Source organism: Rhincodon typus, chromosome 29 (genome assembly GCF_021869965.1).
Source record: "Rhincodon typus isolate 14 chromosome 29, sRhiTyp1.1, whole genome shotgun sequence".
Lineage (NCBI taxonomy): Eukaryota > Metazoa > Chordata > Chondrichthyes > Orectolobiformes > Rhincodontidae > Rhincodon > Rhincodon typus.
The window spans coordinates 13,283,264-13,355,352 of NC_063360.1; the positions used below are offsets into that span (position 1 = coordinate 13,283,264).

At 39.5% G+C, this 72,089-nt stretch overlaps 2 protein-coding genes across 3 annotated transcripts in view; both read right to left on the minus strand.

Moving 5' to 3' along the window:
- arid3a (AT rich interactive domain 3A (BRIGHT-like)) overlaps nt 1–3,666 on the minus strand; it is a 66,189-nt gene extending 62,523 nt beyond the window's left edge. For both annotated transcript variants that reach the window (XM_020533992.2, XM_020533987.2), the window contains exon 1: nt 2,723–3,666. In XM_020533992.2, coding sequence (XP_020389581.1) covers nt 2,723–3,421 — 699 coding nt within the window. In that variant the 5' untranslated portion in view covers nt 3,422–3,666. The remainder of the gene's footprint in view (nt 1–2,722) is intronic.
- Nucleotides 3,667–27,323: 23,657 nt separating this feature from the next.
- Nucleotides 27,324–59,832, minus strand: LOC109935271 (G-protein coupled receptor 54). Its single transcript, XM_020533939.2, has 7 exons — nt 59,781–59,832; nt 59,170–59,374; nt 58,709–58,953; nt 57,723–57,847; nt 32,922–33,057; nt 31,913–32,151; nt 27,324–30,256 (listed from the first exon to the last, which is right to left on the minus strand). The coding sequence occupies exons 3-7, from the start codon at nt 58,947–58,949 to the stop codon at nt 29,900–29,902; spliced, it is 1,098 nt and encodes a 365-aa protein (XP_020389528.2). The 5' UTR covers nt 58,950–58,953; nt 59,170–59,374; nt 59,781–59,832; the 3' UTR covers nt 27,324–29,899.
- Nucleotides 59,833–72,089: the final 12,257 nt, after the last annotated feature.

The following is a 72,089-nucleotide window of genomic DNA, read 5'->3' on the forward strand; positions in this document are numbered from 1 at the left end:
CCAGGGATGGAGGGTTTGAGAATAGGCTGGGGCTACTTTCCCTCGACCATCACAGGATGAGGGGTGATCTTATAGAGATTAATAAAATCATGGAGAGGTAAATAGGCAAGGTCTTTTCCCCAGGGTGGGGGGAGTCTAAAACTAGAGGACATAGGTGGGAGGGAAAGATATACAGTGACCTAAACGGTAACTTTTTCACACAGAGGGTGGTGCATGCATGGAATGAGCTGCCTGAAGAAATGGTGGAATAGGGTCTGTGTACAGTCTGTTTCCATGTTGAACATCTCTATGACTCTGACTCTAATTAAAAAAAAAATGAAATGGAAGAATTAGAATCTCCTTCTGGGTGAAGAAATTAAGATGAATTAAATGGCTATCCCCACTCTTAATATACCTTGTGAACTATGGTCACAAAGCACCAACGCCATCCCACACTGCCACTGAGCCTTATATGCAACATAAGTAAAAATAAAAGTCAACACCTGCAATAGCTAAAGGAAATGCAACCCAATTTTATAAAGCCTCTCCTCAATATTTAACTTTTGAAATCACTTTACACTCACTAGTGCAAATATATCATGAGACACAGCACGCGGATATGAATGCAAAACTCCAGGTGAAGAGTGACCAAGGCTCATTATAACTGAAGCGTCACTTCCTCGCCTTTTGTATTCCAAATCTTTTAAGATCAAAGCAATTTTGATGATTATTTTTAAACCTGTGCACAATGAAGGTCATTGGTAAATTGGTACCAATTGTTCCTCAATAGTTTATAGGCTTGACAGTATGTAATTAATCTGAATTCCGAAGTCCCAACATTACATGCTTATTTAGTCATACTTTCCAGTATGAAGCCTCATCAATTACCTTCTAAAAGTCCAATAAGTGCAATGTACAATGCCTGGCCAATTTATTAGTGACCTCTTCAAAACAAAACAGAATCAACTCGTAATTTACGGAGTACCTGTTACAAGTCCATGCTGTCTGTCTTAGATTAGTTCATACCTGCTCAAATACTCAACTACTCAAGCACCAAGAAAAGACTCAAGTAACTTCATTACAACTGATATTTGAATGGATTGATCTATAGTTTCTTGATTGCTTCCTCCTTCCTATCTTAAGTAATGGAATGACAGGCAACCAGCACTAAGCCAGTGAGAAATTAGTTCAGGAGGGAAAAAAGTACATCAACAATTGACAATTTATTGACAGTCACAAATTCACTGTATGCTCAGTTTTCACTTACATGTTCCAACATCAAATAACAGAACAAAACCAGAAGCGAATAATTCAAACATTCAAATTCCTGGCACTGATTAAAAGTTCAGTGTTTACACTAAATCAATCATGTTATGCATTTAAATACAACTGATCAATTTTATGTTTAAATCTCAATTCCTCAGTTGTTCAATTGCTTTTAAATCAACATTCTAATCTCCGTTCATAATTATCATGGTTAAGTGAAAATGTATACATCATGAAACACAAGACATACTACAGTACGCATCATGGATTTGCCTAGGTTAGTGGTGTTTACCCAGAATTACAGACCTAAGTGCAAGATGTTAACTTAAAATCCACAGGAAATTACTGAAATCATTAGAATTATTAAGATCTTTTGGCTGAAGACTATATTGCGTTTATGACTTCAGCTACAGATTAGTGGAAACAGCTTTGAAAATTTGGCAAGGGTCCACCCTATATTTACATTCTTGTTGCAGTAATTAAAATAATCTCCTAGGCCTTAAATTTATTGTGTAACAAATGCTTAAATGCTGCCAAACATACAAACCACTAAATGGTTTGGATGATATCCAAAAACATCTAGCAAACTCATTTTTTGAACTTTTGCCAAAAACCAATAGCCTTTGAAATTTCTTACAGTATGCAGAAGCTAACATTATAGTTCAGTTACCCAAGCTGTACAATATACAATACTGTATTTCCAACTGTCAACATATTTAAAAAGATTTTTTCAGTATTACCAAAGACAAAACTGAATATACAACATTTCTCAGTCACACCTCAGTCAAGGTTTGATTTGGTTTAATTAAGAGGATACAGCAACAGAAGGCATCAAGAATCAAGTGGACTACATCAAATTATCTTCTTCATGACATATACATTAGAACATTTGACTTAAGTCTTCAGTTTATAAAATTGAAAAGTATATTCCAGTGACAATTGTGTTTACACATCTGCTAATTATTTCCACTTTTTTCACATTACCCACATGACAAGTATTAAAAAAGCATAATTATATACAAACATCAAATTTCACCACAGTATTTATCAGTTTCTTCCTAAATATTTTAATCATAAGTGTATGCAAACCAAATCATTTGTTATAGTTATCTGTCATAAATATTTCATCCAAACATGGGGAAGAAAGCAGTTGCCATCCAGCATATTACCAAATGCCATCTAGGGATTACATGCTGGACGTCGTAGTGTATGCATTTATTGCAGAGGCTTAACATGCCTGGGGTCAAACGTCAATTACAAACTCCTCCTCCTCTCCCCAGCGTTCAACATTCAAATATATGCAGAATGGGCATATAGTTAAAAATCAAAATTCAACCCACATATACATTTCATTAATGTATACTAAAAATTACTACAATTAGATTTTTACGTGGACTTGGGACGTTAATCGCAATATGGAACTGAATAAAATACAATAAGTTTACAAATATTTTAGATTTTACTAGTTTGTAAATACCTGTTTAAACTGTTCCTCGTACGTCCACTCGGCCTGATCCTGGACTTGCTGCATCTGCGGGTGTGGCTGGCAAGGGAGCCCGGTTATAGGGCGCCGCTGCCCGGGCAAACGATGCACCTCACCACAGTGGTGCATTCCCCTCTGCTCCTTTACTCCGCTACCCCCTTCCTCGGCCATCTCGTCCTCGAATTCTTCTTCTTCCTCAGCAGCCATATCTTCCTCGGATCCTAAAGGATCGGGATAACGCGGCTCCGCGGTCTCCTCCTCCTCTTCCCGCTCCATCTCATCTCCCCCAGATAAGGCCTCGCTGGTTTCGGAAAGCCTCGGGCTATCGCCTCGTTCCATACCCAGTTCCTCTTCGTCTCCTTCGTCGAGGACGCGTTGGGCTGAAGCATCAGCCCCTGCGGCAGCCGCCGCTGCTCTCATGGCGGCCAGTGCTGCTGTTTGCTGAGCAGCGATGCTCTGCTGCGCAATCACCAGGATCTTGTTATCGTTGGAAAACTCGGCCGTTAGCCTGCGAGGCTCGCGCTGCTCCATTTGAATTTGCTGCTGCTGTTGCTGGGCCTGGAGCTGAAAGCGCGCACGCGAGGACTGGGGCTGTTGCTGGTGATGCTGTTCGTTCTGCTGTTGCCGGGCCTCGAGCTCGAGCCGCGCACGCTGCTGCCTCTGCAGGTTTTCCATCACCGCCTGCAACTTCATGGCTCTCCCAGCCCTGCGCTCGCTCGCTCTCTCACATACACTTACACTCTCTCTGTCTCTAACTGCGGGTAAATATCCTTTGCTTTCGTTTTGCCGATTTACTTGTACGGGGCTGATATTGATAAGGAGTAATAATCTACGGGCGGAGGTGACTGATCTATTAAGCCACTACTCAACTCCAGTCTTAACGACTGGAAGGGGGGAGGGTTGGGGGTCAGAGAGATTCCGCAACTTTTCATGTAGATTGCCATTCAGGTGTTCATCTGTCCCTGAGGCGGAAAAAGCCGTTAGAAATAATGTTGTAAGACAACATTTCACATCCGTGGTAGAGATAAACGTTAACTGATTTTTTTTAAATGGGTGGCAAGGAATTCAAAAGAATTTTCTTGAGGATAAAACATAATTACAGTTTGCTTCTTGAGATGATCGTCTATACTACATAACATTGAATGTGGTAAACACACAACATAAAATAAAGTTATACAACTACAACTGGTGAAAATATAAAGTTAAAAATGTCAACAAAATATATTGAATGGCCACATAAAAGATTGATTAACATTAGTGGAGATTCTTTGTCTTATGATCAGGGAAAGGAAAGCAAAGGATATTGTATTTAATCCATCTCCCCTTTATGGATTTCAAAGGTGTACATATCTAGCATTTCCCAATTTTACCCCCATCTTGAACTTTTTCTTTGGTCATTTTTCTTTCCTGAATGTGATCATTCTTGTCAGAACAGTGATCTGTTCCACTAGCTTACTACAATTACTTAGGTCATTCTTCCAAAATATAACCAGATATTGGGAGTACATTTGGTCTTCAACAATGGCATTGATGCGGGTATTAGCAAATCTGCAGCTTATTTTTCAGAATGCCTGATCTGTTTCCATTAACTTTATTGAACAAAAATGATTTTGGTGTAAAATGGACTCAATTTTTAATTGTCTGTTTTCACACTCCAAGGAAAGTCTAGTTTCTACCATAAATAAAAAACACAAGGTCATTGCAATCTAAAACATGAAATCTGTCATCTTTTCAGAGATGTTACTTGACCTGCTGAGTTTTGTTTACATTTCAGGTTTTAATATCCGTAGTAGTTTACTTTTGTACCAATTTCTATCAGTCAAATGTTGCTAAAGATATTTTGAGTGTGGTAGAATTACAAACAAACATGATTTTGCCTTCAGCTTGAACACCTTCCCAGGGGAAAGAGTCATTGGTGACTCTCAGAAACAATAGAAGCTTGTCCAGAGAAAATAAAACCATTCTGTGTCTCCAAATTTGTGTCAGCTGTGTTTCAGGAAATAGGACTCTCACTACTGAAGCCAAAGATTGTGGGCACATGACTCATGTACCATGCACAAAAATCTAGACTGACACTTCAGCTAGAGGTGTTGCCTTTCAAATAACATGTTAAAGTGAGGCCTGGCTTGCTCTGTCAAACAATGTAAAGGATCCCATGGCACAATTTCAAAGAGGGCAGCAAAATTATCCCTGACGTTCTTGCCAATATCAACACCCCAATCACATCACTAAATAAAACAGATTATCTGTCTATTATCATATTGCTGATTGTGGAGCTTGCTCAACACAAATTGACTGCTGCATTTTCTACATTAGAATTGTAGCTACAATTCAAGATACTTAATTTCTTGTAAATGCTGTGAGATGTCCTATAATGAAAGACATTATATAAATGCCAGCCGTTTTCTAAACTGAACTCATGTCCTGTGCAACTAAGTAAAGCCAAATGCTTTCTTTCCCAGTAAATGATTGTGCTACTTCATCTAAAAGCAACAATCAATCTAAACTATCAAAAGTCTTCTGTTTTTTCTAGGAGTTAATTGAACATATTCGGCCCATAAAATATGAATAAATCTAATGGTCTATAAATAAGCTAGTCATTAAAATAGTTTATAGAAAATCAACCACTTGAAAATACTGAACATGTAACTCATGAACTACAAACCAGCATGACAAACTGTTATCACAATCCCAACTTCTCTCAACATAATTATATTTAACACATGTTGATAATATACTAAAAGAGTGTGATTGTCTTATTTAAAATAAAAGCAACACATTTTTGAGTTCTTTTTCTACAGTTAACTCAACAAGTACAAATTAATAGCACTCGCTTAACGCATAAGTTAAGATTTTTGAAATGGTCAGCTGAACAAAGTACAATGCAGAAAAATATTCCATTACAGCAAATAGAATAATCTTGCCAGCAGATGTAAGGAGAGTATAAATAGCATACATTGCTTTTATTATTCTAAACTTTTCAAAGAACTTTCCCACAAAAGCTTTTTCACTGTCACCAGAGAGGGCAGTTGGGCCTTCAATTTAACATTTCATCCAAAAGGCACTTCCAACAGTCCAGCACTCCATCAGCAGTTCAGTGTGTCAACATAGATTATAGGGCTCAAATTTCTGGAGTTGACCATTGACTGGTATTTGACTTGCAATTCACAAGTTGTTTATTTTCCATAGAACTTACACTGCTGACTTGTAATTCCGTTTACACCTTTTCAGTTGGGAATCTTTGCACAATCAAATATTGTGCCAACATGCAGTCAGGTTTCATGTGAAAATTTGCGTTTTGGTAAAGTTTGATAAAGATCAGAGGTCAATCAGCACCAATAGAGCAAAACCACACCATTAGTCAGTAACTTCTGAAACAGTAGGCAAAGAATACTGATGGAGGAAAGATCTCTGAAATGCTGACCCATATTCCCCATGTTAAAATTGTGGCAGATATTATGGCACAATAAAACCGATAATTTCATTGGCACCTTAAAATTGTGGAAGAATTAACTAAAAGAATTATCACTGTGTCTTCTTCTTGATGTCTCTAGTACCTCAACTTCCACCACAGATAAGGCAAGCAATCCACCAGCTGGAACAGGAATCACACTCCATGCCGTTGATACTAATTGATCCTTATTGGCTATCTACCCAACTGAGCCAAACTAGCAGCACGTCAGAGTTGCCTAGGGTAACATATATTTTTGGATGCATGTTGTAATCCTGGAGCTATGGATAGTGATTGTAGAATCTCAAATTTCTTCCCATCACTGGGCTGACCAGAAATCCCTCCCACTCTTGTCATCTGCAAAGTGATTCTCAACTTGTTTTAGCCAGATTATGAACTCACTTTTCTTGGGTGTCAGGTCCTGTGAGGCAAAAGGAGTATGATGAAATACTCTTCTTTGCTTGCCTGTATGACCACAGCTTCAACAACACGCAAGGAGCAGCACACAATCCAGTTCAAAGCAGTCGGCTTGATCAGCACCCCATCCACCATCTTGGACATTCACAAATATTTGAATCAAATATTTTGTAATCTTTAACTTAAGTTTTATGAATAAAGTATATGCTTGGGCCAAAAAATTCGCCAGAAACATGAGTGGATGATCCACATAAATGATGTGACTACAAGACTGGAAATTCTGCAGTAGGTAACTCACCTCTTGACTTCCCAAAGCCTGTCCAACATAGAAGATCATAGATCATAGAAGATCGTAGAATCCCTACAGTGTGGAAACAGGCCCTTCGGCCCAACAAGACCACACCGACCCTCAGAGCATCCCACCTAGACTCATCCCCCTATAACCCACCTAATCTACAAATCCCTGAACATTACGGGCAGTTTAGCATGGCCAAACCACCTAGCCTGCACACCTTTGGACTGTGGGAAGAAACTGGAGCACCCAGAGGAAACCCACACAGACACGGGGAGAACGTGCAAACTCTGCACAGACAGTCGCTCGAGGGTGGAATCGAACCCAGGTCCCCGGCACTTCTGCATTTATCAGTTGTTTTCCTGAAAATGAGCTTCTTTTCTCTCAGTAGCTAAGTTCTCATTTCAGGATCTTTTCTGCTAATACAATCATGATTTGGATTGTTTACTGATTGTGCAAATTTTACAAGTTATATTAATGAGGTCATTATATGGATCAAGGACTCTGTTTCACCTTACGTCCTGCTATTGGATATGTATCATTTGTCTTTTACATTCACTTAGACATCAGCATGTGCCTTCAAGGCTTTCAACATTTCTGCAGTTTGCTTTTTTGGTTGTTCAGAGAGATTAAGGGAGAAATGAACTTTGAAACAGTCACTTCTCAATAGTGATAAGAGTATAGCAATGTGTAGCTGCTCTGGCTTGTTAAACTGACCTGTTACTATTTCATAATTTTGTTGTTGTGTGGAAAAACTGCTCGTTCTGTTTCATACTGCTTTTCATTTTGACTGGAACTAGGAGAGGAAAAGCTGCAGCCATTTTCTCTTGCCCAATGATTCAGTGTAATGCCTAGTTTCTTTGTTCCTTTTTAGTTTATTTCAGTTAGTTATATCAACGTTTATAGCTCTGAAATTTCCTGTGTCACTCTGTCAGTAGTTAGGTTGTTTTTACAGCTCTTCCACACAATCACAGATTCACAGATGTTCTGTGTTCAGACAGCAGCAGTCTGGTCAGAATGGAGCCTTTATTGAAGTGCCTCTAAGATAGTTGCCTGCAGTGTGTGTACCTTATGGTAGAGGTCACATAACTACAGCAATCCAGGAAGGATATTTGTATATGATCGCAACTCAATTGAAACAGGCTTATTTTTGGTTTTTCAGAGGCTATATAATGGAATGATAGCCAGTTAGCCCAGAGATAAGTTGCCATATAGGCTAACTGAAGTATTGAAGGCACTCTCAGATGTCATCTAGAGTTTTACAGACAACTGCTGACTCTATCCTGACTGATATAAAAATTTGGCTTCCTGGTGGCAGACCAAGTGATGATTCCCTTTACGAGGTTGCTTTTATGAACATACATACATACAACATATGAATTCAGAGCAGGAATATGTCACTCAGCCCCTCAAACCTGTTCCACCATTCAATAAGATAATGACTAATTGTAACTACAAACCTGCATTCCCATCTACGTGCGATATCTTTTCACCCCATCATCCCATCAAGAATCAAGAATCTACTTCTGCCTTAAAAATATTCCAGGACTCTGCTTTCACCACCTTTTCAGGAAGAAAGTTCCAAAGACTCAAGCCCCTCTGAATGGCTTATTCCTGCTCCCAGTTTGCATGATCAAACATTCCTTCTTACTTCTCCCTCTTGAAAGGCTTCCTGTATGATGGTGCCATGGTCAGTTAGCTCATCCATCCTGCAGCTCTTACTCTCATCCAGACAAGCTGAAAGAAGGTCAAATGAAAAAAGAAGGTCCTGGAGGAATGCAAAAACTTTGGCAGCATCTGAGGGGCAAGAAACACAATTGACATGTGGAGTCCTGTATGACTCTTTATTAGAACTAAAAGAAGCTTAGACCTGTTGGGCAATTGCAAAGGCTAAGGGTCCTGTTCTCTGAGTTCCTTTACCTGCCTCACTCACAGTCACACTCTCCTGTCCCTGAACACTGACCAAATCAGATGCACACCCTAAGAGGTGTAACTGCCTCTTGGTACAAATAATCCAGGTAATTTTACCCCCTCCTTGATGTATTTCAGTGACTATAGTTCAGCCTTTGGCTCATACACTCTGACCTGAAGCTGCTTGAACTTCAAAAACTTGTTGTGGATGTGTTTACTCTGGACCAAACTGGCATCCATTAATTTCCTCATGCTTCAAATGTGACCAATCATTTGTCATGTCATACTGAATATGTGCTAAGTATCTGTTTAATTATTTTATTTGATTAGACGTTTAATTATATTTTTAGATACTGTATGAACCTTACCACCAGTTATTATACTTTGTGGAACCTTTGGAATAGAATAAATTTTAGTCACTTTCCAGATACTAATCAAATAACACCAACTTCTTTTCCTCCAGCAAGGTGTCAATTTCTAAGGCTGAAAAATGTTGAGAAAAAGCAAAAGCATATGTATGTATGGCCTGCTTGTGACAAATCTAATCAAATCTTCATGTAATCCTGGCCAATAAGAATGAAATAATATTCTAGTTTTTGTGGTTGGTTGGCTCGCCGAGCTGAATTGTTGTTCCACAAATGTTTCATTACCCTGCTGGGTAACATCATCAGTGCAGCCTCCGATGAAGCGCTGTTGTGTTTTCCCGCCTGGTTTTTAAACTCTGGAGTCCGTTGAGCTGCATTACCTCACTTCCGGTTTTCCTTCGTAGTGGAGTGTATATGGGGTCGAGTTCTATGTGTTTGTTGATGGCTTTCTTCGTGGAGTACCAGGCTTCTAGGAATTCCCGTGCCTGTCTCTGCTTTGCTTGTCTCAGGATTTTGGTGTTGTCCCAGTTGAATCCTAGTAATCCAGCTCAACGGACTCCAGAGTTTAAAAACCAGGCTGGAAAACACAACAGCGCTTCATCGGAGGCTGCATTGATGATGTTACCCAGCAGGGTGATGAAACGTCTGTGGAACAACGAACCAGCTTGGCGAGCCAACCAACCACAGCACCCACAATCCGAGCTATGAATCTACTCCAAAACCTTAATAATCTAGTTTGTATGTTCCTCATACCTAACTGACCTGCCACTGGAATTTCATGAACCATGTATAAAATTTCATCACAATACCTAGAAGTTTCACCTGATAGATCATTGCCCATTCCTCAGTGACTGATATTTGAGTTGGTCTCCATTTCCTCATTAACACAATGTTTTTCAAATAATAACACTTTGGTATTATTTCCGATTCAATTTCTTGAGAAGACTGTTTCTTATAGCTTTTACAATTTCAAATCTGTCTCTTGCATTTCTATTAAAGAAGTTGGGCTAAACGCGTTAGCCGCTTTTTCTTTGCCTTCATCGTTTTTAGTTAAATTTTCAAAAATCATATCAGGTAAGTGAATTTCCAAATAATTTCCTTTGTTCACAGATTCCTTATCTTCCTGTCTAATTCTATGGGCCTGAGATCCAGTAACAACACAGTCAGGAAGCAATCCTGGATGTTCTTTATGTAACACTTAATATTCTTTTACCTCCACTGGTTGTTTTCCCACCTCTGCTGAACTCAATATTCCTGAACTTGACAGGTCATTTCCCAAAATAGAGTCAATTCCTTCTACAAGAATTTGTTTCACTATTCCAACTACAATTTCTCTATTTACTGAGTCACTCTTTAATCAAACTCTGTATAAGAAGACTGATTTACACCTCCATGTGCACCTCCAATTAATATTTCTTCATCAACCGCTCTAGAATACAAATAGTATCATCAGCCAGCATTACCAACTGATTTGCTCGCATGCTTCTCAATATCTTTATTATGTTACCTCCTTGATTTGAAACATAAGGAAAAGCCTCCACCTTTGAAATAAAATAGTCAGAACCTCCAATGATCTGATTTTCCTTCTTGATCTTCAAAAAATAATTTTTATGACTATCCTAAGTCGTCTCCTTTCTTAGGTACACTCTAAGGAAATGTAATCTTTTGTGTCACTGCTACAGTTATAGTACCCACTTCATTTCCTAATGCCTCCTTTTCTGAATTCTCCTTAGACATTCCTACAACTTCAATCAGTCTCCCATTTTTTTCAGCAATTGGCTTTGGTTTGTTCAATCCTATTACAATGAAAGCATATTAATTTCTTGACACCAATTTATTATCCAACCCTTCTCCATCATTACTTTGATGTCTCTGTGTCTGTTCTCTAAAATTAGTACTTCCTCAATCTGCAAATATTTTATTTTTCTTTTATCTAAACTGTTTTATGAGCAACTCATCTCTGATTTCCTTTATCTCTTTGGAGTTCAAATGCTCTAAATTCCATTTCCCTTTTTATTTGTTTCCTCTTTTTCCATTTCAAATTTTCTCTTTATTGCTCTCTTCTAACTCAAGTCTTTTCAATTTTCTCTCTCTAAGTCCAATTTTTTTTCATTTCTAACTATAATTTGCTAATTCTCCCTGTAAAATCTCAATTTCATTCCTTCCTTCCATTTCTAAATACGGTGTACGAGTGACCCTCAGCTTATGAACATACGAATTATAAATGAGATCCCACAAGATACAGGATCTGGGATGTAAATGTTCATTATACATTCAAACAAGGAACAGAGAAGCAATGTAATTGTAGTGAACCATATGATGCAGTTTTGTGAACCTTACAGCACCATTTGTATACATCTCTAACTCCTTCACAAGCTCTTCCCCCAACCATGTTCGGCTGAGAGCAGCCTTGCAACACCATGAATGTGATGTCAGCCTTTTCCAGCCACTCCGGCCTCCAGATACATTTTCAGTGTCTCCCCTGAGAATGAGGAGGTCTGAAGTGTTAGCACAAATGACAGTTTGGACTCAGTTGTCAGATGAACAGAGTTTTCTTCATCACACATAACAGTAGGGAACGGAGGACAACTTGGCTGTTCAAAAATAAAAAAATTTCCCACTCTTCGTTTTTGCAGAGATTCTACCAGAGCATATACCCAGCTGGGTGTCTATAGGGTAATTATCATGCCACCAAAATGCATATCCGATAGTGGATCAAAAAAACGCAAAATCGACCCTGTGAGAATGTGTGAGGTTATGCACTTGGTATGGAAGAATAGAGGCATAGACTATTTTCTAAATGGGGAAATGCTTCAGAAATCTGAAACACAAAGGAACTATGGAGTCCTATTTCAGAGTAGTCTTAAGGTTATTATGCAGTTAGGAAGGCAAAGACAATGTTAGCATTCATTTTAAGAGAGCTAGAATACAAGAGAGCAGGGATCTGTTGCTGAACTTGTTTAAGGCTCTGGTCAGACCACATTTGGAATATGTTCTGATGAAGGTCACTGAATCCAAAAATTTAACTCTGATGCTGCCAGACCTGCTGAGCTTTTCCAGCAATTTCTGTTTTTGGTTATAAGATTATGACAGGCTTAGATAAGGTAGACAAGGGAAAATCTCTTCCTAGTAGTTGATGGTACAAGGATGAAAAGACACCAATTTAAGATTTTGAGCAAGAAATGTGGAGGAGCCTAAGGAAGAATTCTTTTATGCAGAAAGTGTACAAGACATTGATGAGGCTACTTTTAGAATACTGTATACAATTCCGTTCGCCCTTGAATAGGAAAGATGTTGTTAAACTTGAGAGAGTGCAGAAAAGATTCACAGGGATGTTGTTGGGACCGGAGGGCTTGAGTTATAGGGAGAGGCTGAATAGGCTGAGTCTTTTTTCCCTGAAGCATTGGCAGCTAAGAAGGTCATTATAGAGATTTATGGATGGGGTGAACAGCCAAGGTCTTGTCCCTAGGGAATAGGCTTAAAGTAATAGGCTTAAAGTAATAGGCTTAAAGACAATGTAGTCGAGGAGAATACTGAGATACAGTCTATTAGACTAGACGGGATTGAGGTTCATAAGGAGGAGGTGTTAGCAATTCTGGAAGGTGTGAAAATAGATAAGTCCCCTGGGCCGGATGGGATTTATCCTAGGATTCTCTGGGAAGCGAGAGAGGAGATTGCAGAGCCTTTGGCTTTGATCTTTATGTCGTCATTGTCTTCAGGAATAGTGCCAGAAGACTGGAGACTAGCAAATGTTGTCCCCTTGTTCAAGAAGGGGAGTAGAGACAACCCTGGTAATTATAGACTAGTGAGCCTTACTTCGGTTGTGGGTAAAGTGTTGGAAAGGATTATAAGAGATAGGATTTATAATCATCTAGAAAGGAATAATTTGCTTAGGGATAGTCAACACGGTTTTGTGAAGGGTAGGTCGTGCCACACAAACCTTATTGAGTTCTTTGAGAAGGTGACCAAACAGGTGGATGAGGGTAAAGCGGTTGATGTGGTGTATATGGATTTCAGTAAAGCATTTGATAAGGTTCCCCATGGTAGGCTATTGCAGAAAATACGGAGGCATGGGATTGAGGGTGATTTAGCGGTTTGGATCAGAAATTGGCTAGCTGTAAGAAGACAGAGGGTGGTGGTTGATGGGAAATGTTCATCCTGGAGTTCAGTTACTAGTGGTGTACCTCAAGGATCTGTTTTGGGGCCACTGCTGTTTGTCATTTTTATAAATGACCTGGATGAGGGCGTAGAAGGATGGGTTAGTAAATTTGCGGATGATACCAAAGTTGGTGGAGTTGTGGATAGTGCGGAAGGATGTTGCAGGTTACAGAGGGACATAGATAAGCTGCAGAGCTGGGCTGAGAGGTGGCAAATGGAGTTTAATGCGGAAAAGTGTGAGGTGATTCACTTTGGAAGGAGTAACAGGAATACAGAGTACTGGGCTAATGGTAAGATTCTTGGTAGTGTGGATGAGCAGAAAGATCTCGGTGTCCATGTGCATAGATCACTGAAAGTTGCCACCCACGTTGATAGCGTTGTTAAGAAGGCGTACAGTATGTTAGGTTTTATTGGTAGAGGAATTGAGTTTCGGAGCCACGAGGTCATGTTGCAGCTGTACAAAACTCTGGTGTGGCCGCACTTGGAGTATTGCGTACAGTTCTGGTCACCGCATTATAGGAAGGACGTGGAAGCATTGGAAAGGGTGCAGAGGAGATTTACCAGGATGTTGCCTGGTATGGAGGGAAGGTCTTATGAGGAAAGGCTGAGGGTCTTGAGGCTGTTTTTGTTAGAGAGAAGAAGGTTAAGAGGTGACTTGATTGAGACATACAAGATGATCAGAGGATTAGATAGGGTAGACAGTGGGAGCCTTTTTCCTCGGATGGTGATGGCTAGCACGAGGGGACATAGCTTTAAATTGAGGGGTGATAGATATAGGACAGATGTCAGAGGTAGGTTCTTTACTCAGAGAGTAGTAGGGGCGTGGAATGCCCTGCCTGCAAAAATAGTAGACTCGCCCACTTTAAGGGCATTTAAATGGTCATTGGATAAACATATGGATGATAATGGAATAGTTTAGGTTAGATGGGCTTCAGATTGGTTTCACAGGTCGGCGCAACATTGAGGGCCGAAGGGCCTGTACTGCGCTGTAATGTTCTATGTTCTATGTTCTATGTTCTAAGAGGGGAAGGATTTAAACAGGACCTGAGGGGTAACTTTTTCACGCAGAGGGTGCTGCCATAGGAAGTGATGGAGGTGGGTACAATTACAACATTTAAAAGGCTTCTGGATGGGCATATGAATAGGAAGGATTTGGAGGGATATAGGTCAAATGCTGCCAAATGGGATTTGGTCAGACAGGGATGTATGGTAAGTGCAGACGAGTTGGACCAAAGGGTTTGTTTCTGTGCTGTATGGCTTGATGACTCTATAAGTGGTAAGGACCTGGAACTCACTGTCCATGAGGGTGGTTAAAGCAGAAACAAGGACTGATCTCAAAAATTGGACGGGCTCTCGAAGAAAATAAACTTGCACAGTTATGAGGATCAAGTGATAGGGTCATAGAATCATAGACTTATACAGCACAGAAACAGACTATTCGCTCCAACTCGTCCATACAGACCAAGTTTCCCAAATTTTATACTAGTCCCACATGCCCACATTTGACCCATATCCCTCTGAATCTTTCCTATTCATATACCTATCCAAATGTCTTTTAAATATTGTAACAGTACCTGCATCTACTACTTCCTCTGGCAATTCATTCCACGCATGAACCATCCTCTGTGTGAAAAAGTCACCCTTCAGATCCCTTTTAAACTTTTCTTCTCTCACCTTAAAAGTATGCCCCCTAGTTTTGAACTCCCCCATCTGAGAGAAACCACCTTTGCTATTCATCTTATCTTTGCGCCTCATGATTTTAAAAACCACTATAAAGGCAGCCCTCAACTTCTCATGCTCCAGGAAAATAAGTACTAGCTTATCCAGTCTCTCTTTATAACTCAAATCCTCCACTTCCGGCAACATCCCGATGAAATGGGGTTGAGTCAGTTTGCTATGGAAAGTCGTTGTGGACTCAATGAGCCAAATGGCTTCCTTCTGAGCCATAAATGGCTCTATGACTCTATGTCTTCACTTATGTACATGACAAATTATTGAGTAATTTCTTGTGAGTTTCGTTTGCCAAGGTACGTGACTGAATGTGGAAATGGGATTCATTGATGTGTTCGATAACTTATTACAACAAAATATTATCTGATTATTGAAATCACAAGCACACAGTTAACAGCATGTTATGTGGCAAATATGTAAAGCAATATATGAGATAATAGGTTTTCTACAAATGCAATAAACCTAATACCAAAACTAATTGATACAAACAATAATCTTAGGAATTTACATTTACGAAGAACATGCTTGCTACTGGTGGACACTATAAAAGCTCTAATAAGAATTCTGATATAGTTCCGAGTATCTGGATCAAAAAATATCACTGAAATTTCACAAATGTTTTCATTCGATGTGCAAAATGTGTGATGGTTAGATAAGAATTAAATTCTGATAAATGTTTGGGAATTGTGATTAGTTGCTAATAATGTCATAATAAAATGTAGATATAATTGTTACATAGTTGCCAAGTCATATATGTTAATCATAATATTGCAGAATTGCCATCAAAATATACATTTCTTTGTCTTTATAGAAAATAATTAATTAATGCAGCCTTTAGTCATTTCCAGATTACCAATTATGATTTTATCACAGTTCATAATGTTATTCAAAGGAAAAATCTTTAGATAGGGTTATTATTTATTATTTATTATTGAATGACTATTGTCTGCTGCAATTTAATTCTAGCTTTTTTAATTCCAGATTTTCATTGAGTTCAAACTTCACCATTTGCCATGGTGAGATTCAAACCAATGTCTGCAGAACATTGGCCCAAAGTTCTGGCTTAAACAGCCCAATAACATTGATATTATATCACTACCTTCGTGCAGATATTTTCAAATCAACCTGTTCAGAGATGTTTTTACACATCAGAGTAGGTGGTACTTGAACATATAAAAACCTACATTTTCTATCAAATAAAACCAATTGCAGGAGCATGTAGTAAAATTCTAATCCTTTGAAACAAAACTGACATTAGCCTCAGAAAAAAGCATCTGGGCATCTGCCTCAGCTTACTTTGAATGACCTGAAACTCTGTATATCTATGGTAAATACAAATCAATCTTCTAACTGAATGTTAAATCTAATTATTGGAAGTTTCAACATACTTCAACAATGTGATGTAGTTAATAACTACCAATCAACCTCTCTGGTATTGCAAATTAACCATTCTTCAGATCGGTTCTCATTCTTGGTTCTGAATTATAGGCTCCAATCTCACTCCAAGACTTGAGCACAAAAATCAAAACCCTGATAATCCAATAAGATATTGAGAGTCTGCTGTTCTAGTGCAGGTGTTGACTGTTAGATATCACATTAAATTGAGGCTCCATTTTGAGAAGAACAGAGAGGTTACTCCCAGTGTCCAGGTTGATACTTACCCCAAACAGAATCACAAAAAATTAATCATCTGGACATTATCACGTTTTTTTGTGGGAGTTTGCTGTACGCAAATTAGCTGTCAGGTTTTCTACATTGAAACAGTGACTACAATTCAAAACTACTTAATTAGTTGTAATGCATGTCCAAACATTCTGTGTCTTGCACAGTAGTATATAAATGCAAGTTGTAGGGATCACCCTCGGGTGACTGTCTGTGTGGAGTTTGCACATTCTCCTCGTGTCTGCGTGGGTTTCCTTTGGGTGCTCCGGTTTCCTCCCACAGTCCAAAGATGTGCGGGCTAAGTGGATTGGCCATGCCAAATTGCCCGTAGTGTTCAGGGATGTGTAGATTAAGTGGATTATAGGGGTATGGCTCTGGGTGGGATGCTCCAAGGGTTGGTGTGGGCTTGTTGGGCCAAAGGGCCTGTTTCCACACTGTAGGGATTCGATGATTCTATGAAGAACAAGGTCAGCCAGGCGGATTTCATAGAATATGAGTTCCTTGATTGGGGCTGTTAAACCCCATAAATAAAGGGTGACTTGGTGATGGGATACCGGCCTACATGGAGTTATTTTACTGGTGACAAGAGTGGGATTAATAATGTGATTATGCAAAAGTGCCTAGTGCAAAAATGTAGCTGAAGCCCAACTAGACTTCAAAAAAGCACTACAACTAGCTTTGTCTTTAGAAAATGTGGCTAGTGAAGCATATGAGTTAAACGTTATGCTGATGGAAGTGGACATCTTTACCAGGCCACCTGAGCTCAGGGAACGCCATTCAAGTGAAGGCAATTGCATAGCCCACAGCAAAACCACAAAACAAAGCCAAGCATCAGCCAAATAGTTAAATTTTTCCGAGCATCCGGGCCGAAGGCCGTTGTAGTTGCTGCCAGTATGCAGACTTGAGACAGCAAAAGAGTCCCACTAGGCCTGAATTCAGTAAGAGAACTATAAGCCTGTATGAAAGAGTGCACACTGGAAAGTCTACCTACAGTTGGTTTGGAACAGTTAAATTGCTTAGCAACATCCAAATCAGAACCAATCAAAATAAACGTCTAGTTAAATGATCACCCAGTTCTAACGGAGATCGAAACCAGCCCTGCTGCATCAGTGATTGCAGAACCAGTCTTTACCAAAATTTAGAGATAACAAGGTGTGGAGCTGGATGAACACAGCAGGCCAAGCAGCATCAGAGGAGCAGGAAGGCAGAAGTTTCGGGCCTAGACCCTTCTTCAGAAATGGGGGAGGGAAAGGTGTTCTGAAATAAATAGGGAGAGGGGGGAGGCGGATAGAAGATGGATAGAGGAGAAGATAGGTGGAGAGGAGACAGACAGGTCAAAGAGGTGGGGATGGAGCCAGTAAAGGTGAGTGTAGATGGGGAGTTAGAGGAGAGATAGGTCAGTCCAGGGAGGATGGACAGGTCAAGAGGACGGGATGAGGTTAGTAGGTAGGAGATGGGGGTGGGGCTTGAGTGGGAGGAGGGAATAGGTGGGAGGAAGGACAGGTTAGGGAGGCAGGGACAAGCTGGGCTGGTTTTGGGATGCGGTAGGGGGAGGGGAGATTTTGAAGCTTGTGAAGTCCACATTGATACCATTGGGCTGCAGGGTTCCCAAGCGGAATATGAGTTGCTGTTCCTGCCACCTTAGGGTGGCATCGTTGTGGCACTGCAGGAGGCCCAGGATGGACGTATCGTCTGAGGAATGGGAGGGGGAGTTGAAATGGTTCGCGACTGGGAGGTGCAGTTGTTTAGTGCGAACTGAGCGTAGGTGTTCTGCAAAGCGGTCCCCAAGCCCCTGCTTGGTTTCCCCGATGTAGAGGAGGCCACAACGGGAACAGCGGATACAGTATACCACATTAGCAGATGTGCAGGTGAACATCTGCTTGATGTGGAAAGTCTTCTTGGGGCTGGGATGGGAGTGAGGGGGGAGGTGTAGGGGCAGGTGTAGCACTTCCTGCGGTTGCAGGGAAAAGTGCCGGGTGTGGTGGGGCTGGAGGGGAGTGTGGAGCAGACAAGGGAGTCCTGGAGAGAGTGGTCCCTCCGGAAAGCAGATAAGGGTGGGGAGGGAAAAATGTCTTTAGTGGTGGGGTTGGATTGCAGATGGCGGAAGTGTCAGAGGATGATGCGTTGGATCCGGAGGTTGGTGGGGTGGTACGTAAGGACGAGGGGGATTCTGTTTTGGTTGTTATTGCGGGAAGGGGGTGTGAGGGATGAGTTGCGGGAAATGCAGAAGACACAGTCTGGGGAGTTCTCGACCACTGAGGGGGGGAAGTTGCGGTCCTTGAAAAACGAGGACATCTGAGATGTACGGGAGTGGAATGCCTCATCCTGGGAGCAGATGCAGTGGAGGCGAAGGAATTGGGAATAGGGGATGGCATTTTTGCAGGAAGGTGGGTGGGAGGAGGTGTATTCTAGACAACTGTGGGAGTCGGTGGGCTTGAAATGGATGTCGGTTTCCAGGTGGTTGCCAGAGATGGAAACAGAGAGGTCCAGGAAGGAGGGAGAGGTATCAGAGATGGGCCAGGTGAACTTAAGGTTGGGGTGGAAGGTGTTGGTGAAGTGGATGAACTGTTCGAGTTCCTCGTGGGAGCACGAGACGGCGCTGATACAGTCATCAAAGTAACGGAGGAAGAGATGGGGTTTAGGGCCAGTGTAGCCACGGAAGAGGGATTGTTCCACATAACCTACAAAGAGGCAAGCATAGCTTGGGTCCACGTGGGTACCCATGGCCACCCCCTTTGTCTGTAGGAAGTGGGAGGAGGTGTTGGAGAGTGGGCGCCTGGCCTCAGCGATGTAGAGGTCAGTGCGCCATACTACAACTGCGCCTCCCTTGTCCACGGGTTTTATGGTGAGGTTGGGATTGGAGCGGAAGGAGCGGAGGGCTGCACGTTCAATCCTTTAGCCGTTAAGTTTGCATTAGATCTCAGCCAAGCTGAGAACCTATACGGGGGGACCCCTACAGATTAAGGGTACAACTTCAGTTCCAATCTCTTACAAGAAGCAGCTGGTTCAGACACCACTGTTTGTAGTAAAAAGCTTGGGCCCAAGTTGATGGGGCGAAATTGATTGAAAAATAGTCAACTTGATTGTCTCAACATTTTTCAGTTAGCAAAAGGCTGCCTGAGTGAAGACTCAATTAAATACCTGGAGGTTTTTCAGGAAGATCGAGGGACTATCAAAGGAGCAGAGGCCACCTTACACCAAAAAGCAATTCCAAGATTCTGTAAAGCCATTTGCCTTACGTGCAAAAGTACAGGCAGAAATCAAGAAGCTGGAAAGTGAAGGAATCATCAAACCAGTGCAGTTTGTGGAATGGGCAGCACTGGTCGTACTGATCAGGAAGCCCAATGGGTCAGTTCGCCTTGGTAGGGATTTCAAACAAATGGTGAACTGCTTTTCACAGCTGGATAAATACCCAATCCCTCACATTGACCACTTATACACAAAACTGGCAGGGGGTCTGTTCTTGACAAAGCTGGACATGAGCTATGCTAACCTGCAATTGCAGTTAGATGAGGATTCCCAGAAGTATGCTACAATTAAAACACATAAGGGTTTTTACCAACATACAAGACTGCTTTTGAGGTATCATCAACCTGTGATATTTTCCAGTGGACGAGGGAGAACATTTTACAAGATCTACCCCAGGTCAACATTTTTCTGGATGAAATGCTAATAAACAGGAAGTATAATAAAGAGCATTTAGAGAACTTGAACATAGTGTTTAAACATTTCTCCAAGACAGGTGTGTGCCTTAGGAGGGAAAAAAATGTGATCCAGGCACCCCAGGTGACCTACTTGGCTACAGAGTCAACAAGACCGGGTTATACCTGTGGAAGGTAAAGTGAGGACTATCAAAGGTGACCCGGCTCCCATGTCTGTTCCAGTGCTTAGGTCTTTCCTTTGGACACGGCAGATGTGACAGCATTGAAGCCATTACTGCCTGAAGAAGAGGAAATTCGGCCAATACAATCCAAGCACAAGAGGCAGGCTACAGTCAGGTACACACCACCAGTATCTGAGGCAGAGTTGGAGGAACTGGACTTGATGCGAGAACACCCAGGGAGAAGCTACAGGAAAAATAATGGGCCAACATCCCAGGACTTAGAGAGGGAGGGATATAGTGATTGGAACAAGGTCAGCCAGGTGAATTTCATAGAATATGAGTTCCCTGATTGATGTTCTTAACCTGGTCCAATCAGAGCCCTACCTGACAGATAAAATCAGGAGTGTCAGCGGTTCTGTTCACTCTAGGAGTCATTTCTGAGCTAGTTGGGTCAGTGTCATGTATTGTGCATATGTAAATAAAGAGTGACTTGGTGATGGGATATAGGCCTTTGCGGAGTTATTTCTCAAGTCTACTCCTTTACATGGAAAGAGTTCCATTTCTTCTGGTATTCAATGTTGTTGAGGTTACAATAATTTTTATTTTACTTTTCACTGTTTCTTCAGGTTAATTTTCTCTCTCTGAATCCAATTCTTCCATCCTTCTCTTTATTTCTCTTTACATTGCTGATTTGATAGTGAATTCATCCTTCTAAGCACTTGCAATGTTCATTTCTCAATCTTCCAATCTCATCGGGAGTGAGATAGGAAGTTATGAGCCCTGTACTCAGTCACTAGATGTCCTTTAACACTCTGCAATATTATTCACTCATACTTTGATAAACTGCCACAGAAGTGTAAGTGAAATCAATTGCAGATGGCATTAGATGAGCTGCCACAGGAATATCTGGCAAATTATATACCACCATTATTATCTGTTTAACTGGCTTCCACAAATTTTCAATATGATCAGTAGAAAGACTTTTGCATTTTACCATGTGGAACTATAGTTTCTGATGTGCAAAGTCATAAGCAGGTTTACCCAAGAACATGCTGATAATAAATATGAATATTTACAATGAATTTCTTACAGGTTAACTGAATTAAAACAAACAAATTAAATAGAATGGGATACAACATCATCATTCATGCTATTTCTCTGCAACAGTGTCAGTTTTATTAGTTAATGAATTTATATGTGGAGTCAGTTGATTGTTACTAGGCCTCATTATTTGCCTTGGCAAACAGGTTATCATTAGCAGAATCACAAAGTGACCCTTAACAAAATATGCCATTTTATACATATGCATACATAAAGTCAATGTGATCAGGTGACCCATGACCTCCAGGATTGTTATATTGACACTTTTTCATGAGTATGGATTAAAAACTCGAAATGTGAAAATCAAGTTTAAATCTAGTCAGATCCTACAATTTGCAATCTGCAGAATGAACAGTATTCATGCAGCCAGGCCTTGGGCAATCAATTTCCTGTTGAAACCAGACAGGCCTGGAAATGCCTAGCCAGGTACTAATAGCCACATTGTTTCAGAACAAACAGTTGTTTACACCTCTGGTGAATCTGCTTTGTTAGAAGAATGCTATGCAGACTTGGTGGCACCCTGCTCAGTAGAAGGCCAGAGGCGTTGTGTGACAAGGACGGCACTTGACAGTTGAACTTGACATGTTCTGCAACCTCCAAGTATGGAAAGTAGTCACCTCATTGCATCTTCCTACCCCTGCCTAATGCTAGTATTGGACACAGGCCACAAAATCTTCGAGAAGAGCATAAAGAATGGGATAAATGGGTCAATCTGAAGTCCCAGCTGTCTCTGTTTCTTAGACTTTCTCTAAAGGTGTCTCCATGGAGCACCTTTTTAGTGGCAGCTGAGGTGCATAGCATCTCCAGCTCCTGGTACCTCATGGTGAGCATCGTCAGACTGACCAGACCCAGAAGACCACGTCGGTGAGACAACCTGAAGAGCAGAACCAGCCCGAGACAAGAGGGGAAGCCCAAATTGATGACTGCAGATCCTGAAACATCAGCCAACTCTCAAAAGACTGAGGAACAACCTGTCCCAGCTTTAGTGAATGGGTGATACCAGTCCTTTCAGACGAGCAGTTCAAATAGTGGTTGGGATCTGTGGGTGAGATGTAGCAAATCCTTGGAAGCATGTGGCAAAATAGGTAGTGTAGTTTTGATATGGTTTATTCAGAGATTTAAGACTATTTACTGAAGAGTCCTTTGAAGAGATTAATAGAGTTTGATAGTTTAATTAAAGTACAGTAGTAGAATCTATAAATATTGTTTTTCCTTCATAAAGTGCTCAATAAACTTGTGTTAGACCTTTCTCTGACTCTTGTCCCCTTTATCTAGCTCATTGCATAACACTCCTGAGTTGAAAAGGGTTACCGCAAATTGGTCAAGGTTAGTCTGGGTACACTTACCCACCTTTCACTTTACAACAAGAATGAAGTAATGTGTTTCTGCCATGAAAATGTGTTCAGTCACTAAAATTACTATTTAAAAATTAACCTCACAAATACATCCCTATGATTATGTATTATGGACCAAAATATTTTAAGAAGGTATCCTAGATCCTAATGTTTTCTTATTTTAAAGGCAAACATAAAGCACTGTTATTCCAAACTCAATTTGACTCGTCAAACTACTTGACGTTAAACAAAACATAATTTATTCAAACACCATAGTTAAAACACAACAAAAGAAAGAAGAATTCAGAACAACTTAACTCCATTGGAAAACTTAAAAGAATAGTAGATACAGCAACTAACACTAATTAACTATTCCAATGTAGTAACATCCCATAAATATCCCCTTGGTTAAAAGGCAAATTCAGAAAACAGATTTTCTCACATGCTTCTAACTGTAACTGAGAGCGGAAAAAATAACTTCTACTTCTTCAATACTCCAGCAGTTGCTGCAGAATCTAACAGCTAAACAAAAACCTAGAAATCCTGATCTGAGAGTGCTGGCCACACCCATGCAGGCTGCTACTATTTTTCCAACTTTAAAACAAGCCCAAGGCCTCACAAGCTATTTATGTTACCACAGACTACTTGTCACCTCTGTTTCGATCTCTCTCTCTTAAAAGAAATCCGGACAAAATACGTCTCTCAAAGCCACAGCATTGTCACATAGCTTGGATTGATTAAGTTATTTTTATAGCTGATAAAAAAATGTACAAAATCCTCTGGATATCATAATATCATTATGTAATATGATAAAAAAGCCTAAGAGATATTTCTGAGATTATGTAAGTTTTCTCCACTGATACGCAAAGTGCAGTTCTGTAGTTAGATAAACTGTCACTGCCCAGAAATGTAGATAAAAACTCTTGTTCCTTTGGTTAACTGCTAGTAGGAATATGTAATATAAATTGCCATTATAATTATGATATATAAACCTATCAAGTTTTCCTTAATATTTCTTAATATTATTAATTCTGTTAAACCTTTCTAGTAAGGTAAGGTAAATTTTTTTCATATTCAATGTTTTGTCGAGTGAGATTCATGGTGCCTGCTCTACCGTGGCTTGGGGCATTTTTCTGACTCAATCTTCCACTCTTCATCTCAGTAATTATGCAGCTGGACTCTTTGGTGCCCTTCACATGGCACTGAGCATCAAGAAAAGTAAAAGTGCTCCTCACTACTTAGAGCTTCCAGCATTCAGGCTGCTGTTTCCATATCTAAAGCCTAGCTGCACAACATTTCACATGCTGCAAGCCAGAAACTGGATCTGACATTGTGACCCTGCACCATTATTCCTAAATCAGAAAATGGCCCAGAAAGGCAAGTTGAGAAGATGGCTGTCCTTTTTCTTGCAGAACAACAAAGCAGGCCACACCACCAGACTTAGGCAAAATAAAAACCAAAAGAACTGCGGATGCTGTAAATCAGGAACAAAAACAAAGTTCCTGGAAAAACTCAGCAGGTCTGGCAGCGTCTGTGAAGGAAAAAAACAGAGTTAACGTTTCGGGTCTGGTGACCAGGCCTGCTGAGATTTTCCAGCAACCTCGCTTATATACCAGACTTAGGCAACCTGGACACAGAAAGCAGCCCAGGTCAGCTCTGTGTCCCATGTTAAAAGGAACCCAAAGTAATGTATGAAGAAAGTTAATGATCTCTTGAGCGTCGCAGGGGTAAGACTCTCAATCTTCACTCTGTTACCTCACTCACTGGGCCACCAGTAACTCTAACTCTGCCATTGCATATCCATCTCACAATGGCTTATGGACTACAATACTCGCTATTGCATGCATCATGTTAACTCAACAGCTCTTATTCACTCCCAAGCTACTAACCCTTCCTACCCTCTGCAATCCCTATACACTCTGGGCAGAAGGCACTAAAACATTCCAAAAATAATCAAAGTGCAAAATGCGGAGTGGAAATTATAGAGTAACTACCACCAGAGAAAAAGTATGAGGAAATTAATAGGGCGAAAGGCTGATAATTCCATTGGATTTGATGGGATGCATCCTAGGATATTAAGAGAAGTAGCTACAGAGATAGTAGATGCACTAGTGGTGATCTTCCAGGAAACATTTGATTCTGGAAAAGAGTCATGGGATTGTAAAGCTGTCAATGTAACACTTCTATTCGAAACGGTAGAAGACAAAAGAAAAGTAGCTATTGGCCATCAAGACTGTTACATAGTATTTACTCAACTCCTCTGGCAGTTCCTGGCTCCCCATTATTATTTTCCTAGCTTCAATCTCAAAGGGACAAAAACAGAAGTTGCTGGAAAAGCTCAGCAGATCTGGCAGCATCCGTGAAGAGAAATGAGAGTTAATGTTTCAGGTCTGGTGACCCTTCCTCAGAACAGGGGAAGCATCATCAGACCCAAAACGTTAACTCTGATTTCTCTTCACGGATGCTGCCAAACCTGCTGAGCTTTTCCAGCAACTTCTGTTTTTGTTCCTGATTTACAGCATCCACAGTTCTTTCGGCTTTCAATCTCTAAGGGGCCTATGCTCACTCTGGCCGCTGTCTTCCTTTTTCATATATCTTTTTAGAAACTCTTATTGTCCATTTTGATATTAAATGCAAGTTTTACCCTCAAAATGTATTTTCTCCCTCTATTTTTTGACCATCATTGTTGGTTTTGAAATTTGCCCAATCATCTGGTTTACCACTAATCTTAGCCATGTTGTCTGCTTTTTTTCTAATTTGATGCAATTCTTGATTTCCTTGGTTAACCATGGTTGGTTTATTGTATTAATCTATTAGTTCATTGAAGAAAACTTGGTGAGATTCAGTTTGTTAGTTGGACTGTTCGAGTTACCCATCAACACCTCCCACTCACCCATGAAACCCACCAGATCCCCTCACCCTTTAGAGTCAGAGGTCTATAGCCCAGAAAAAAGGTGCTATGGCCCATCAAGTCTGTGCTGGTCAAAAACAACCACCTAAATATTCTAATCCCACCCCCCAGCCATTGATCAGTGAAAGCCCCTTAACCATCACCCTTTTCTTCCTGTCACACAGCCAATTTTGGATCTAATTAGCCAACTTTACTTGGATCCCTTGGGCTTTTATGTTTGTTATCGATCTCCTACGCAGGGCCTTATTAAAAGCCTTGTTGAAGTCCAAGCAGACTAGGTTGACTGCTTTGCCCTATCTACATGCCTAGTTACCTCTTTACAAAATTCAATCAATCAATTTGGCCAGAAACAACCTCCCCTTAACAAAACCATGCTGACTGTTCTTGATTAATCCCTGACTCTGCAAGTGTAAATTAATTCTGTCCCTTAGAATTACTTCCAATAATTTCCCCATCACTGAGGTTAGACTGATTGACCTGTAGTTTGCTGATTTATCCCTTGCTCCCTCCTCGGAATACTAATCTGGCTCTGCAACAGCTAAATCTAAAAAAAGTATAGTTCAATCCTTTGTTTAAAAAGCCCAAATTTGGTAGGACATTTGTATCTTTTCAATTCATGCTGTTGGATTTGGTAATATCCATTCTTTGTTGCTTATCTTTTATGAATTCTATGATTCATAGTAGTCTTGCTATCATAAAGTTACTCTGTGGAGATTTAACAATGGATCTGCTGTGTTTTTTTTTCAAATCCTTCCCTGTGCTGTTTTCAGCTGCAGGTTAAACTTTCTCTTTTGCTTTATACATTTTTTATCTTTTTTGCACAGGAATTACACTAGAGGTTGTCTTGACTGCCCTGCAGCTTCTCCATCCCAATTTGGAACTAACTATCTGTCTGAACAGGCTCACAAATCAACTGTCATTTTTTCTCTGGGATCACAGTACATATGTAACTTTTACGCTACTGCATGTCTTGGCTGAAGTATTGCCTTGTGGTTTTCAAGTTTGCAACATTGCCTTTAATTCTTAAGAAATATCTCCTCCAATGATCACCATGTCATATTTTCATGTGTTATTGGTAAGCAACATAGATTGAATAGCATGGATTTGGTTTACTTTAAAATCTCATACAGGTTTATTTAACAGCTCAGAATACAAATTCCAGTTACAGACGATTAGATATGTAACCAGCACATGAAAGTTGGTCATGTAGCTTCATCTTGGTTCATCAGCGTACCCAGCTTTTAAAGTAACACGGCTCTTGAGACAATAATTTAATAAATATGATTTTATTCACCACTGAAATAATCTATTAAAGACTTACTTACTGAACAAATCAGTTTTTTAAAAAAAATGAATTATGGAAATGATAAATAAAGTAACAATCCACATATCTATCATCACAATAAAGCAACAGAATCTGGAAAATTATTTGAGCCAAATGCACGCAGTGCAAAAAATAAGCATTACTTATAAAGAGAGATTGGAAATTGATTAATTATGAAGATTTGGATTCCTTCTTACTGTTTGAAAATTGGAAATATTCACAAATAATACACTGAATCTGTCATCCCAGTTGTTATTCCAACTACAGGTTTGCTACATCAATGGTATACCTCATTCAACATTGTCATGTAATTATTTGCCTTTATTGGAACCACAATTTAAATGCTGGCAAAACAAATTTGAAAGGAGGAGGGCAAGTGTGAGGAGTGGACTAATAGGATTATTTCTTCAAAGAAATTGCAAGGTTATGATGGGATGCATGGTGTCCCTCTATGGTGTAAAAATTTTAATTGTTCTTTAACAAATTGAGTCAATGGATATCTCAATAGCACAATGCAATATCTAACTCATGTGAATGATTCCTTTCCTAAATTCTAACCTGGTTACTTCAGCTACCAACCATTTTGAAAGGCAGCAAATGTTGTTAGTCTATTTAACTGGGTGCTTAAGTGTGTCAAAACTAAACCTGACCCGGTCCCCATCTGATATCCATAAACAACGGGCAGGGCTAGGAGAGAAAGAGCTGCCTGAACTTTCCCCTCCTTAGAATTGGCATTTTAGAGAATTCTACTGCCTGTTTGAATTGGGCTACATAATTCAACCCAGTTTCAATAATGGAATCTTGAATCCTTCATGTCCGCATAGGTCAGAAATGGCTATTTTCTATTTCAGCGATAAGTTAATTCATGATAGAATAGAACATACAACTGGAGATTTAAAGACCCATTTCAGCCTCTTAGTCATGTTTTAAAATAAAATAGCCAATCATTATATTTGCAAGATTAACACAAAAATCATGCTGAATGTTTTTTTTGTACACGAAGCAATATATCAAGATGCACAGAGATTGAATACAACTAGTGATTTTCTACTTATAAACATATTGTAATACAAAGCTCTTCAAAGAAAGGATTCAGCATTCTATACGTTAGCTGTGGCTCGGAGGACAGGTAGCACTCTTGCCTCTGAGTCAGAAGGTTATGGTTTCAAGTCCTATTTTAGAATCTTTAAAGTATCATCCACGCTAATACTTCAATACAGTACCAAGGAAGCCGAAGTATCATTTTCCAAGAAGTGATGTTGAACTGATGCTCTGTCTGCCTTCTCATGTGGTTGCAAAAAAATCCCATGACAGAATGGAATCCTGCTGTTCTGGCCAATAATTATTCTCAACCAACATCACTAAATTAGTTGATCTGATTATTATTGATTGTTATTTGTCAGATTTTGTTACACACAAGTGACACATATAATGGGTAGAGATCAGGACAGAAAATCTTCTTTTCCAACCCTCACTATGTTTAAAAAGAAGTTCATTTGCTGTGAAGTGATTTGGGATGTTCTGAGGTCACAAAATGTACTATATGAATGTAATTATGTTTTTTTCTTGATGTGAAATAAAATGACAATTTCGTTTCTCATCAAGCTCTGCAGACATCTCTTAAATTGTCTGTTCGGGAGCTGTGCATGTGGATTAGTACTATGAGTCTGTCAGACACATTCTATTGATGCTTTGTGTAAAGTATTTTGTGTCTATTGGACAGAAACGATCTCGGGCCTGGGACTGGGGTAGACATCCCCCTACTGTGGTTTATGTTTGTCTTGGACACATCCAACATAAATGGTTACATCATAGATTTGGGGGGGGGCCCTCTTTGGTTCCCAACTGTCATGTATATATGTACAAGACACCTCTGTACTTCTTACTTTGTCATTGCAATTGTTTCCTTCTCTGTAAAATAAACTAAGTAACCACTGAAGGTCAACCAAGTTGCAAAAAGTATAAAATTTCCACATTCTATATTTTGCTTTCTTTAAATTTGACTGTTTCAAATTCATCCTTTCACTGCTTCACTCAAAGTATAAGTTAATGAAATTAGAACAGATCACCTAATTAATTAAAATTCACAACTACATACTTGCAATATGATTGTTATAAATAATGGATACCTTTGTCCTTTGTCTCATTACTCAGTGAAGCAGCAGGAGGCACTAAGAGCATAAACAAGTGACAACAAGCTCTGAATTACAAGGGCTATCAGACATGCACCTAATCCTTCACTCAACGCACAACCATACATACTCACAATCTACAGCAAAGGTCATTGGATAACAGTCAAGAATAGCACATTTATTTGCTTTTATCCCTTCACGACCAGGTGAAAATTTCAGTGAAGAATTTGACAGATGCCATCTACCTCAGCAAAGTCTAGAGATTAATCTTAGGGCTTTCCTGGATTTAATGGCTCAGCTATCCTTGATGTGAGACATTTCCCCAAACCATCAGGGCTCTAAGCTGTGAGTGTCTTAGGAAAAATGTTTTTCAAAATTGCGTAGGAACAACTGTTCACCCATGTAAAGTGTGAATGATACTGGTAATGGGTGCCTGGCACTTAGCCAAACAGAATGAAATTCTAACAATAGTTGATATCAAGTCTTCTATCAGACCTTCCTGGTTCAACTCAAATATTTTCAACAATTAAAGCATTATATCCCAAAATATCCAAATCCCTTACGTTCCAGATGAAATAAAATGCATCTCCGTGTTGCCAGCAGTATTTCCACTGTTTGTGTTCCCAACTCTCTGTCTGAAGATGAATGGGAAAGCTTTCTTGAATGATTTTCTAAAGTTGTCTCCCATGAACGCATATACAATAGGATTGATGGAGGAATTTGTGTAGGACATGCAATGGGCCCAGATTTTGATTTTGTATGTATAGTAATTCCTGTTAAAATTTGGAAGAAATGATTGGAAAAGGATGTACAACTGGATGGGACCCCAACAAAGGGCAAAGAGAAGGACCATAACTGCCAACATCCTGGAGACCTTTGTGCGCATGGCCTCTGATCTTTCAGCAAGAAGTTGAACCTGCAAAATACAAGTATAGTTTGTGAAAAGAACACGAAAGCATATGAAAATATGGAGAGGGAAAAGGGTAATCAATCCATCAAGCTTATTCTTTCAAAGACGCTGTAAAAGCTACCCTATTTTCAAATGTACACCATGTAATTTCTGGTGAAAATTCTGCATACTTAGTCTCCGATCTCTCACAGGTACTCCAGCAAAACTCCAGAAGTTCATTCATTCTTACATGTCCCTTTGACCTGCTGCCTGCCAGAGAACATTTGTCACTACCTTACTCCAGAGAACAGAAACCAGTTCGGTGAATTTTCAACTTACAACATGGCTTAACATTAACAACAATGTATATTTATATCACTTTTATTGCGGTAAAGTGTCTTGAAGAGCCATTATCAAAAACAATTTGACTCTAAGCCATATAAGGAGATAATAGGGTAGATGTTCAAAAGCTAAATCAAAGTAGTAGCTTTTAGGGAGTGTCCAAAAGGTGAGAAATAGAGATGGGGGTATGTTTAAGAAGAGAATTCCAGAACTTAAAGTTTCAGCAGTTGAATGCACAGTTGCCACCAATGTAATTAGAGTCACATGTTCAAGAGACTGGAATGAGCGGTGGGCAAATATTTCAAAGAGTTGCAGGGCAGGAGATTACAGAGACAGAGAGACCATGTGGAGATTTGAAAACGGGGATGAGAATTTTATAACTGAGGTGTTGTTGGGAGCCAATGTAAATCAGTGAGCACAAGGGAGATGGGGAAACATGAGTTGGTGCAATCTAGGTCAAGGACAATAGAAATTTGATGATCTCAAATTATAATGGAAGATAAAAGTATTGGATAGCCAAAGCACAGAAAGGAAAATTGGATCATAAGATAACATGCTTGTTACAGATCATCGAATAAACTGTAAACTTCACTTTATTGATGATCAACTAGATTTTTAACATTTTTGAAGGCACTAATTTCATCCTTAGTTGAAACTCACGATCTGCAGGAAAAGCGGACCTATAACAAGGTATTAGTATTTCAGAATTTATTTCAGATTAAAATCTACGGAATTTTAGAATACATATTCTGATTGAAATTTTGGTATTAACCATTTATTTTAATTATTTAATATAAATATTAAAATTATTGTCATTTAATAATCTAAACCCTTGTGTCTATTTTGCTAAAGGAATTAAAAATAACATTCACCAGAATGAATTTCAGAAAATAATTTCTTTGATATTACATGAATGAAATAAACTACTTTGGTTAACTATTGTTTCTTTCCTCCACCTCAACACTATGTTGAACTATTTTTAATTCCCCCTCTTTCTCCTTGATTACCTTCCGCCTCCGTGATTCTTGCTCTCTTTCTCTATGCAGGAAAATTGTAGGCCCCCACTTGATGTCAAAACCAAATCAAGAATCATCTATACATTACATCACATTCATGAACCAGTGTTTTATTTATTTGTAGAGGCGTGTATTGGCAAACAGGTCTTCAGTACTATTGCCAGAATGTTGTCAGGGCGTACTTGATCACTTGGGTATTTGCAAGTATACATTTAATCTAAAAATGTAACTTAGCCCAACCAGTAGGCTTCTTATGTCACTATTGATAAGCAATTTAGAGCACGGGGATTTGCCTTAATTAATACAATACAAAAATAAAGTCTACCTGGTAGTTGTTGTCAATGGGTTCCACAGCTGGTCGCCCCATCTGATGCAGCATGGCAGTATAAGACACACAGATCGTGACCAACGGGAGAAGATAGACAGCTAAGAAGTTATGAAGGATAAAGGCCTTCTCATGGGAAGCAGAAGGGAAAGATTCACTGCAATAGACCTGGGGTCCAAACCAGTATCCGTTTTGAATTTTCTGATACATAGCCACTGGTATGGACACAATAAAAGACCCTGCAACAGATTACAGGAGGCAACTATTTCAGATAAAAGTATAATTTTTACTTCATTTTATGAAGTTTCCAATTATTACTTTAAAATATTTCAGAATGAGAAACAAAAATTATTTTAAGAATATAGAATGTAAATATGAATCAACAGAACAATAGAATAAAGGGTTACTTATGCAGCCATTTTAACATAGAAGAATATACACGGTGCTTCGTATGGCAAAATGATAAACAAGTTCTTAACTAATGAAGGAAAGACTATGAAGGGTTGACAAAAAAATGTTCACAGAGATGAGCTTTATGGAATGTCTTAAAGAGAATGAGTTGAAGAGATGTATAGATTTAGAGAGGGAATTCTAGAACAAAAGACAAGGCAGCTGAAGGCACAAACACCTACAAGTATTGCTAAATTAATATAACTAAAACATAACTTTATTTTGCAATTTAATTACACATTCTATCTAGATTAATTTGTGTCCAGAGGACTAACACTGAGCCATATGATTGTCAGATGCGAGTAGCAATTTGTGTCAAGTTAATTGCCCTGGGAAAGGTGGATTTATTGTACATGTTTGTTTGCTTACAGAGGTTGCAAAAAAAAAATTAACTGTTAAACTAGTAGATTTAAAATGATGGAGTAGCAATTATCCTTTCCTGAAGTACATCAGTAAAGTATTTGTTATTGTCACTGAGGGCAAAAGAAAATGAATGAACATTCTCGTAAAAATGCTAACCAAATATTCCCATCCTAGTCTTTGATTTCTTTTCACTTACCAATCCATATTCCAAGACTGACAGCCATTGCCACCCGGGGTGTTCTCTGCCTCAGGGATCTGAGGGGATATACTGTCACATACCACCTGTCTACACTCATTGCAGTCAATGTGACACATGTTGCCTGTACTGATACCTGCAACAAAACAGTGCACTTTTGAAAAAGAGACCAAACAGAAAGTTTTCATATCAATGAGTGTGAGATGTAAATTGTGCAATACTGAGTGAATAAAGGTAATGAGTTCACAATTCATAACAAACTTCAGATTCACCCATGCGATCATTTGTCCAAGCCTGCATCAGATTTTACAATCCCCACATTTAGAATCACTTCTTATCGAAGGCTAAATGTTGGCTTCTGCAGCAAATGCAACCAAAAGTAGCAGATGGAATAGGAATGGCATTAAGAAGCATATGAGTAACAGTGACTATGAAAGGGCATTGTGACTACCTGGATGTGAGGTGACTTACAGATTTGAGAATACAGATTGCTGTCTACAAAATGTAAAACGACCCCTTAAGGTTACTTTACAGCTCTACTGAAAGAAGGGTTAACAGATAAAGAAAGTTCTGCAAAATTATTGGATTGCTCACACGTTCACTTTACTGCCAAACAGGGAAAAAAATCCATATTGGTGAACAATGCATTTGTCTGTCCACTGCAGTGGATTGAAGAACTCTGATCCAAATTTAGTTCATAGCTCCAAGTCTCTGCTAACAATAAATTATGGGTTTCTTCCATTTACCAGGATTATACTTGTTAGTGAATGCAGTAGGTTATTCAGCCATAGTGGGCTTCACAAAAGTTCCCACTTTCTACAACTTGGCCCATAGTCTTGAATAATACAACAATTATAAAAGTACTTTTTATTAGTTGTACAGTCTCCTGCCTCAACTACCCTCCCAATCAGTGCATTACAGATTGCTATCAATGTCTGGGTGAAAAAAAATTCCCCAAATTGCCTCCAAACCTTTTGACCTTCACCTCAAAATTATGCCCCCTTTTTATTAACCCTCTTATTGTGATTATGTTTCATCATTGGTAGATGACCCTATGTACAATGATATCTATTGAAAACAAATCTAGTCATCAAGATTTTTGACTTTTACTTCAGATCTGTTGCCTCAATTTTGGATACTATTACATTGTTAGCAGATATTCCAGCAATATCTTTACTTCATAATGTTACAAGTAGGTAACAACTTATTAGCTTTGGAAAATTAATCAGAGACCAGCAATTGTCCTTTCCTTGACATCTTCGAACAAATGATGTGTTGTTAAGCTCAGCTATTCCGATAGTTTAACCGAGCCTACTTCTTGCAGTTAATTACTTCAAAACTAAAAATGAGCAGTATAGAATATTTCTTATCAGCATATTCTAAACATGATCTATATAGAAAATTTCTCAAGAACAATCAAAAGGCTGAATTTAGTTCTGATGGCCTGGGTTCTGCCAGCCGAAGGTAGTGACCCCTTCCCCATTTCACTGCTCAATGGGACCCAGGGACACACCTGATTAGCAATTGTCAATTAACTCCCTATTAAGTACTGCTTATGACCTGCCAGCCAAACAGATCGCTAATATCTCACCAGTCCCACACACAGTGGTGGGCACTGCTGGGGCTGCACTTGGAGGAAGGTGCAGCAATGAATGTGTGTCTCACAGTCAGGTGCAGATTGTAGAGATCGGGGCCAGTCAGGCAGGCCTTGGTGATTCAAACAGGTTACGTGTTGGTGAGTATAGATGGCACCCTTCCCACAGGGGTGGGAAGATCCACATGGGCCAATGAATGCCTGAAAAGGAAGGCTCCCCACATGGATCTACCCGAAGGCCTCCAGGAACTACCCAGCCATCTCTCAGTGGTGAAATACCAGCCGAAAAAGCAAGAGGCCCTCAACTGGTCACTTAAGAGACCTTATTGGCGTTTTGATGGAATAGCCATCCTCCCCTATCCCCATCATTAGCAAAATGGCCCCAAAATGGCAAAAAGGCTGGTAAGCCACCGACACCTTCCCTATGTTATTGCCCTCCTCCATCCCAAACTATTCCCAAAAGGCTGGCAAAATCCAGCCCAAAGTGTTTCATATCTATTTTGTAAGGGCCCACATATATTTCTTTATTAAGACTCTAAAATGAAACAGATGTTGGAACCCTAACATTGAAATATCAGATGAGTTTTGCAACTTTAAAAAATCAAGTGTTGAGCTGTGCAATGCCATATTATTTGTGGATCCGTGAGAGGAACAGAATTGTTCAAGTTAAAGAAACTCTGCCTGACAATAACCTTCTGATTGGTTGAAATGCAGAGTGTAGTAAGTACCAGGGCAGCAGAGTGAAAGAAACATTCAGATCCTGTGAAAAGTGTCCATCTCACCCGCTATCCTCAGAAAAATCCAAAAAAACCTAAAACAGTTCTAAAACAAGACCCAATCAACCACTGATTCAAAGCACAGGTTTTCAACTGGTGTGCTGTAGCAGGGTGAGAAGTGTACCACGAAATTCTAGGGAAGAAGCACTGCTTTGTGTAGGCTTTCAATACCATGTATGTATGAAGACTTGACACTGTGCACGCGCAGGAGATAGGAAATCTGCTCATTATGCAGCCTGCTTCTGCATGTACAGGCCCAAACATTCAGTCTGACTGTATACAATGATCAAGGATCGTATCTCTGGGATGCAAAGAAACTGTGCATGCACAGTAAAGAGCCACACCACTGTTGAACATCTGTTGAACAGGCTTGCCTGCTTGGACATGTTTCCACATTAGCACAGATTTTAAGATGCAGATTTTTGGAACGTTCTTACTTAAGCCACAGTTCTAAGTCATAGAATAGATTCTAAAAAGAAATTAATAAATTTCTTGTTAAAATGGCCCATTCCACCACTAATTCAATCGCTTAAACATCTGAACCTAAAACCAAAAAGCAAGAACTGTTCAGAGACTGTATAATGAGATCTGGTCTTTGAATTTTCATAGCCAGGAAATGTCACTTACCCCTTACCCGAATGTCTCATCTGCAGAGAGAAGCCAACAAACACTGTGATGTTACCAAGTAAAATGCCATTTACAGATGAAACATCCATCTGTTATGAACAGACACATTCAGTACCTTTAAGAGATTGACAGAACAAAACATCAAGCAGACCCAACGTCCGTGGAGTGTGTGCAGGTATTGGAAAAAGCTCAAGAGGCTAGTTAGCAGGTGGCTGAGCATATCATTGCTGAAACCTTAATCATGCCTGCATATAAACAGATTGTAGGTGGGATATCAGTTGAACTGAGCAGATTTTGAAAATGTATGTGTGCTCACAGTTGAAGACATTTGAAACATTAATATTTTTGATCTTTCTTTAGCTTGTTATATGCACTATATTGCAATCCTCTCTAGTAAGACCATAACCACAGTAAATGCTAGTAATATTGAACAGGCCCTTTGACCCATCATGTCTGGGCTGACCATGATGCCATTCTAAACTAATTCCATCTGCCTGCACATGGTCCCTATCCCTTTATTCCTTGCCCATTCATATGTTTGTCCAAATGCCTCTTAAATTGATTATAAGCAATCAATGCAGCTGAAAAAAATTGGGTGAGCTATGGAATTATTTATCTCATTGAAGTGTGCCTTGATACTGGAAATATTGGAAACTACTGATTGAAAGAATGACCATTACCCTACGCAGGTCATCAGTACTAAAAAAATCACAAAAGACTGTGTAATGCATTACAATCAACACTTGAAATCAGGGATTTAGGATCTTTGGAATTTTGTTTATACTAACTATATCATTTTTCAGCTATAGTATCTGTGTCAAACCATCTGGCCTTTGTCTATCTTAATAATGACGGAGTGTTTGTGTGTTTGGGGGTTTTTAAAGGCTGTCATTTAAGTTGCATGGCAGTAGGTTAGAAATCCCTGTTTTTCACTGCTCACATTAAAGATATGTGTGTTACAATAAACAGAGTTATTTTTCTATTACTGTTGAAACCTGGTGTGAGTTGCTTTTGGGCTAAATCTTTTTTTTGGCTAAGTCCCAGTTGTGTTGAGCTTTTCAGACAGTTTCTCACTGCAAGGCCTAGGGAGTCTTCTTGCTCCAGGGAATCAGGCAGTAGCTTGATTAGTCAAGGAAACAGCTCTCCCAATTTTGGCACTAGCCTTCAGATTTTGACAAGGAAGACTTTGTAGGATTGACAGGACTGAGTTTGCCATTTGTCAGTTCTAGTGTCTTGGCTGATGTTGGGTGGTCTGTCTTGTTTCATCCCTTTGAGTATCTGTTTGAAGGGCCTCCTTCTCTCTGTGGATACAAAACACTTTTCCTCCTTTCCATCTCTGCTATCAAGACTTCCAATGCAGTGATTGAAAACCTTAATGCTTGCTGTCTCACATGTTTAACCATTCGTCAAAGTATCATGGCACAGGTTCAGTAACATGAACCATGCCTGATATTAGGTCACCTGCTGATACATGCAGTCAATGATCCATATGGCTGTACACAATACTAAAGTTATCCAACAAACAGCACAAATTTACTGTTCTACACAATGACAGGCACAGGTCAATTATTCACCCTAATACCCAAACTTTCAAGGATAGGCCAATATTCTGAAGGAGAAATTTCAAAGCACTGCAGCTCCGATAAAAATATTTTCAGTGAAAATTATTATTTTTTAAAAAATCAAAGTTCGATCTACTAGAGTCAGATTGACATAATATTAGAGTTTATGTTCAGACCATAGATCGCCATCAGAAATTGCAGCCTAGCTATAAAAACCTAAAATAGATTTTCCTATGCAGGTACCATTTATCTTAGCATGTAATTGCAATGTTGTTCAGTGCATTTGCCAGACAACTGGAAATTTCAATTATGGCTAATGGCATTTTAATTAGTAAATAAAATATGTTAAATAGACACCATTGTTGTTAGCTTAGAGGACAGGAACCAAATTTGCTGAAGAATTGCAAAAACGTATATAGGTAAAGGAACTTAATTAAATTAGGTTCATTTCTCAAGTTAACAGTTGAAATTTTAAGAGTCTAAAACAGTACTTAATTCTACTGTCAAATAGTTCAAATACAAAATTGCCCTGTAATCTCACTTTGCAAATTTTCTGCGCTTATATTTGCTCACTTCCAAAAGGATTTGTCTGAATGAGGATATGAGCATTTAAGAAATGAAATTATCTTTTCACAAAGTAATGGGTCCTAGATGAGTAAATAACAGCTCTTTTAGACTGATGCTCCACATACATCTTTAAGGTTGCAGAAGAATCACTCAGGAATAGACATTCTCTAAACTGTATATCGCTTCTTGCTGTTACAATAACATACAAATATATTTCATCTACAGCATTAAGATAGCATAAGGAACAAAATAATCATCATGTTGGAAGACAAAATTAAAGATTGTACAAACTACAATATATACTTTTGTATGATTTTCTTATAAATAGTGAGAGAAATAAGAAAACAATTGTGTAAGATTGAGAGATAGGATTATACGTTACAACCATTTACCATAAATCCTTTATTCTTCTGTCAGGCATTTTAACCATCCATATGGAAAGATATCAGTTAATGATCCCATTACTGAAGAAATCATATTAAACAAATTAGCTGCTTTACTCAGTAAGTACTTGGGTTACAACAGGCACTAAAAGGAAAATTAGCCAATTATATTGTCACAATTTAGTATGTAGATTTTGTACATGGCAAACTGTGTGACATCTACCACTATTCATAAAGGGGCTGAAGGTTAAAAAAAATGAGGGTCTGGTAATAATACAAACACAGCTAGCAATGGTGGATAAATTATTGTTCCTGCACCATACAAGTACATACTTACACACAGATATAAGAACAATTCTAACGTTCATATTTAATTCATTGGCTTTAAAATGTATTTTTAGTAGTTGTGATAAATCACAATGTTTAACATGTCTGTAGACTTTTCTGTTATGATGCATCTATCCTCTTGTGCACTTCCACTCATCAGTAAAGGTTGCACAAGCAGACAAAAGAATAGATCATTCAGCATATCAAGTAGACCACTACAGCCCAAAGACAAACCTAAGACTGATTCTGAGAGTCTGATGGATTGTATGACTGCAAACATTTACTTAGAAGATTTTACAGTCAGGAGCTACCGATAAGAATTACAGTCTGTCAGTAAATACTTTCCTTTTGACATTTCTGGATTTAATAAATTCAGCAATTCTGAAGAAGATGGCCAGGGAGATGAGTCCCGGAGGCAAGTCAAGGGCTGGAGTCCGGAGTGGGAGGCCGTCTGAGCCTAGGACGGCCTGGGAAAGGAGTGCCAGAGGCGAGTCGCAGGCGGGAACCTGGACGGGGAGGCAGTCTGAGTCCTGGCCGGCCTGGGAGAGGAGTCCTGGAGGTGAGTCGCGGACCAGAGCCTGGCATGTGGACACAACGAGGCCTTGTGTTCTGAAGCCCAGCGGGTATGGACTCAGTGAAAAGGACTATAATTTAAGTACTTTTTAAAGATACTTTTTATTCTTATTCTGGGCTTTGAGTAATTTGAGTATTTTTTAAAACTTTGCGTTCCTATGCTAGACTTTTTTATTCACTCTTTCAATTCTGCAACAAACACTTAATATATCTGTACTTAGTTACTCTGTATCTAAGATGGTTCCAAAGTGGTGATATTAGAAACTTTTCACTGCACCAAGTAGGGTGCACATGACAATAAAGGCTATCCTTTTCTATTCTATTCTAATTATTATTTTTGTGTTAATTGTTAGTATTTGTAAAAAACATGCTCCCATACACATTTCAATCAGAAAGGGACCACAAGATAGCTGTAAAGGAAAAATTATCCTTCAATACATTTTTGCCTTTTATTTCTAGACTGCCTATTTATGACACTATTTACTTTTCTTTCCAACATTGTTCTGCTTCTTACACCAGCTTGAAATTGCAATATACTGCATCTTTAACAAAGTAAATCATCGCAAGACACTTTGTAGGAGTGTTATACAAAATTTGACGCCATCCAGGACAAAGCAGCCCCGCCTGATTGGCACTACATACACTAGCAGCCACTCCTTCCACCACCGACGCACAGTAGAAGCAGTGTGTACTATCTACAAGTTGCAAAGTATAAAGTCACCAAAGATCCTCTGACAGCACCTTCCAAACCCACTTCCATTTGGAAGAACAAGAGCAGCAGATATATGGGAACACCACCACTTCAAGTTCCCCCCCAAGCCATTCACCATCCTGACTTGGAAATAAATTGCTGTTCCTTCACTGTTGCTGAGTCAAAATCCTGGAATTCCCTCCCTAAAGGCATTGTGGGTCAACCCACAGCAGGAGGACTGCAGCGGTTCAAGAAGGCAACTAGGGATGAGCAATAATTGCTAGCCAGCCCGCGACGCCCACGTCCCACAAATGAATAATAATAAAAAATCAAAACCCAGGTTTTTAGGACAAGTGATCAAATGCTTGGATGAAGCGGTAGATTTCAGGCAGCTTCCTAACGCGGAGATGTACATGGAGAGATTTAGAGAAGACTGAGAGGAAGGGAGAGTTTGAATCTTAGACAGTCATCAGTTGTAAGGTGAATGAAAGCAGATGTGCACAAGAGGCCAGAATTGGAGGATTGCTGGGTTCTCAGAGGGTTGGAATGCTGGAGAACTGGGAAAGGGTGAGGTCATGGAAAGAACTGAACAAGATATAAATAGATGAATCCAAGTTCATGGCAGAACCAATTTCTGCTGTTGATCATCCTCTGTATAAAGAAGCATTATCTATGTCTTCCTATTGTGTTGAGCTCAAGTACCTGAAAGTATTTTAAGAGTTATTGCCTCCCTCTTGTCAAGCATCTATTTTTCTCAAAAGTGAAGAATAATTGCTTACGAAGTTGGTTCTCATATTTGCTCTTCACAGTTGACACATTTACGCTATTTAAATAAAATGTATGTTGTTATGGTGTATAATCATCCAGCATGCAGCAGAGGCAGCGTGATTTGAGTTGGAGATTTTAACTTGCATAGAGATTGGGATAAGCAAAAAGGTAGCAAAATTCTTCCATGAGTTTAGGATATTTTAAGATCTTCCAGAATCAATAAGAGCCATAGAGTCACACGGTGCAGAAGAGGCCCTTCAGCCCATCAAATCTGCATTGACATATCTACACAAATTCCACTTTTCAGCACTTGCCTCATATCCCTTTGATTGCTTTAGCCCTAAGAACAGTGAAAGCTGTTCAAAAGTGTTTGTGTTATGGTTCAGAACTAGTCTATTCCCCCCAAGAGATAAGAGTTCTACTTGCCAAATAAAACTGACAAAATAATGATGAAAGAGTTCAAGGACATTCACATAGGAAAATGGGAAAAAAATATACAGTTCATGGTGACTGGAGGAGATACAAACAACAGCTAAAGGTAACAAAATAGGCAATAAGAGTTATGTACAATTATATTTGGACAAAAAGGTAATCAAGATAAATTTGTGTTCCTTTAAAACAGGTAACTGCAAATGACAATAAGGAAAAATTACCTTTAATAGTTACAGAAATTGCTTGAAAAACTCAGCAGATCTGGCAACATCTGCGGCGATAAAACAGACTTAACTTGTAACATTAACTCTGTTTTCTTTCCACAGATGCTGCCACATCTGTTGAGTTTTTCCAGCAATTTCTGTTTTTCTGTGCTTCAGATCTCCATCATCCTCAGTTCTTTGCTTTACTTTTAATAATTTTGTGACAGTAATTACAGTTAAGATTAGGATAGCATGCTGGACACCAGAAGGAAAATAATGTTGAATAAGAGACATGACCTCACTAAAATTATTATGAGGAAAGTACTATTTTAAAAAAAAAACTAGAATGACCAACCTCTGGGACCAAATGGCTTCCATTCCAGGATTTTAAAGAGAATGGTTGAGAACTTGGCAGATGCCCTAGGCGAAATCTTTCAAAGTTCTCTCAATTTAGAAATTTTCTTTTCAATTGGAAAATTATTCTGTTATTTCAGAAAGTGGATGAGAAAGCGAAAGTTAGAGACAAGTTCTCCTAACATCTCTTGCAATGAAATTGCTTGAGTCCATAGATAATCATAGAATGATTGATCATAGAGTCATGGAGTCACACAGCACGGAAACAGACCCTTTGGTCCTAGCAGTCCATGCCAAACATAATCCCAAATTAAGCTGCCTGCCCCTAGCCCATATCCCTCCAAACCTTTCTATTCATGTATCTATCCAAATGTCTTTTAAATGTAATTGTACCTGCATCTGCAACTTCCTCAGGAAGGTCATTCGAAATGTAAACTACCCTCTGTGTATAAAATTTGCCTCATGTCTTTTTTAAATCTTACTCCTCTCATCTTAAAAATGCACCCCCTCGTCTTGAAATCCCCAATCCTAGGGAAAAGACAACTACCATTAACTCAATTTATACTTTGCATTATTTTATAAACTTCTGTCAGATCACCTCTCTACCCGCTATGCTCAAGTGAAAAAAAAGTCCCAGCCTATCCAGCCTTTCTTTATAACTCAAACCTTCCATACCTGGCAACATCGCTTCTGAACCCTCTCCAGCTTGATAATATCCTTCCTATAACTGGGTGACCAGAACTGGACACAGTACTCCAGAAGAGGCCTCACCAACATCCTGTACAACCTCAATATGACTTTCCAACTCCTAAACTCAAAGGACTGAGCAAAAGCATACCATGTGCCTCTTTCACCACCCTGTCTATCCATGACGCAAACTTCAAAAAATTACATACATGCACACCTAGGTGCCTCTGTCCTACAACACTACCCTACCATTATTTTTTTAAACTAAAAAGCACATTATTGATCTGGTTAGGAATTTGTTTGAGTGGCAGAAGATAGTGAGTAGGAATAATCATAGATCATAGAATCCCTAGTGTGTAAACAGGCCCTTCGGCCCAACATGTCCACACCAACCCTCACAGCATCCCACCCAGACCCATTCCCATCCCCCTACAACCCACCTAATCTACACATCCCTGAACACTACGGGCAATTTAGCATGGCCAATCCACCCAGCCTGCACATCTTTGAACTATGGGAGGAAACCCACACAGACACAGGGAGAATGTTCAAACTCCACACAAACAAACAGTTGCTGGAGGGTGGAATTGAACCCGGGTCCCTGGCGCTGTGAGGCAGCAGTGTTAACCAGTGAGCCACCGTTCTGTCCCTTTGTTTGGTTGTATCCTATAGCATAATAAGTGGCATCTCACAGGAATGTGTGTTGGGAACTCAAATATTTACCATATTTAGTAATTAGACAATGAGATAGAGAGCCACATATTCAATGACACAAAGTTAAGCAGTGTTGATGATTAAATGGCAAAGAGATAGCAACAGATTAAGTGAATCAGTGAAATCAAGGAAATAGAATTTAATATAGGCAAATGCGAGGTCATCCACTATGGAATAATAAAGCGGAGAAGAGGGGATTTTCTAAATGGTGTAAAGCTAGAAACAGTGGCGGTTCAAGAAACTTGGTGGTACAAGTACATAGATCATTAAAATGTCATGAACATATAGAAATGATAATCAAAGTAGCATGGTCACAAGGACTTTAAACTAGTAAATGGTGGGGAGAGCTCTTGGGGGAAGTCAACACAGTTTCAAAATCAAGTAACATGATAGAGTGTAAAGAACCAGTCAGGAATCTTACTTCAGATACAGCAGGTAATGGCAAAACTGTAAGAAGTGCATTGATTAAACCAGAAGAGAGAAATAATAAACAGCTGAATAAAGCATGAGTGCTGAGAGACAGGTTACAGTGCATGGTCCAAATGAGAGTTCCATACACAGATGCACGGAGCATAAGGAACAAATTAAGTGAACTGTAGGCACAAACTCAAATTGGAGATAATGACATAGTTGCCATTAAAGGACATGGCTGCAGGATGATCAGGGTTGGGCATTAAATATATCATGTTATAAGGTTTACAGGACCGACAGGGAAAATGACAGAGGAAGTAGAATAGCCTTACTGATTAGAAATAAAATTACTTCAATGGTGAGGGAGAATATATTGATAGGAAAGTATTCAGTAGAACTGAGGAACAGTAAAGGATCTTAAACTGTAAGAGATGTTGTGCACAGACTGCAGAAAATAGGCAGTCTGTAGCAAAGCCAGGGTAGTGTTAAATGGGGATTTTAACTTGAACATAGATTGAGAGAGGCAGACAAGCATCTGTTAGAAAGGTATTGAATTTCTGGAGTGTGCCCAGGATAGATTCCTACGGTAATATGTCCTGATGAGACACAGACTGTTCACTGAAAAATGGGAAAATCTGCTAATGGGTAAAATAACTGAAGAACAGTGGAGGATGTTTAAAGAAACATTTAACACAATAAAAACCATTTTATACCCCTGACAGGGAAAAGCTCCACTTCACAGAAAAACAGCCATAGACAACTAAAGAGATAAGGGACAGCATAAAACTAAAATGGCTTACAAAAATGCAAAAAATAGCAGCTGAATGAGCTGCAATGAGTCACAAAATAACTTATAAGATCTACTAAAATGAATTATGAAAGGAAACTTGCCAGGGGCATCAAATCAAATAAGAAGAAATTATAGAGTTAAATCAAGGGAAAGTGAATGGTTAGGAGCAATGTTGCCCATTAAAGATTGAAAGTGGGGATATTGTCAATGACTCTGGGGAAATTGCAGACATATTAAATAATTACTTTGCCTCAGTATTTACAGGAGAAAAGGAGGATAGCTTGCTAGAAGTTCCAAGCAAATTAATTGTGGATCGAAAACAAAGACTGAATAAAATTAACATCAGTAAAACATTGGTAATGAGGAAATTAATGGAATTAAAGAGAGACAAATCATTGGAACCTGACCATTTTCATTCAAGGGTGTTAAATTAAGTAGGAATGTCTGTGGATGTTACTAATTCTGACTTCCAGAAGCCATTGGATAAAGTCCCACATAAGAGACTGTTAACTAAGGTAAAAACCTTGAGGAGGCTGAGGCAAAATTAGTGACATGGCTGGGAAATTGGTTGAGTGGTACATGACAGAAAGTAGGGACAATGGGTAGGTACTCAAATTGGCAGGGTGTGACTAGTGACAAGGATCTGTGTTAGGGCCTCAATTATTCATATTATTTATTAGCAACTTTGATAATGGCATAGAAAGTCATGTATTCAAATTTGCTGATAACACAAAGTTAGGCAGCATTGTAGACAGTATTGATGATAGCATAAAATTACATACAGATATTGATAGACTAAATGAATGGGCAGAACTGTGGCAGATAGAATTCAGTGCAAGCAAGTATGAGGTTATCCATTTTAGACCAAAAACACAGGATTCAAACACAAGGGGCAGATATTATGCTACTGCGAGAAACAGCCCTCAGGTACCACGCTTAAACTGCTGTGTTCTGTCACATTTTTGGAAAGATATAATTATCTTGGAGAAAACCACAGCACAGATTTGCCAGAATCTATGAGGTATGAGTATGATGTCTAAATTGTAAAACCTAGGGGTTCTAGTCCCTATAATTAAAAAAATTAAAGGATAACTTGATTGAAGTTTTAAAATCTAGACTCGGGAACATATAGCCTTAAAGTCAGAAAATGATGCTAACAGATACTTGTACATCCAGCCAGTTTTAGAGACATGGTGCTCTCTTTTGCAAATGGCAATTGAAGGGGCTCTTGTGGTACAGTGCTAGTGTCCCTCCCTTTGACTTAGGAGGTCTGAGTTCAAGTCCCACTTGCCTCCAGAGATGTGCAATAACATCATCGGACAGGTTGATTAGAAAATATTCTGCAAATGGCAGCTGATGCTGGGTTAATTTTAAATGTGTGATTGATAGGATTTTTGTTTATTAAAGGTATTACATGATATGGGGCAAAGGGTGATAGTTGGAGTGAGGTCACAGATCAGCCATAATCTCTTTGAATAGTGAAACAAAGCACTTAATGATCTAATCATATTCCCATGATACTACATACACAATATCTATCATACATGGAGCATGATATAATTGAAAAATTGTAACAGACAGGATACATGTGCAGTCTAACTGAACATCGGTTTCTTGCTAAATAATGAATAATTCCAAATGAAAAGAGAACCAAATGGAATGGGCCACGATCATGGAAACTGTGCAGTTGACAAATTCTTAAGGGTTCTATACTCAGCCTGATTATGACAACTGACTGATTATGTGGAGGGGAAGGTGTCTGAGCTACAAGGGTTGTGTTGCCAGGCCCCAGTGCTGAAAATGGCCCATAATCTGTCTGAAAGTAGGCCAGCAGTAGAACACATTGTTTAAAGATGGTAAGAATCCATTGTGTTCACTGTTTTAAAAGAAATGGTATTTATATGGTTTAAAACTTTGCTCATGAAACTGAATTCTGTACTTTTATGTGAAGAATGCAATGAAGATGATACGTAGCTATGACAATGAGTCACCTTGGTGAGCTGCAATAGATTATCTGTACTGCAACCAGTTAACCTAGTCATCAGGCGAATTTTGAGCAAATCAAGTACACTACTTCATTCTCAATGGTGCTGAACTTCCAGAGTGTTGTCGCAACTGCTCCCAGCTAGATGATTATTCCATCACATATTTGACTTGGGACTTTTAGATGGTAAATAAAGGCTTTGAAGGTTCACAAAGTGAATCATATGTTACAGAATATCCAGCGAGGCTCTTGTAACCATAATATTGATGTAGTTATTCTGGTTAAACTTCTGGCCACTGATAATCCGAAAGATGATGATGATGATGATGATGGACAATTTAGTGATTTTGGTGCTGTTGGAGATCAGGAGGAGATGGATGACTTTGCCTGCCACTTGTGTGGAAAAACTATAACTTCTCACTTGTCATTCTGATTGTAGGCTTACATAGGACAATTCATTGTTGAAGGAATTGTGAAGGGAATGAACACTTCAGAATCATCCATGAACAACTCTATGTGTCTGACCTTCTGAATCATCCTCACTCATTCTAAGTGTGAGTTCTGTTCACTAAAGAATTTATTTTTGACCTCAGTTCTAAAAAGACCCACTGAATGATACCATGTGCAATTAGATGCTGCTTTGATATTGAATGCTATTACTCTTACACTTCTTGTGTTTTAATTGTTGCATCCAAGTGAGGATCAAAACATTTCTGGAGCTAAATTGATATGGCAGTACCCAAGCTGAGCACTGAAATATAGATTAGCGGTAAGAATTTCTTTATTTATTACTCCTTCCATCACACTGCAGTTGATTAGGAAGAGGTTGACAGGGTAACAGTTAGCTGATTACAGGTAATTGTGATATGTAGACCACAGAGAGAGGCTAGGTAGCTATATAGTGTTATAAGGGTGTTGGGAGTGATGCAGGTATTTGCATTGTGTGAGATGTATCTTTCTTGTATCAACTACTTACTGTCCTCGTACATAAGAACTTAAGAAATGGGAGCAGGCAGAGGTCATTTAGCCCTTTTCAGACGCTCTGCCTTTCGAAAAGATCTATTACTTCAGATGCAGTTTCCTGCAAGTTCCCATTCCCTTATTTCCCTTAAGACAGATATTAATAGACTTTTGGATATTAAATATACTCAATAACTGAACTAAGAGGGGGTGAAGAAAGAGCACACAAATGGGATGAAATGGTGGTGATGGAAAAGGTGCCAGTCTCGATCTGCAGGAGTTGATGAGAGAACCACACTTGAGAAAACTTGACCTCACCCTCATTAACTGACCTAAAAATGAGGTGCCAGCCTGGTGAAGCTGCAACATATTCATGTTAAACAATGAAAGCTATGTGTCATTGACAGAAATTAACAGTGAGAGGAGGTACTAGTGGGTTTAGCAGCCTCAAAAGTGGATAAATTGACACACCTAGATGAGATGTAGCTCAAATTATTGAGGAAAGCAAGGGAGGAAATACCAGGAGACTTGGCAGTTATTTTCAAATCCTCTCTGGCCACAAGTGAGGAACCAGAGGACTGAAGGACTGCTAATGTTTCCCCATCATTAAAAAATGGAGGAAGGATAGAACAGGAAATTAAAGATCAGTCAATCTTAAATTTGGGGGTGCAGAAGTTGAAAGAATGAGTTCTGAGAGACAGAATATATCCACCTTGGAACAGACATGGATCAATGAGAGATAGTAAGCATGGGTTTGTTAAGGGAAGGCCGTGTTTGAAAAATTTAGTTAATGTTTTTGAGGAGATAGCCAGGAGTGTTGATGAGGGTAATACATTTGATGTGGACTACATGGACTTTATCATGGCTTTGTTACAGTTCCTCATGGCAGACTGGTTAAGAAAGTAGGAAACAATGAGATACAAGGCAAAGTGGCAATTGGATCCAAAATTGTCTGAGAGGCAGAAGGTGATGATAGAGGCACATGTCTCTGCCTGGAAGTCTGTTTCCAGGGGGTTCCACAAGGCTCAGTGCTGTGGCCCTTGCTATTTGTGGTGTACATCACTGATATGGACTTAAATGCAGGTAACTGAGATATTTTCAAATGACATGAGGATGGGTAGGGTGGTAAATGGTAAGGAAGACAGCTGTAAACTCCAGGAGGTATCAGGTGGGTAGTACAGTGCCATATAGAATTCAATCCAGAAATTCCCTAACAAGGCAATGAAAATCAGAGATAGTAGGAACTGCCGATGCTGAAGAATCTAAGATAACAAGGTTATCTCCCTTCCCCCTTCCCAATTCTGAAGAAGGGTCCAGACCCGAAACATCAGCTTTCCTGCTCCTCTGATGTTGCCCGGCCTGCTGTGTTCCTCCAGCTCTACATCTAATGAAAATCAGAGTAAGCTTGGAGTGCATTTCCACAGATCCCTGAAGGTAGAAGGTAGGTAGAGAAGGTGATTAAGAAAGCATATGGGAAACTTTTCTTTATTAGCCAAGGCATAGAACAAAGAGCAAGGAGATTATGCTGAAACTGCATAAAATGCTTGTAAGGCCATAACTGGGGTACCTCCTGCGGTTGTACTCACCACCATCATAGGAAGGATCTGATTGTACTAGAGAAGAGACAGAGACATTTAGGATACTGCCTGGGCTGGAGGGTCTGAGCTGAGGAAAGATTGCATAGGCTGAAGTTGTTTTCCTTGGAGCAGTGAAAGCTGTAAAAGGGACCTAATGGAGGTATATTGGATTATGAGGGGAATAGACAGGATGGGTAAGAAGACACTTTTTCCTTCCAATAACCTGATACAGTGGCTAATAACCAGGCGCATATTTATAAGGTAAGAGATATCAGGCTAAGAGGAGAGATGAGGAGAATTTATTTCAACCAGAGGTTGGTAGGAGTCTGGAAATCATTGCTGAAGATTGGTTGAGTCAGAATCTCTCATAACATTCAAGCAGATATTCACTTGCATTGCATTAGCTTCCAAGGCAATGGATCAAGAGCAGGAATATTGGATTAGTGTTGTCAGATGTTTGATGACTAGAACACGATGGGCTGAATGGCCTCCTTCTGCTGTAAGTGTCTATGAGCCAAGTGATCCCACAACCAGTGGTTCAGATAAATGCTCTGCAGCCTTGTTATATAAATGCTGCATGGTTGCAGATAAAAAAAAGAACTAACAGGAAGAGAAGGCTCCATGACCATTTAATCTTCAGGCCATGAATACAAAAGACAGGGCTGAAGTATTTACAACAATCTTCAACCAAAAGTACGATGCAAATGATTCATCACAGCCTCTTCTTGACATTTCCTATGTCACAGAAGCCAATTTTGAGCCAATTCAGCAATTTCAAGAGATATCAATGAGCTGGTGAACATATTGGTTCCAGCAAAGGCTATGGGTGCGACAAGATCCAGCTGTAATGCTGAAGACTTGTGCTCCAGAATTAGTTACTGTTCCAATACACACAGAACTATGACGTCTATTCAACAATGTAGAAAATGGCCCAGAATGACTTCAAATCAGCCAAGCACCATCTCATCAGCCTACTCTGAATCAGCAGAATGTAGTGGAAGGTCTCATCAAAGTGCTATCAAGCAGTATTTATTCATCAATAATCAACACACAGATGTTCAGTTTGGATTCAGCCAGTAATACTTGGCTCCAAGATGTCTTGCTGACATGGTCCAAAAATGAATGAAATGAATTCCAGGTGAAATGAGAGTGGAATACTATGATATCAAGGCACCATTGCATGCCATGTGGTATCAGGAAAACCTTGTAAAATTGAAGTCAGTCGGAATTGGGAGGAGAAGACTCCACAGATTGGAGCCACACGTAGCACAAAGGAAATTACAGTGATTGTTAGAAGCTGATTATCTTAGGACATTGCAGCAGGAATTGCAGTAGTTTCTGTCCTAGCTCTCATCTTCAGCTGCTTTATCAATGATCATCATAAGGTTGGAAGTTAGGATATTCATTGATGACTGCACGATGATCAATTCCATTGACAACTTTGTAAATAAAGGATCTGTTAACGTCTACAAGCACTAAAACCTTAAAAGCATTCAGGCTTTGGCTGGTAAGTGACCAGTAACATTCATACCAGATAAGTGCCTGGAAATATCTGTGCCCATCAGGGGAAAATCTATTCATCTCTGCAGTGCGTATCATATCCGAGATGTACTTTCACAATTCCCAAGGCTCCTTCAACAGTACCTCCCAAATGTTGGAAACTTGCCACTTTGAATGTCAAGGACAGCACATTCACGGGAACATGACAACCTGCAATTTCCCCTCCAAATCACATAACATTTTGATTTAGAAATACAACTTCATTGTTGGAGAGTCAAAATCTTGAACTTGTTACCTAGCAGCACTAAGGGACCAACTTCAATCAAATGCAGCAGTTTGAAGAAGGCAGCTCCTTACCACCTTCTTAAGGGCTACTGCAATAAGTATATAAACAATAATTGTTAGCCTTGCCAGCAATGCCCACATCCCATTATCAATCAAAACAAATAGATGTGGAAATCTGGTGCAGAAATCTGTTGTGGTGTACTATACATTTTCATGGTTATATTCTTTGGGCAGAATCTTATCATTTTTTGCTGAAGTGTCAGTGTCTTCAAGTTTCATGGCAGATTTCTCTCCACAATGCCTAGCAACTTCTCTTGCTGCACCTTACAAACTCATCTCATCAGCTATCTATGCCGTCCCCGTGCTGCCGCATTTGCATAACTCTATTCCATTCTACCGTTTCTGAAAGAACTTGACATTCACCCCAAAAAAACCACCATCCCTGGTATCCACACCATTTTTAAAAAGGGCATTAGTACCCAAACAAACATAGTGCTCTGAAGCTGCCCTTCTCAGTGATGGACAGTTCTTCTGAACATGTTGGACAAGGGCAAACTCACTTATTCTCCAACACGAACATGGAGGCCCTGGTGGATGGGATGGTACGGAAAAGGGCTCTCCTTTTCCCAAGGACCAGCAAATCAGTCCACGCCACCAGACTCTAGCAACTTGCTCTGACCCCACAACCTGGTTCAAAGCTGTTTCCGGTAGAATGGCCAGCTGTGTAGGAAGACCTTCTCCATTCTACTTGGTTAATTGCCACGCTTGTCTCTCTGCTACCTCACATTCACTCTATCTCTGCTATTGTACCCACTTTCCACCAGGGATCTTTCACTCTCATTATTCATATAACACCTTCCTTCACTTGCCCTCATTTACCCCAAACCCCCCACAACACTAACCCTATATGACCTCTGTGTTGCCTACTCACTCATTCCTGATACCTCACTACATTTTGACCACCTGCACAAGCACTCATAAATGTGCCAATCACTGTCACCTCACTCAATCCCTCCCTTTCTATCATTAGAGAACAAAACAGGCCAAAACATGGCAAAATGAACCAGGCTAGGTGGAGAGGTGCCCAAAATTAGGCTTTGCACCCTCTATGAAATGTAACCCTCACAGGTGAAAACTGGGGCCACTCCTGCAGGGATGTTAAACATCCATGTCCTACCAACTGAGTAAGTATTAGTCTTCATTTGACTGAAAGTCTCACATTAACCTCTGTCAGTTCATTCATTGCACACTAATTCTAATCATTGGCCACGATGGGCTTTCTATCTCTCTTGTATATTGCAGGTGTCAGTGGGATGGCCACAGCCGCAGCAGAAAAACAGGTTGGTTTGGCATAGGTGGCTGGACCCACAACCTCCAATTTGCCGATCTCCCTCCTGTGAAAAGTTCAAGGCAAGGAATGTCCACTTGCTTCTGGCAAGATCTTCAGCATGTCTGGGCTGTCAAGACACAACAACCAAGGTTCCCTGATCAAATCTCCAGGGCCAACAGGCTCCACACCTGAGTAGGTTCCTTCTACCCAGCTGCGGAACCTGCGACAACACTAAAACATAGTAGGAGGGAAAGAAAAAAAGATAATCTTTTGAAAGCATATTGGTTGCACAGGTGACTTTGCACTATCAATGCTCATGTTTCGATAGATGTTACGGGTTTTGCACTATATTTGAGGGAAAGAAAAAAAGATAATCTTTTGAAAGCATATTGGTTGCACAGGTGACTTTGCACCATCAATGCTCATGTTTCGATAGATGTTACGGGTTTTGCACTATATTTGTTTGAGTCTCTTTGTAGCCCTGAATGTAACTGTAGCACCATAATGCCTAATATGTCCACAATGGATGTACCATGAAGCATCACTGTGCTGACAGCACACTACAGGATGTGGAAACAAGATGAACAAGGCATATGTGGGAAAACAGCTCTGTTGGCACTGCTTCCCTACTTGGTTAAACATCGCTTCTCTTTCGATGTCCTCAATGTGCTCAAGTGTTAATCTTGCACAAAGTAGTCAGCAATGTCTGAGGTAGAGAGAGTTGTCCAACAGACAGAGAGCCAATGCATTAGGGGCATGAGGGATCGTTAGCTCCCAGGTTTGTGTCCTGTACAGTGCCTGGGTCTGTGTTTATTATTGTTGCCATTTGACTCACATCTGTAGGTCTTGCAGCCCCTTCCTCACAGGTTGTGACACTTAGCCCATCCTCTCCAGATGTGGTCACGGCCATTACAAAACAATGGGAGGTGACAGCGAGCACTCCTTTGGAAGTGCTTTAGACCCTCCAGTGAGCCCTCAAAACGTCTGGATCTTCATCCTGACAGCCCTTCCTGTGAAACCCCAGGCCACTATACAATCTGACAAAATGAGCCTGCACCTGCCGACAACCACCACACCCCCAGCCTCTTGCATACGACATGAACATGCCAGGTACAAATATACATTCTCACTGCCTTGAAGTCAGGGTGCTCCTGACTGTGGACAATCTCTCTTTCTACAAGTATATCCATGCCTTCCCATGATCCCCTCCTTACAAATACAATTGCTGCTCCTTCACAGTTGTCATCACCTTTCCACCCCCATCCCGCACCTCCATCCTCTAAACCCTACAGTCTCATGGGGTCTCCTTCTGACAGCAGCAGACCCCTTGTCATTATTCCCCTTAGTTTTTTTGGATGGATCCATTAGACTGACCTTGGCCTAGCTGATTGAGTGATCTAAACAGACAGCCCTGGATGAGAAATTCCCAAACCCCTGATTGATGCCAGTATATCTCACTGACTGCTTTCATCCATTTCCTGGACTTATATCTACGAAGCAACAAGACACACGGTGACTCATTCCCCAGACTGCAGAGGAACGGATTACCAAACTGAGAGGACCCCACCCAGGTGACTGATCATGGCCAATCCCTGGATTGGTATTGGCAGCTGCCCTTGACTTCCTGTGTTGGGAATCCCTGACTGATGAATCCCGCTATAGTATTTGGTAAGGACTACTCCCCTAAGATTTCAAGACATGGCTGCTTGTTTGCTGCAAGTGTTTGCCACATAAGCTGTTGGCACATGGTGTAGGTGTAAGATTGACAGACTGATGTAGCAATGTGCTGTACAGCAAAATCTTTGCCCTCTTGACTGAGGGTGGCTATCAGCAAGGCAACCTGCCTGGTTGTGTAACAGTGTTAATAGGCAATACAAGGCAATGCAGGGATGCTCCGAGTTGCTAAGAAAGCAAAGCACTAAGAGAACAAGCAAACATCTCTGAGACACAGCTAGGCCCAGTCCATCAGCTGGGTGTCTGTCTGGGAGTGAGAAGCATCTCTGCTGCAGTCTTTCAATGCTAGTTACCAGGTCACCCTGAAGTGCAGGTCTCAACTTCCTTGGCATCATGAAAATGTATTGAAAAGGTGCCACGAAGATGCTGAAAGGTTGACAATTATCGGATGCCAATAAATGTGGATGAGGGATTCATGCAGTTAGTGCCCAGGGCTCATGCCCTGAGGTCCTGTTTCATGGTAACCAAAATGGAGTCCTTTGAAGCTAATGGCGAATTGAATCACCAGGGCTGCCTTCAACTTCCATGTCGAGAATTCTCAGCGTCTGCATTGCTTGCAGTAGATGGTAAGACAGAATGCTGCACATTAATAGGGCAATTTTGTCCCTATTAAGTCATTAACAAGCAATAATCCTCCTTAACAGGCAACTCAATGTGGTCAAGTGAGAATCTCGCCTTGGCCTCCGGAACTTAGACAAAAAAATGCAGCAAGTTGTTCCCAGTGTCCAGATAGGCCTTGTTGGACTTGTTGCATGATTCTTCCAGATTTCTCGCAATAGCCCATGTTGCTCAGGTCCCTATAAGACTTTGCCATTTATCACACTTTTGGGTTAAGGGCACTGGAGTCAATGCCTGCACGAATCAGAAAACCAGACCTCTTGAGCAACCAGGGGTGCTACTGAACCAGATCCTGACTTATTACAACTTATCAAAAAAAGGTATGTGTTTAGATGGGATTCTTCAGTAGAATTGGTTATGTCAATAAAATATTTCTACTTCTTTGCAAGTTTGACCATTTTCAGCAGCACATGAAGGGTTTCTGAATAAAAATATATTTTCTGGAATCCACTGTTACACATTGGCTTCTGTTTAGTGCATATGTGACTCATGTTAGATATCACATATCTTATTAGAGCTGCAAAACAATCTTTAAAAACTGTAATGCATTTCAGTTCTTCTGATCCACATCTAGAACTTAACCAGTAATTATTATTACCTAGATTGCTGATTTAAACCAACTCCCCCACAAGGAATATTTGAACAGGAACTTTAGATAAGTCCCCTGGACGTGATGGGGTGCATCTAGGATATTAAAGGAAGTAGCCACAGAGATAGTGGATTCACTGATGGTTATAGAGTTATACAGCATGGAAACAGATCCTTTGGTCCAACCAGTCCATCTTGCAAGAATCCTTATATTATGGAAAAGTGAGTGAGGATTGCAAAACTGTAAATGTAACAACTTTATTCAAAATAGAAGAGGACAAATAACATGTAATAAAAACTGAAAGAACTGCGGATGCTGTAAATCAAGAACAAAAACAGAAGTTGCTGGCAGCATCTGTGAAGAAAAATCAGAGATAACATTAACTCTGATTTTTCTTCACAAATGACACGTAATTATAGGCTGATCAGCTTAACATGTGTCACTGCAAAAATTTTACAGTCTATTATAAAGGATGTAACGGCAGAATATTTAGAAATACATAATAAAATCAGGTATCGTGGGCATGGCTTCATGAAGGGGAAGCTATATCTGACAAATTTATTACAGTTCTTTCAGGAGGCAACAGGCAGGATAAATTAAAAAGAAAACAGCAGAAGTATCAATTTGGATTTACAAAAGGCATTAAAAAGGCACCATATGTTAGACTACTAAAAAGATCCCATGGTACTGGAAGTAGTACACTCGCATAAATACAGGATTGGTTAACCAATAGAAGACGGACAGTTGAGATAAAGAGGGTATTTTCAGGATGGAAACTTGTAACTTGTGCTGCCACAATTATTTACAACTTACATTAATGATTTAGACAAGAAAAGTGAATGTAGTATAGGCCAAATTTTTGGATGACACATAAATAGGTGGGAGGGCAAGTAGTGAAGATGACAAAAAGTCTGCAGAGAGATATAGGCAGATTAAAAAAAGTGGGCAATATGGGAAAATGTGAGGTTATGCACTTTTGCAGGAAGAACAGACCAGTGGAATAGTATTTAAATGAAGAAAGACTACAGAAAGCTACAGCACAGAGAAATTTGGGAGTCCTCATGCATAAGTCATAAAAAGCTAGCATACGAGCTCAACAGGCAATAGGGAAGGCAAATGGACTGTTAGCCTTTGTTTCAAATGGAATGGAGTATAAAAATAGGGAAGTGTTGCTAAACGTATCCAATACAATAACACAATACAATACAGCACAGAAACAGGTCCTTCAGCTCACCGAGCCTGCGCCGATTCCTAATCCTTATTTAGACCGTCTATTTATTGCCCATGGCAGTTTCTATTCCTCTGTTTCCTCCCATTCATGTGTCTATCAAGATACACCTTAAATGTTGCTAACCTGCCTGCTTTCACCACCTCCACTGGCAGTGCATTCCAGGCACCCACCACCTTCTGTGTGAAAACTTTCCCCTGCACTTCTCCCCTAAACTTTCCCCCTCTCACCTTGAACTTGTGCCCTCTTGCAGTTGACCTTCCCACCCCGAGAAAAAGCCTCTGACTATTCACCCTATTTATGCCTCATAATTTTGTAGACCTCTATCAGGTTGCCTCCCAACCTCCGTCTTTCCAGTGAAAATCTGAGTTTATCCAACCTCTCCTCAAAACTAAAACCCTCCAGGTCAGGCAACAAGGTACTAATTAGAGTATATCTGAAATAATGTGAATAGTTTTAGTCCCTTTACCTTAGGAAAGATATAGTGACATAGGTGGAAGTCCAGAAAAGTTTCACTACATTGATCCCTGGAATGGATGGAAAGTCCTTATGAGGAAAAGTTGAGTGGTCAGGCCCAAACTCAATGGAGTTGAAAGAATGAGAGGTGACCTTACTGAACGATGCAAGATTCTTCGGGGGCTTTACAAGATGGATGTGGAGACGTTCTTGCCCTTTGTGGGAAAGTCCAGGAACAGAGTATAATCTCAAAGAGAAGATTCATTCGGTTAGAACAGAAATGAAAAGGACAGGTAGTCAATCTGTAGAATTCTTTACCAAAGGGCTGTCAAAGTTGGGTCATTAAGTATATCCAAGACTGGCAGGAATAGATTTTTAAGCAGTTTCAGAATCAAGGGTTATGGGGAAAAGGCAGGAAAGTAGAGTTGAGGATTATCAGATCAGCCATGATCTTATTGAATGATGAAACAGACTTTATGGGCCAATAGCTAACTCCTGTTCATACATTTCATGGTCTTAAGGAGATGAGCTAGCTCCAGTGTAAACATCACAACTATTTCCCTGACTGTGCGGCAACAGGACTTGTATACAATCCACCAACTGCCTTCATCTATGTCACTTTCCTGATGGTGATAAGTGTTCTGCAGCATAATGAAAATCATGTCCTACATTGTTTTATCAAACTAAATCATCTGGTGACATACACTTTACATACGGTAGAGACAACAGTCAAAAAATGTTGTCCTATATCGAGATGCATACTTTTTATTCTTTGAGGGGACATAGATATCGCTGGATGGCCAGCATTTTTGCCTATCCATATATGTCTTTGCAAAGCCATTTCAGGAAACAGTTAAGAGTCAATGCATTACCATGAATGTGGAGTCACATGGTTGCTAGGTCAGGTAAGGATGGCAGGTTTCCTTCCCTAAAAGATATTAGGACCTATTTGCAAACACTAAATAAATAAATGTCTGAACTGTAACCAATGAAATTTGGTTTTAGCATGGCTCAGAAAATGCATCTATGTTAAATCAGTTCACAGTAACAGACATTTATCAGGGAAGCATAGGAAACTCACCTGTTGTATGTAATTGACAAATTTGCACATGAACTCCCCGAAAATCCAGCTCGGGAGTGGGTATAGGACTGCAGTGAATGGGACACAGCATATCAGAAAAATAATATCAGTTGTAGCCAGGTTTGCTAGAAAAAGAAAGAAAAGCTTAGAGCAATTTCAATCTAAAAGACAATTGGGAAATCAATCAAGTTACAGCCCAAGCAATTAACCATCATAGTTCTGAGAATTATTATTATAATTTAAAGAACTTAAATACTACAGTGTTATTACCATACTTAGATAAATAAATTAGAATCTTTTTTCACAGAGCACTGTATACTGGGTTAATATAATCTTTTAATCAAGAGCTGATTGATGCCCCTGTATATCAAAAGCGACATTTGTATAAACTTCTGTCTTTCAGATTTACAAATACAAAATGAATATCTTTTCTCTGAATTTTTACTGCTACTGGTTTAATTTAAAACAAAACCAAACAAAACATTAACTCGGAAAATCTGTAGTTACAAAATTAAATCCGTCCTTTGTTAAAAATTAAAAGACTTACATAACGATTATTTAACGTACATTGAAATAAAATATACCTCTCCTCTCAAATCAGATATTCATTAATTTCAGACTACCTGATTGAGGAAATCATAGTTTGATAGTGTTAAAATTATTCATGCATGAATCTGCATGTAATTCACACATCCAGATTGCCGTTATAAATTAATCACTGTTTATTATACAGTATTGAAATAACCTAGACAGTGATGCAGGCTAGCCAGCAGGTATCAGAACCGGTCCCAGCCTGGATTGATGGGGAGGGTTGACGGCAGTTATCTGGCTGCAAAAACAACATTAATTAAATGCAAAAATAATGCTTATATGAAGGGTGATTAATTAGCATTGTGGCGACCCTATGTATCACTGAAAAAGTCCAAAAACGGAGATGACATACTACAGATTTAGAACTCGATGAATTTAGTCTTCGATGCTGTTACCTATGTAAAAGTTGGTAACTGTGCGCATCTGCTTGTGCTTCGTTACCACATAAATCACCAGTGAATTTCCAGCCAGACCCACCACCATGAGAATCCCGAAGAAGAGAGGCACCAGCCAGGCGTCCATCAACACCGGGGGTCTCGGAGCGGCTGTCGCGTTACTGCACCCATTCCCCAAACACGAAATGTTCAGATATTCGAAAGATTCGTTGGTGGAGGAGACCACAGAAGCTCCCAGCATCTTCCTAAGGAATTAAAAGCAGTGCAGTTAAAACCACCTTCCTCACAGAAAGAGAAAAACAACCACCAGAAACTCCCGGAGACATTCATTCAGATTTTCCTCTCCGGTAGGCGATGGTACCTGTCCAGATACAATTCTGACTTTAACACTTGGTTAAAGAAACGTTCGGCCCATTGACCGACCGAGCCCAATCAGTTCACTGCATCATCCGCGATCTCACCCCGAACTCGCTGGCACCAATCAGAAACGGAGCAAAGGAAGGCGAGCTTGAAGCCAGGCAAGTGCAACCGGTTTTGTTTTGTAGGCATGTTGACGTGATCGATAATGTGTCTTTGAAGTCATAGCAGAGGATCAGAACGAGAATTGCGCTCCCCTGAAGCCCAAGCGCAACCTCTGCGTGAATCCGATCTGTCACTGCTCAAATCCTTATAAAAAGAAAGAAAGCTTTCTTTAAAGTCTCATAATAACAAAGTACTTGATTTCTTCAATTATTTCTGTGCTTGCACTTGTACAAAGATCTTGTACAAAATTATTTTCTTCTATGTTTTATGTAAATGTATGTTATTAACCATGGGCAAGGGGGGGGGGCGGGTTGTGGGAGCACTGGGGTAGTGGCCGTGTCTCTGGATTAGTGAGTTACAACTCGATGATGATGCTTTGGACACATGGTTCAAATCGCAACATTGCAGATGGTAAAATTTTAATTCAAATAAAAATCCAAAATGAAACAAAAGCTAGCCTAATGGTATTCATGTAAGCACCGTCAGTTGTCTTACAAAATCCCATCGAATTCACTCATTTTGTTTGGGCGAGGAAACCTGCCATCCTTACCTTGATTGACCTTCACATAACTCCAGAACCACAGCAAATGTAGTTGACTCTCAATTGCCCTCTAGGCAATAAATTGTCGCCGACGACACCTACATTCTGTGAACAAATAAAACAAAATTATTGGTACGTGGGGGAATAAATCTGTCCCTTGCTTTCATATTAGACTCAAACCAGAAATTGGTTGCATAGTGGTAATATATGTCGTGTAATATATAGTGGTGTATATGGATTTCAGTAAAGCATTTGATAAGGTTCCCCACAGTAGGCTATTGCAGAAAATACGGAGGCATGGGATTGAGGGTGATCTAGCAGTTTGGATCAGAAATTGGCTAGCTGTAAGAAGACAGAGGGTGGTGGTTGATGGGAAATGCTCATCCTGGAGTTCAGTTACTCGTGGTGTACCACAAGGATCTGTTTTGGGGCCACTGCTGTTTGTCATTTTTATAAATGACCTGGATGAGGGCGTAGAAAGATGGGTTAGTAAATTTGCGGATGACACTAAAGTCGGTGGAGTTGTGGATAGTGCGGAAAGATGTTGCAGGTTACAGAGGGACATAGATAAGCTGCAGAGCTGGGCTGAGAGGTGGCAAATGGAGTTTAATGCGGAAAAGTGTGAGGTGATTCACTTTGGAAGGAGTAACAGGAATACAGAGTACTGGGCTAATGGTAAGATTCTTGGTAGTGTGGATGAGCAGAGAGATCTCGATGTCCATGGGCATAGATCACTGAAAGTAGCCACCCAGGTGATAGGGTTGTTAAGAAGGCGTACGGTGTGTTAGGTTTTATTGGCAGAGGGATTGAGTTTCGGAGCCACGAGGTCATGTTGCAGCTGTACAAAACTCTGGTGTGGCCGCACTTGGAGTATTGCGTACAGTTCTGGTCGCCGCATTATAAAGAAGGATGTGGAAGCATTGGAAAGGGTGCAGAGGAGATTTACCAGGATGTTGCCTGGTATGGAGGGAAGGTCTTATGAGGAAAGGCTGAGGGACTTGAGACTGTTTTCGTTAGAGAGAAGAAGGTTAAGAGGTGACTTAATAGAGACATACAAGATGATCAGAGGATTAGATAGGGTGGACAGTGGGAGCCTTTTTCCTCGGATGGTGATGGCTAGCACGAGGGGTGATAGATATAGGACAGATGTCAGAGGTAGGTTCTTTACTCAGAGAGTAGTAAGGGCGTGGAATGCCCTGCCTGCAACAGTAGTAGACTCGCTAACTTTAAGGGCATTTAAATGGTCATTGGATAAACATATGGATGATAATGGAATAGTTTAGGTTAGATGGGCTTCAGATTGGTTTCACAGGTCAGCGCAACATCGAGGGCTGAAGGGCCTGTACTGCGCTGTAATGTTCTATGTTCTAATATCAGTAGGCTCATAATTCAGAGGCCCAGGTTAATGCTGTCAGGAGATAGCAAGAACTGCAGATGCTGGAGTCAGAGATGACACAGTGTGGAGCTGGAGGAACACAGCAGGCCAGGCAGCATCAGAGGAACAGGAAAGTTGACGCTATCTTCAAATGTTGTAAAAACCCATCTGGTTCACTAATGTCCTTTAGGCAAGGAAATCTGTCATTCCTACCTAGTCTAGCCTCCATGTGACTCCAGACCCACAGCAATGTGGTTGACTCATAATTGTCCTTTAAAATGACCAAGAAAACTACTTAACTTATAGGCAATTAGGGATGAGCAACAAATGCTGGCCTTGTCAATGACATCCACAATCCATCGAAAATTATAAAGAACAATAAGACAAAACAATCTATTAGTGCCCACACCCACAGCATGGTTTGGTCTCTATAGCAAGCAGCTAGTATTTTAGGGATTTTACTGCTTTACACGTTCGCTTACAAATATCCAATTGTTCTGTTTGCACTCAGTCAATAAACTGAGTTAACATTTACACAAAGGAATTTCACATATATGTGTTAAATAGTGTATGATCAGAGGGAATAAAAATCCATTGTAATTTTGCAGTTAGTCTTATGATGTATAGGTCTTGAACCTTTGTATCTACATTATACTGTGTGGTATTTCAGCATGTTCTTTATTTTCCCTTCAAAGGTTAAATATGAGTTATAGAATCAACTAATAACCTGGTTTATCAGGGAAGAGTCTATCCATAGCAGGTCTTTCTTCTCTCAGCTGTATGCCCTGATTTAAACATCCCAATCCTCAAGCATCACAGGCTAATAAAAATGTGGACTTAAAAACACAGTCTCCAATGTCAAAGCTCACAGTTTTCAAGGACATCATTAGCTTCTGATATATTTCCCTGTCAACTATGCAAAAGGATAAGTTACAATCAAAACTTCAGAAACTCATCACGTATTAAAATCATATTTTGTTAAGTGAGCAAGCCAATGCTAAGAAGAGTGAGAAGTAAATTTAAAATACTCCTGAAGAATATAGGAATTGCTACTTAAAATATGTGCTGACCCATCCAGTCACCTTCTGCTTTCTTGGTCCCTTTCAAACTCAATAACAATCATATATCTTCTCCACCATCATTTTTCCAGAAAGAATATGCTCGATTTGTGAATTTGCTTGTTATAATCTGATCTTTCAATCTCATCAATGATTTGAGTTGCTTTCTTCAGTATCATTCCAAGTCTCCAGCATCTTTTTGAACTTTAGGGAGCAGAAAAATAATTCTGAACTTAGAGTATGCTGAATACTTTAAATTGTCTACCGATGAGGTAATGGGACCCCAGAGGTTAGGAAAGCTCAAATGCATTTGGATCCTTGGTAACTTGAAGTAGCTGTGGGATCAGCCAAGTAGATTAATTAGCCTTTGCGCATCATTTCTTTAATGTTCATGCTACTGAAATATTATTTCACTGAAAACATGTACAGGACCTCTTCTGGAGTTCTGCGTGCAGTTCTGTTCACCCAGTTATAGGAAGAATATTATTAAGCTGGAGAGGGTTCAGAAGAGATTTACCAGGATGTTGCTGGATATGGAAAATTTGGGTTATAAAGAAAGGCTGGATAGGTTTGGACTATTTTCACTGAAGCATAGGAGGTTGAGAGGTGACCTAATAGAAATTTATAAAATCATGAGGGGTATAGATAGGGCTACTGGTAGGTGTCTTTTTCATAGAATGGGGGATTTCAAGACTAGGGGGCATATTTTTAAGATGAGAGGAGAGAGATTTAAAAAAGACATGAGAGACAAATTCTTTACACAGAGGGTAGTTCGCTTGTGGAATGAACTTCCTGAGGAAGTGGTTTACATGAGCACAATTACAATTACAACATTTAAAAGACACTTGGATAAGTACATGAATAGGAAAGAGTTGGAGGAGCAAGCAGATGGGACGAGTTTGGTTTGGGATTATGTTCAGCATGGACTTGTTGGACCGAAGGTCTGCTTCAGTGCTGTATGACTCTATTACGCTATGATTTGAAATACACGTACAGAATTTTGAAACAAACATGGTAAGAATCTCAATTTTGTGGGTTATTACTAATGAAGCATTGGAATTCAATCATGCTGATTTTTAATCCTGGCAGAAAGTTGACAAGTGAACATTTGTAACAACCTGGAGAATTTACCTGCATTGATCATGTTATCTTTCCATGGATTTTGATTTTAACTAGAGCAGGTAGAAAGAACGCACTCCTTGTGGGGTCTATCTTCAAGTACGCAGATCAGGCTCCGATAATTTCATCACGGCCTGGCTGAAATTTTAACTGGAGATCGGTGTTGGAAAACTGTTGTATGTTGTTTGTTCCTCATCAAACCAACTTACCTGGAAGAGGCTGTGAATTGGAAGAGGCCCAAATAGGTATGCAGATTTTCTGTTTCGTGTTTACTTGCGAGTGTGTCCAGATGTTCAGGGTTAATGCTCCAAACTCCTTCCCTTCCACCCCTTCATTATATCAATGCCCTTTTGTAATCCTCGCAATAATTTGCCTGAGTGTTGGACTGCATGAAGTTAAAATCTCTTCTGTGTCATTCAGGCCCACGCATTTTGATCAAAAACAAAAATAGAAATTACTGGTGAAGCTCTGTAGGTCTGGCAACATCTGTGGAGAGAAATCAGAGTTAACATTTCAAGTCCAGTGACTCAGAACTTCCTCAGAAGCAGACATTTTGATGTTCACCCTGCTCTCCACCACACAAATCTTGCTGAAGTTCTAACTGGTCATGTGGGTTTGCATTTTTATTATGCACGTTTTTGTTTTACTTTCTGTTGAATTCCTTATTGATTTTCTTTCTGAATTGCTAATCAGCCCCTGTAAACCAATGTGATTCATCCAAGTAATGGTATCTCTATAACAACTGGAATCCTTAAGACATCTGAACAACATGTCTCACAGTTAGACCTATTGTTCTTTTCATTTCGATGTAACCCAAAACCTCTTATTACCTAGAAGAACAAACTTAGTAGCTCATATGAATACCATAACCTGTGGGTTTGCCATCTTGACTTGGAACAATATCACTGTTCCTTCACTGTTGTTGGATCAAAATCCTGAAACTTCCTTCCTATTGGAACTGGGGTAATATCTTCAATTGAATGCAGCGTTCAAGAAGATATCTTGGCACCTTCTTGAGGACAATTAGTGATTGACAATAAATGTTGACCTTGCCAGCAATTTCAATATCTTATGAATGAATTAAAAAATACTTTGATTCTGTGCATGTGAAATTTCTTGGGTGTTTTACAATATTTAAAGTGTTATATCAATGTAAGTTGCATTGTTAAAGAAGAGGTGGCCTGCAACAAGAAGGTTTCAAATATCCTATCTACCTTACCTGTGGAAATACCTACACTCCCAAGAACTGCAGCAGTTCAAGAAGACAAACTCACCACAATCTTCTTACGAGCAATTAGGAAGGGCAATAAATATTGGCCTGGCCTGCAATGACCAAATCCCAAGGTGAATAAAAGAAAACTCAAAATGAATATCACACGTGCACACAAAGAGAGTTACAGACCAATTGAGAGGATTCTAAAGTTAGTGACTGAGTGACAGCTGCAAACCAAGTGTCAGAGACTGAGATGAGTAAATACTGACTAAGATCAATTGAAGTACCTGTACTCAATACCCACCAAGAAATCAGGAGAGAATTGGTGCTGCTCCCAAACTGTGGGCCTTGATTTGTGAAATGTTTTAGATTTTGCTGGGAATGCTTCAGAGTTTACTGGGGTTTTGCAATGTGTATTATTAAAATACATAGCTGTATTGAGTGTCACAATTTTTTTAACCATCTGATGCAGGGACTGTGGAGTAAAGAGGTAAATTTTCTGTTTACAACCAGGACATGTCAGTTTTGGATAGTAGAATGCCTGTGTAACCTGAATTCCCTGTATCTGTTCAAATGTACATTTTGGTTGTCATTTTCGACACATCTGGAGAGTACGCGTAAGTCAAATTGGGAAGGAGGGGTTAAAGAACTGTTTCAGCTGTGGAGTTCCAAATGATTAAATAGCCTATGGATATTCACGATTTGGTCCCACATATGATGAATGGTTATTTGTCAAGATGAATGAATGTAGCCAATGTTCGTGAAACTACGAGTCAATAAGAGCTCGTGATTACAGGGGAGACAAAAATGGATGTAAAACATATTTTAAAAATGTTAAGTCATTCACTGAAATATAGCATCTTAATAAAGCATAACTTCCATTATCAAATCTTATTTCATACATTTAAAACATTTATGATGCCTTAAAGCATTTAAAGCAGTTGGTGTCTCTGAGACAGTTACAGAAATCACATATCAGTCTACTTTCCAGGCTAATTTTTACAAAGGAACATTGCATACCAGCATTATGTGCTATAAGAATAATGCGACACAATTGTTATGATAATATGTGTGGCTCTGCTGCAAGTTCAAAATGGATAACAACCATTTCACAATGGTTGAAAGCGAATCGGCATACTCCAGTCTTAAGGTAAAAGGCAGACAAAATTAATGAAGCACAGCCAACACTGCAGACATAATTAATTTTAAATTACTGAAAATTAAAGTAGGAAGGCTGAAATCTTTGTGTATGATTAATTACAAGTGTAATTCAAGTTGCAGCTGCTTCAAATCTTCAGTGGCCCACATCAAAAAAAAGTCAAGGTTTCATTACTATTGTGAGTAATGTTCAGTATTTCTCTTCTTGTTCCCAGATCTCTGCTTCCTTTGCTTGTGAGTTAACTGCAAGAATGTATGTAAGAACAATTCTTTCTCCCTTGGACAATGTACACGATCAGCATCTAATTGCCACCTGCTGCCCACAGAAACTGCAGCCAAGATGACACTGCAAATTCACTCACTGAGTGGGTAGACTGCTGAAACTACAAGTCTTGTCCCCAGAAATCTGCTGCACAGCATGCAAGACATTCAATAGTAAGAATTTCTATTTATTAGGAAATTTCCTGTGGCAATGGAAAACAAGTGGTGTGTTTATGAATCACAAAAGGTAGGTTTGCAGGTACAACAAATAATTAGGAAGGCAAATGGAATTTTGTCCTTCATTGTTAAAGGGATTGAGATTAAAAGCAGAGAGGTTATGTTGCAGCTGTACAAGGTGCTGGTGAGGCCACACCTGGAGTACTGTGTGCAGTTTTGGTCTCCTTACTTGAGAAAGGATGTACTGGCACTGGAGGGGGTGCAAAGGAGGTTCACTAGGTTGATTCCGGAGTGGAGGGGGTTGGCTTAAGAGGAGAGACTGAGTAGATTGGGATTATATTCATTGGAATTCAGAAGATTGAGGGGGGATCTTATAGAAACATATAAAATTATGAAGGGAATAGATAAGATAGAAGTAGAGAGGATGTTTCCACTGGCAGGTGAAGCTAGGACAAGAGGGCATAGCCTCAAGATTAGAGGGAGCACATTTAGGACTGAATTGAGAAGGAACTTCTTCACCCAGAGGGTTGTTAATCTATGGAATTCCTTGCCCAGTGGAGTAGTTGACGCTACTTCAGTAAACGTTTTTAAAGATAAGGTAGATTTTTTTTGAACAATAAAGGAATTAAGGGATACGGTGAGAACGCGGGTAAGTGGATCTGAGTCCACGAAAAGATCAGCCATGATCTTATTGAATGGCGGAGCAGGCTCGAAGGGCCGGACGGCCTACTCCTGCTCCTAGCTCTTATGTTCTTATGTTTAATAATAGACACTTCATAACCATTGATAATGAAAATGACACTGATAAACAATGTCTGGGCCATTGTTTATTTAAAACACAATTTCTTTTATTTTTAAAATTGAAGTTACATATTTTTCTAAAAAATATCAAAATTAAAGTTTCTTTTACCATGAACTCACTGCCATTTATCATCATAAGGTCGTAACACGGAGTTCATTTCAGTTGCATCAGATTTCCTGATTGTTTAAAGGGAAGGGAAACAGTAAATGATCTTGGAGAGTTTTTAATATAAAGAAGAATGGTTAAAAAGCACTAGATTTATTTAATCATCTCCCCTATTTTTTAAACTTTGATCTTATCTTTGCTCTCTCAGCAACAAACCATTCAAATGATCAACTCTCATTGTATTAAATAAGGTGCTCTTCAACAATGGATGTGGATTGGGTGCCGGTGACCAGGAGAGCAGCAGAGTTTTAACATGGGAGGGAGTTATGTGGGGTTCTGGAGAGCATAGTAGTGCAGGGGTGGGGAGTGTTTGTGATTCAAATAAATAAATCTTTTAAAAAAAATTATTTGTGGAATATGGGTGTTATCAGCCAGGCCATCATTTATTTCCCATCTCTGCTTGCCCCTGAAAAGGAATCACTTGAATCACTGCAGTACATGACCCTTTTTATAGATCTCCTTATTAAGGGGAAAAGTTCCTTACTAACTGCTCAATCTAGGCTTCTTATACATTTCAATTAAATATTCCTTCAGCCACTTCTGTTCCTAAGTAAACCCCATCCTATTCAATCTGTCCTCGTAGCTAAAATTTTCCAGTTCCAGCAACATCCTTGTGAAGTCTCCTTTGTGTTCTCTTTAGTGTGCTCACGACTTCTCTGCAATGTGGTGTCCAGAACTTCAAGCAGTACATTAGCTGTGGCCTATTCAGTGTCTCATACGTTTCTTGCATAATATCCCTGCTTTTACATTTTATTCCTCAGCAAAAAAAGGAAAGTGTCCCCTATGGTTACTTAACATCTTATCTCATTACCCTGCTATTTTCAGGGATCTGTGGGCATACATACACTCCAAAGTTTCTCTGTTCCTATACTCTTCTCAGTACCCTACTATTGTCTTTTTTGCCCTTCCCAAATGTATTACCTTACACTAACCTAGATCAAATTCTTTGTTTTTCTTCTGTTCACTTAACCATTCAATTCATCTCTATCTTCCTATAGTCTACAGCTTTCCTCACTATCAGTCACATGTACAATCCCTTCATCTTCTGCTTCTTAATCATTTCCCATACATTTAAACCTGAATTATTGACATATATATTTAATGTATAGTATATACTTAGCACAAAATGAAAGGGACCCAGTATTGAATTGTGAGGACCCTAACAGAAACAGTTTATCAGTCACAAACCTCCTGCTGATCATTACTTTTTGCATCCTGCTATTAAACTAATTTTGGATCCAACTTGCTATTTTCCCTTTTATCCCATGAACTTTACATTTTTGATCAGTCTACAATGTGGGACTAGCATTCAGATAGATTATATCAAATCCATAGCCATAATTAACCCTACTTGTTATTTCCTTAAAAATTTCAGTCAAATTAGTTGGAAAAGACCGCCCCCTAAATTCAATACATCTTATCAACTGCAACCACTTTACCAATTGTAAAAAGGACAGATGATATGATACCAGAGATAGTAGGAACTGCTGATGCTGGAGAATCTGAGATAACAAGGTGTAGAGCTGGATGAACACAGCAGGCCAAGCAGCATCAGAGGAGCAGGAAAGCTGACGTTTTGGGTCTGGACCCTTCTTCAGAAAGATATGATACCAGTTGTATTAAGGACAAAAATGCTAGCAACCTTAACAACAATGAGAATATAATCAAATGGTAAAACTATGTTATCAACAGTAATAAAAACAAGTATGTTATCAACTGCAATAAAGATAAGAATGTTATTAGCTGTGACAAGAAGTGGTTTTTCAAATGTACAAAGAGCAAATACACTAGCAATTGTAACAAAGACATGTTTATAACTGTCAGTTGCAACATAGAAAAGTAAATTATCAAAAGTAATATAGGCAGTTGTGTTATAACAACAAAACCATGAATATAATCAAACATAACAAGGTCAAATGTTAGGCTAACTGTAAGGACAGATGATATCAATCGTCATAAGGTCAAATATATTACCATCTGTAATAAGAGCAAATATATCAACCACTGAAACAAGAATGTATATGTTATCAACTTTAACTGTGATAGTATCTTATCAACTGGGACAGTATCTTATCAACTGTAATAAGGGCAAGTACATTCTCAATTGTAAAGTGCTAGTTGTTGGGCACAGAGAAAGATCTGGTAGATTGTGCAGAGGTACTACATCAGCAATATGCTTTCATTACTTCATAAAATGTTCTTAAACATCATTTAGTGGCTTCCCTGATGAGTGTCAGTGATGGAAGACAACAAATTTATTCTCTTAGTTGAGGAAGGTTTAGGAGCTCAAAGCATTGATAAATCTGAATGGGAAGGGGAAATATAAAACATTGGAGAGTAGGGGAAAATAAAATATAGGGAGTAACACATTTAATATAACTGTGCATGGGTGGAAAAATTTTATGGGATAACATTATTCAGATTAAACATCTATTTCAGAATTAGAAATAAGTTACTATGGTGATAACTTGTAATATAGCTATTCTGATACTTAATATTGATAGAATTGTTGGTTGGTTCGCCGAGCTGATTGGTTTTCATTCAAATATTTTGTCTCCCTTCTAGGTGACATCGTCAGTTCTGTGTAGCCTCCGTTGAAGCGCTGTTGTTCTGTCCTGCTCTGAATTTATATGGGCCAGTCTGTCATGGTGAGCAGTCTTAAACAAAACTGGAAACAAGACTGCCCACCATGACAGACCGGACCATATAAATTTAGAGCTGGACAGAAAAACAGCGCTTCAACGGAGGCTACACAGAACTGACGATGTCACCTAGAAGGGAGACAAAATATTTGCATGAAAACCAATCAGCTCGGCGAACCACCCAACAACTCCAACCGCATCCCGAGCTACAGATCTTCATTAAAACATTAAACTTAATATTCATGTTGACACTTGAGAAGACTACAGCCAGCAGGGAATAATGATTGAAATTTTGCAATTGATACTCACTTTTCTACTCATGACAGGTGTGACTATCTGGAGCAATAAATTATAATGACATTTTACAATGCCTTCGTGAAACAGACCCCATGTGCTAAATCACATTCACTCAAGTTTGATAATTAAATAGCTTTACTGAAATTAATTTTGACTTGATATACTGATAAAATTAATCTTTGCAGATGCTATCTTAGTCAATGTCCGCCCTCCATCATCCACAAATTCAACTCATTCAAATCTCTGTTGTTCATATATTATTTTGTACAAGTCCCATTCACTCACCATCCTTCATTGTCCTTGGTTAATGTTCTCACTGACACACATTAGCTCCCACTCCATTAATGCTTCTAATCTAAAACTCTAATCCTTATATTCAATCCCTTTATGTCCTCTTCCTCAATACCTTTATGACTTTCTCCTGTTGTATAATACCCCAGTCCCACCCCTCTGGTTTTTAAACTGAGATTGAGTGTGATGTAGCTTGGAAATTCTTTGTGGTATCTTGGGAACAAAAGAAGTCTAGACTCTGTGAGGGAGTATGGTGAGTTGGAGGGAGTCTCTGTAGTTGTGTACCTTGAGAATTGTGGAGAAATGGGAAAGGAGGGTAGGGTCAGGGAGGCTTGGGGGGATGATTGGGTTCGGTGCAGGAGGGCTGAGTGGATTGTACGTGGAAATGAATGTTTTCTGCAGAGCTGGGAGCAGCTGCAATGTAGTCAGTTTGAGTGGCATCAAGAGATAAGCAACCTTTTTTGTAAGTTTACTTTCACACACTATTTTTTCCCTTTGGGGACCACCTTTGGGAAACGGTGTAAGGATTCTCAGATTGATTATCAGCCCACTGAATCAAGTCACAAATTTTCTTTCTGTGGCCAACAAGACCTAGCATGGGAATTAAACCAGGAGCTTCAGGCCTACAGATAAGGAGTGCTACCGCTGACCTACCTCCCAGCAGCCAATAAAGGCCGCAAAAGTCAGAGCTTTTATGGTGTACAAAAGGTTGGAGCTGGTGACTCTCACCAGAAGAACAAAAAAAATGATTGTGAACTCAGATTTACAGCATGGAATGCTTCTCTGTAGGTCACTATTGAGACAATATAGGCTGTTGTTTAAAGGGGAATGGCATAAAGTTTAAAAGGAAAGAATATAAAATGATCTGATAAATTGATTATGTAGCTGCTTCAGACTGCCATACAATGGGCTCATGGTTTATCAATGACTTAACTCTGTCTTTGCCAGATATTCCTCAATACTTCTGGCTTACAAAAGCTAACAAAAATCTATCCATTTCTGTTTTTAAGTTAAACAATTGATCTAGCATCTGTGCTAGTTTACAGAAGAGTTCTGATCTTTAACCAGCCTTTGTGTAAAGGTATGTTTTGTAATTTCACTCCTGAAAAATCTGGCTCTTTTTCTTACATAGGACCCTTAATCTTCAATTTCCCAGCCCAATGGAAATATTTCTCTTTATTTACCATGTTGGATCATGCTTAATCTTCTAAATTCCAGGAAATCCAACCTAATTTATGCAATCTGTCCTCTCAATTGGAATCTGGGCATCATTCTGGTAAAACTATGCTGCACTGAATCCAAAACCAATATGTACTTTTGAGAACTGATGCCCAGAACTGTTTGTAATATTCCAGGTCTAACTCAGGCTTGGTATAGCTGAAACAGGACTTCTACCATTGTATTTTATTGCTGTGCATAAAGGCTAGAATTCCAATAGCCATATTGATTATATTTTGTATATGTTCATGAAATTTTAATGATTTACGCACCTGAATTATCACATCTCTTGGACCTCCATTGTTTCTAGCATTTCACCATTTAAAAAGCTCACTGTTCTATTCTTTTTGTATCCAAAGTGAATGACCTCACATTTGATAACTGAAAATCCATTTGCCACAGTTTGCCCATTCACTTAATCTAGTAGGATCTATTTTGTATTTCCATCTTCATTATTTCAGTCCACTGACTGAAGTTCTGAAGAAGGATCACTGGATCCAAAACATTAACTCGGATTTCTGTCCACACCCGCTGAGCTTTTC

Excerpts from the sequence above, each read along its gene's own strand:
- LOC109935271 (XM_020533939.2), bottom strand. The coding sequence starts at position 58,949 with ATGCTGGGAGCTTCTGTGGTCTCCTCCACCAACGAATCTTTCGAATAT. Across the intron at positions 32,152-32,921 it reads CAGTCTTGGAATATGGATTG|GGTCTTTTATTGTGTCCATA; the intron begins GTAAGTGAAAAG and ends AATCTGTTGCAG. Across the intron at positions 30,257-31,912 it reads CCATTGACAACAACTACCAG|GTTCAACTTCTTGCTGAAAG; the intron begins GTAGACTTTATT and ends TGTATTTTGCAG.